The sequence below is a fragment of the Panthera pardus genome, unplaced genomic scaffold (genome assembly GCF_024362965.1).
Source record: "Panthera pardus isolate Hobbes unplaced genomic scaffold, ASM2436296v1 HiC_scaffold_285, whole genome shotgun sequence".
In the NCBI taxonomy this organism is placed as follows: domain Eukaryota; kingdom Metazoa; phylum Chordata; class Mammalia; order Carnivora; family Felidae; genus Panthera; species Panthera pardus.
In genome coordinates, this window is record NW_026526860.1 from 55,749 (window position 1) to 109,191 (window position 53,443).

The 53,443-nt window shown below is 43.4% G+C and overlaps 1 pseudogene and 1 gene segment (V, D, J or C); both read left to right on the top strand.

Moving 5' to 3' along the window:
- The first annotated feature begins 15,659 nt into the window (after positions 1-15,659).
- Positions 15,660-30,878, top strand: LOC128774089 (Ig heavy chain V region XIG14-like). The segment is given in 4 exon segments: positions 15,660-15,769; positions 15,871-16,201; positions 17,661-17,853; positions 30,714-30,878. Coding segments are annotated over 4 exon segments (735 nt in total).
- A 16,193-nt stretch (positions 30,879-47,071) lies between these two features.
- On the top strand, positions 47,072-50,100 carry LOC128774090 (immunoglobulin heavy variable 3-23-like; annotated as a pseudogene).
- Positions 50,101-53,443: the final 3,343 nt, after the last annotated feature.

Here is a 53,443-nt window from a genome sequence, read left to right on the forward strand (position 1 = left end):
TAATGACTCTGAAAGCCACGAAAAGAAATCTGTGGCCGCATCAGGTAGGGGTGAGGGGCTCACAGAGACAAAGGCAGTGAAGTTAGGGGTCCTTGGGAAGCAGTAGCCAGGTTTCCTTAGAAGCTTATGCAACTGCATTTTTGTACCGGTGAGAGGGATGTGAAAAACTGACAAGACACTTTGTGGTGATTTTCGAAGCACTGTGACATAGTCCTCGTTGGCAGTAGCTGTTTGCAACCATGGACATTAAGAAGACAGGAGGGTGTATGGCCCTGACCGGCTGGTGCTTTAGGAGGGTGGGGGAGTCTGCAAGGGCTCTCTGACTCCTTTGGTAATAGAGTGACAAGTCACAGACATACAAAACAAGAGTGCAGCCTTGGGTGAAGGCACAGAATGTAAGTTGGCTTCAAGAACTTGGAGTACTATTGAGCCCAACTTAGTTGCCTTCCCCAAGCATACATGAAAAGAGAACTTGTGAATCAGAGTGCAATGGCATTGACAAGAAAGTTGAGCAGATGTTCATCCCAGGAATGCATCTTCATCACCAGGAATTGAGGCATGAGCGGCAGCCTGGTTAGGGACAAAAGATGGGGGGGGGGTAATAGATGACAAAAGACTTTATGGTTCCTACATTGTACAAATCAGTAGCTTTGATTTCCATCTGAATCAAATTCTGTTCTTTCTTTACTCACAAGATCGGGGTGTTACACGGTGAGGAGGTAAAGCAAGAACATCCTGCGGTAACAGAGTCTATTACAGGGTCAGGTCCTCCCTCTGCTGCAAGACAGGGCATCTGGCTACTGATGGGTGGGGGCAGTTCCTTTCTCAGGCCCCTGAGCACAGGCTCTGCACTGGGGGCAATCCATCCTCTTGTGCATGTGAGGCCCAGACACCAGTGGGCACATCTTTAAGACTCATCCTCTGAGGAGCACTTTGAATGGAGGTGGGTCTCCAATAGGGAAAGGGGGAAGCTTGAGGTGTGGTCTGATGGCAGGGAAATGAGAACACCTTATTGTCCCTCCTGCATTTTGGATATTAACTCCTTTTCAATATTTTTTATTGTAATGTCTACCCTCCCATAGACTGCCTTCTAGCTCTGCAAATATTTGCTTGCCCCTTTTCTGGTATGATGTAGTCCCCCTTGCCTGCTTTGTTCTCTGTGACTTTGCTTTTATATCAAATCAATCATTCTCAAGTGAATGTCATCATGTTTATCTTTCATGTTTTCTTTGAAGGCATTTAGGTTCAAGTGTTCTTCTTAATCCTTCATCCATTTTGAGATTTTTTTGTGTCGACGTATATGTATGAAGCAAGATTATGGCCAAATGTTATTATTTGGCATGTATATATCAATACTATTTTTTAATTCTTACTTTGGTTTTGAGGGAGAGAGACAGATCATGAGTAGGGAGGCACAGAGATAGAGGCAGAAACAGAATCCAGGCCCCGAGCTGTCAGCAGGAGCCTGATGTGAGGCTCGAACCCACAAACCGTGAGATCATGACCTGAGTGGAAGTGGGATGCTTAACTTACGGAGCCACACAGGAGCCCCTAGTCAACTCCATGTTTAGGAGACACTATCCTCCCCCCACTGTGCATTGTTGGAAATCTCGTGGAGGATTTGCTCACTGCATCTGCAAACTTCTACTTCTGGGCTCCGTAATGAGCTCCACTGGCCTAAATGTCTCATTTGATGCCAGCAGCACACTGTTGTGGTTAATGTACCTCTGCAATATCTTTAGAAAGAGAGAAGTGTGATGTCTCCAGGTTCTCTCGACGTCATGATTGTTTTGTTGCTTCCATGTGTTGTGTGCTTTCATATGAATTGTATATTTTTCAGGTTCCTTAAAAAAGTCATTGGCATTTTTACTGACATAACAAGATAAACATAAAAATAACATAAAAATATAAAGCAGACAGAAAATAGAGACTATCACAAATACAGAAAACAAATCAATTACATAAAAATTTGTATTTGGAAAAGTATATAAAATTTGAAACAAATAGGTAGCCTGGGGAAATAGGGAAGACTCAAACAAATGCCATCAGAATTGAAAGAGGAGACATAACTGAACTAAAGACATGAAAAGGATCATTAAAGAAAAACTTAGGTATTTATAGGCCAACAATTAGATCACCAGGAACAAATTACACATTTTATGCCATAATGTAGTCCACCAACACTGTTTCATGGAAAAATACAAAATGAACAAAAGAAAAATTAATAAGATTTCTCTATCTAAAGCCTCGCCCTCCAAGAAATCTGCATAGGAGTCCATGCCTTTATTAAAACTTCTACTAAGTATTTAAAGAGAAATTAATGCCAATATTTCTCAAACTATTACAAACCACTGATAAAAAAACAGCACTCCCAAATGAAATTTGTGAGGACAGCATTGTTTTCACACCAAAACCAAAGAAAGACACCACAAGAAGGGAAACTACAGGTCACTATCTCAAATGAACATACATGCAAAATTCCTTCACAAAAGGTGAGCATACTGAATTCAACAGAACATTGAGAGGATCATACAACATAATCCAGTGGGATTCATCCAGGGATGCAAGGATCCTTCAACATACACAGATGCATAAATGTGATGTCCTCCATTAACAGAGGGAATGAGTGAATCAAAACCATCATTAATTGATTCAAAAAAACATTAGACAAAATTCAACACATGTTCATCATTTAAAAAGAACCCAATTAAAAAGGGACTGAAGGAAATTACCTCCACATGATCATGGCCACTATGAAAAGCCCACACCTGACAGCATATTGAACGGTAAAATGCTGAAGGCTTTCCTGTCAAATCAGGAGCCAGGCAATGATGGTCACCCCTAACATAAGTGTTCCCCATGTAACGTGAAGAATACATATGCCACCTCAAACTATGTCATCTTGTCACACTGCTTATTTGGGTGAAAGTCACTTGAGACAGAGCCCAAGTACACTCAGACTCTCCATCGTCCCTTCACAGCAGGATATAAATCTCCCTCCCGTGTACCAAGAGGGAAGAACCATCGTTAGCACCAGAATAAGGAACACAGGGACAAGAAGGCGATGCAAACAAACCTACTTACTTGGTGACTAACATAATACCCCAAACTTAACTCTTGCCAAATCCAATGTTTTTTTTGTCTGAAAGACACAAGTGCCACCTGCTTTGTCCTTTCTCTGGGTGTCATGTCATTAGGAAGGCCATGCACTTACAAAATGAAATTTATTCTCTCCTGTAGATAGGTCTTATGTCAATTGAATCCTTACACTGGCTAAATCCCAGAAGAAAAGAGGGAAAAGCTTTCTTCTCCTACCACTGGAAGACGTAACCAGAAAAAAATATGGAATAAAAAAAATAAAAGACATTTAAATCAGTAAGGAGGAAGGAAAACTACTTGTTTGCAGGTGACATTGATCTTAAACATAACAAAACCCTAGAGATTCCACAAAAAATATTAGAACCAGTTTTTTTAAATGAGGAAAAGAGCAGGATGCCAAATGAACAAAGAAAATAAATAAAAACAAACCACCTGTGATTCTACACACCAGCATGAAAATACATGCAAAATAAATAACAAAATTATACAAGTGAAAATGGCACAGAATATTTTGGGTTAAACTTCAAAAAGTATGTAAAACACTTGTAGAGTGAAAATGATCTATGTTGATGAAAGACCTGTAAAAATGCACACAGGACTGCAAATACACCTGTACTCACTGAATACAATTATTCAAATTGTCACAGCACCATCTACACAAACTAAACTACAAGTGCGTCCCTAACACTGTTGTTCACTTTTAAAGAATCAAATCTAAGACTGGAGCTTGATATATATGTCAGAGCACATGCAAATGGGGTCCTCTCTGTGCTGATAAAACCAGCCCATCCCAGACTCTGCAGCTGGGAGAGGAGCCCCAGCCCCGGGAGTCCCAGGTGTTCCCATTCTGTGATCAGCACAGAACACACACACCTCACCATGGAGTTTGTGCTGGGCTGGGTGTTCCTGGTTGCCCTTTTAAAAGGTAATTCATTGGGGCGCCTGGGTGGCGCAGTCGGTTAAGCGTCCGACTTCAGCCAGGTCACGATCTCACGGTCTGTGAGTTCGAGCCCCGCGTCGGGCTCTGGGCTGACGGCTCGGAGCCTGGAGCCTGTTTCCGATTCTGTGTCTCCCTCTCTCTCTGTCCCTCCCCCGTTCAAGCTCTGTCTCTCTCTGTCCCAAAAATAAAAAATAAAACGTTGAAGAAATGGTAAAAGATCAAGGAGAGTTTAAAAAAAAATAAAAATAAATAAATAAATAAAAGGTAATTCATGGTAAATGGGAGACACTGAGTCTGTGAGTGGATATGAGTGAGAAACAGTGGATGTGTGACAGTTTCCTGACCAAGATGTCTGGTGTCTGCAGGTGTCCAGTGTGACGTGCAGCTGGTGGAGTCTGGACGAGACCTGGTGCAGCCTGGGGGGTCCCTGAGACTCTCCTGTGTAGCCTCTGGATTCACCTTCAGTAGATATGGAATGAGCTGGGTTTGCCAGGCTCCAGGGAAGGGGTGTAGTGGCTCACATGTATTTATGATGATGGAAGTAGCACGTACTACGCAGACTCGGTAAAGGGCCAACTCCCCATCTCCAGAGACAACTCCAAGAACACGCTCTATCTGCAAATGAACAACCTGCAGGCCAAGGACAAGGTCACATATTACTGTGCAAGACACAGGGTGAGGGGACCTCACTGGGAGCCAAGACACAAACCTCCCTGCAGGAGGCGATCAGCACCACCGGGGGGCGCACACTATGCACAATTCTGCTTTGTGTTGCCAGGAGCAGGTGAAGATGGAGGTTACAGGCAGGTTTCCTCTCAGGGTCTGGGGCTTCCTGTCCACACAGCAGTTTCTCCAGGGAGCCTCTCTGGACACAGGATTCTGTGTTTACCTATTACCTGTGTGAATTAGATCATTGTTTTCCTAGGAAAACTACCCTAACATGCACAAAGACACAGTTGTTTGCATTCCTTACTCCTGTCCCTCAACATGAGTGAATTACAGATTTCCTGAGGCACAACAGCTGCACCTTTACATGAGTCCCAGATGCACTCCCTGTGCAGCCAGGACCACAAGCTCCCACAGCTCCCCATTATCTTCACCCAGCCCTTGTCCCAATCAAACAACGTGACACTTCCTTCATGACACTTTGCTACTCAGGACTTTAAATGAGCTACAGCTTTATTCAATTCCTCTAAACAAGAGATGAATCATCTGCATGTATTAGTCAGGATTCCCTCGAGCAACAGAACCCAAGGCACATTGGTTTCCATGACAAAATATGTGGAGAAGTCCCATGATCTACTGTCACAAGTTGGGGAGCCAGGAATACCAGGGGTATAATTCTCGCCTGATTCTGAACTAGTGTGTAGTCTCAGAACCTGCAGAGCCTATGATGTAACTCTAAGAACAAAGGCAGGAGGAGACCAATTCCAATTATTCCAGTTCAAACAAGCACATGGGAAGTAAAAATGAGGGAAATCTTCCTCCCTCTGCATCGGATTCTACTCAGAACTATGATGGAATGGGTGATGCCCAGGCAGAAAGAAACCATGGATGGAAATGCCAATCTCTTCTGGAAACTCATCACAGACATACACAGAAACAGTCATGAATCTGGACACCCATGACGCAGTGAAGATGACACATAAACGTAATCATGACAAGTCAGCCTGCTGTAAATGTCCAGTTCAAAAACTGAAGATTTTTCTAAATGAAGATTTAGAACTCCATGCCATCACTGGGGTGGACCCTGGTGGGTATAGCAGTGCTCCTGTGGAGAAGGAGCCCCGAGGCCCATAGGGACTGCTGCGGTTTGAGGATCCCCTGGGTCATATCGGGTGAGACAGTTACCTTCTTGGAGTGCATTTGGGAGACAGGGCATTGCCCCTCATGGGGCAGGAGAGCTGACAGGCACCATTGCACTGCCCTGGTCATTAGCATAGGAGCCTCTGCTGAGAGAAGCTAACTGAATGCTGCCTTCTTGTTCTTCCTCACCATTAACTCCAAGCTCCTAGTGTTCATGCAACTGCCCTTCTGGGATAACCAGCTCCAACCACATCACACCAAGACACTGTCCCAGGGGATCAGTGGGGTCCCTGTCGCATTGAGTACATACAATTTGGTGTACTCACACCCAGCTAGAGCTCCTGAGATAAAACAGAAGAGCCCTGAGCTGCCAGGTGTGCCAATGGATTGGACAAAGGCAGGGTGAAGGCCGGGTTCTGAAGGAAGCCTGGGACCCATGAGTCCAGATTGTTCTCTCTATGTGAGGGCTTCCTGAACAGGGGTGGCTGGAAACTCCAACTGCAGGGACTAGAGAAGGAGCTGATGCCAATATTTCCTCCCACCAATTATCATGGACAGAATTCAGTGAGCAGCACAACACCCCCCAGTAGATACTGAGCCACTGACACCAAGACATACCCACCTTTCCTTCCTCAGGTGCTTCCTTACTAGGGAAAGAGTGCCTACAACCCAGACCACCATTGCACCCCTCCCTCCAAAGACCACCATATACCCCCACAGGCCCCAAGTCTACTGACCATATAGTGAGGCATACCTTCACCTGTAGGGGAAATAGGAATTAGCCTCTTTTAATAAGGAGACCAAACTCACCTAGTTAAAACTCACAACACTATGGACAAAGTTGAAAAACTCTCCCCTGGAGGCAAGGAGAACTCTGCAGAGGACTGACCTCAGGGACAGAGCAGCCAATACATGACAGCACAGTGCACACAGCACATGCAAGAAATGCTTCCAGAATGTCAGGTTGTCAACAGTATGTAAACATTTCTCAAAAAAGACACTACTCTAGAAGCAGAAAACATAACAGGATTTTCCTAAAACACTTAAGAAAGCGGAGAGGGGCACCTGGGTGGCTCAGTCGGTTAAGCAGCCGACTTCGGCTCAGGTCATGATCTCGCGGTCCGTGAGTTTGAGCCCCGCGTCGGGCTCTGTGCTAACAGCTCAGAGCCTGGAGCCTGTTTCAGATTCTGTGTTTCCCTCTCTCTGACCCTCCCCCATTCATGCTCTGTCTCTCTCTGTCTCAAAAATAAAAATAAAATGTTAAAAAAAAAAAAGCGGAGACATGGACATACAGAGTGATGGAGGAATTCATGCCAAAAGAAAAAGCCATAAAGGACATTGCCAGGGATATAATTAAAACACATATAAATAATAAGCCTCAAACAGAATTTAATACCTATCATAAGGAAACTGAACTTTTAAAAACTATCATAAGGATACTAGCTATGCTTGAGAAAGCCTAGAAGACATGAGAATACCCTGACTACAGATGGAAAAGACCTAAAACCCAGTCAGGCTGAAATTTTTTAAAATGCTGTAACCGAGACGTGAACCTGATTGGATATAATGAACTCAAGGCAGAAAGAAGCAGATGAATGAGTAAATGACATGGAAGATAAAATTTTGTGAGAAATGAAGCAGGAAAGAAGAGGAAAATTAAAACATTGCATCACATACGTATACTTAGGGAATCAGCAACTCCATAAAGTATAATAAAATTATTTTCAAAGGAGTCCCAGAAGAAGAAGAGAGGGAGAAAAAAGGGGAGAAGTTTTGTCTGAGCGCATTAGAGTGGAAAATTTCCACTAAATGGTGAAGGAAACAGACGTCCACATCTATGAGTCACAGAGAACTCCCATTAAAATTAAAAAAAAAAAAAGCAGGCTGACTCTGAGACATAACATAGTAAAACTCACAAAATACACAGATTAAAAAAACCTATAAACATGAAGACAAAACAGTTTGCTAATGAATACAGGAAGATAAAAGATTATGGCAGAAGTGTCCACAGAAACCTGCAGGAAAGAAGGGAGTGGCATAATATCCTCAAATGTTCAAATGAAAATTAGGCAGTCAATGGGGGAGGAGACAAGATGGCGGAACAACATGGAAGACTTTTGTGTGTCTCGCGTCCATGAAATACAGCCAGACCAACACTAAACCATCCTACACACCTAGAAAACTGATTGAGGATTAACACAACAATCTGCACAACCTGAACCACAGAATTCAACAAGTACGTGGCGTGGAGAGGGGACCTTGGGGAGCACGAAGCTGCAGGAAGGGAGGTGCTTTTGCAGGCGGAGAGAGGACGGAGACTGGGGAGTGGGGGAGAATAAAGGAAAAGCACCCCTCCCCAAAAGCAGCTGGAGAGAACGTGGAAAATTGGAAACAGCCACAGGGACTCAACTAAAAAGGGAGAAAGGAGAAAGGAGAGTATGTAAATTCCACTAAGACTGTAAACAAGGGGAGTGCAAAGGCTGCAACTCCACAGCTCGATACCTGGAGGTGCTCTGGTGGGAAGGGAGAATCCCAGGAACAGAGTGGGGTCCGGGATGTTCTCAGGCCACACCGGGAGAGGCAGTTGCACTGCTGGAAGGACATTTGGAGGAGACTGCCAAAGCCCTCTGGTCCCAGCAGACCCCGGAAAACGGCCACATTCGCTGCTGCTGGAACAAGGTCGTTTAGGGTGAAGCCTGATGCCAGACGTGTGTTGTGATTTTCCATAATCCATGAAACGCTGCTGCTACACTCTCTTGCGAATTTTTTCTGGGGCGGGCTGGCACCTGGCCAAAGTCTCGGGGCACTGACAACAACAGGGTCCAGCAAGCGTTCCTAGGTGCTGCTGATACTCGGCCATTGCTCATTCGGACATTGCTTGGTGAGACCCTCCCACAGAGGGGCAGAACAGGTCAAAGCCGAGGTCCTTTGGACGTAAGGGACCGGGGAAAACAGCCGCGTCTGTGACAAAACTTGGGACAGAGGTGCGGCCTCGGGCCTGGTCACGGAGAGTGAAGGAGCAGGGAGTGGACAAGGGCTGAAGACAGAGGATGGGTGCCCGATTGCTGATCCAGGAGAAGAGACTGGATACCTGAGTGGCGCCATTTTCACTTCTCCCGCGCATGTGCATTCGCACCTACAAGCACCGCAACAATCCACCCCAGGAGCCTAAAAGCGCCATCTAGTGGACAGCAAAGCCATTACACTGAACCCCGCCCAACTGGGCCAACAGGGCTCTTCAGGAATACAAGTCTCACTGCCACTTACTTTATGGACTATAAAGAGCTACATAGACTGACATCTAGGGGATAAGGAAGTAATTTCAGTCCTACTTCAATCTGTTAGCCGATTCATCTAGTCAATTTTTCTTTTTTTTCTTTCTCTCTTTTACGCTTTTCTTTTTCTTGAATGTAGAAACAGAAAAAATTATTTTTATTATCAATTATTATTAAAAATATTTTCTTTAATTTTTATTACTATATTTTTTACATTTCTGAATTTTAGTAAAAGTTCTATTTTACTTCCATCATTTTATTTTACCCTACGTCAGTGTATTCTCGTTTTCAAATTTCCAAACAATTTCCTTTTTATTTTTTCTTTCTTTTTCTTTTTTTCTCTTCTTTGTTTCTGTAGTTTTTCTGGAATGCAAAATGAGAAAAACTTGATTTTACTTTCAATTTCTATTAAAAATATTTTAATTTTTTTACTATATTGATTGCTTTTATATAAATTTTCTCAAATTCTATTTTACTTCCATCATTTTATTTTAGTCTACTATGGTGTATTCACTTTTTGAATTTTCAAATGATTTCCTTTTTTTACTTTTTTTATCTTTTTTCTCTTTTTTGATTCCTCTCTTTTTTCTAGAATACAGAAAAAGAAAATTATCACATTTATTTTTAATTTTTATTAAAAATATTTTTCTTTATTTTTTCTATTATATTCTTTACTTTTCTTTATATTTTTTCAAACTATATTTTACTCCCATCCTCTCATTTCAGTCTACTTCAGTGTATTCATTTTTTCAAATTCTCTAATTATTTCCTTTTTTTTCTCCCCCTCCCATATTTTTCTCTGTCAAACCAATTTCAACACCCAGAACAAAACACACCTAGGATCTAGCATATTCCATTCAATTTGCTTCCGTGTGTTTAATTTTTAATTTTAATATTTTTGTAATTTTATCTTTTTATTTCACTTTTGCGACCTCATTAATTCCTTTTCTCCCTTCAAAATGACAAAACGAAGGAATTCACCCCAAAAGAAAGACCACAAAGAAACGACAGCCAGGGATTTAACCAACACAGATATAAGCAAGATTTCTGAACCAGAATTTAGAATCACAATAATAAGAATACTAGCTGCAGTCAAAAATAGATTAGAATCTCTTTCTGCAGAGATAAAAGAAGTAAAAAATAGCCAGAATGAAATTTAAAATGCTATAACTGAGCTGCAATCACAGATGGATGCAGCGGTAGCACAGATAGATTAGGCAGAACAGAGAATCAGCTTGATAGAGGACAACCTTATAGAGAATAATGAAGCAGAAAAAAAGAGGGAGATTAAGGCAAAAGAGCAAGATTTAAGAATTAGAGAAATCAGTGACTCATTAAAAAGGAACAACATGAGAATCACAGGGGTCCCAGAAGTGGAAGAGAGAAATAGGGGTGAAAGGGTTATGTGAGCAAATCATAGCGGAAATCTTTTCTAACCTGGGCAAAGACACAGACATCAAAATCCAGGAAACACGGAGGACTCCAATTAGATTCCACCAAAACCGACCATCAACAAGGCACATCATAGTCAAATTGACAAAGTACTCAGGCAAGGAGAGAATCATAAAACCAACAGGGAAACAAAGTCCATAACTTACAAGGGAAGACAGATCAGGTTTAGCAGACCTATCCACAGAAACTTGGCAGGCCACAAAGGAGTGGCAGGATGTATTCAGTGTGCTAAATCAGAAAAATATGCAGCCAAGAATTCTGTATCCAGCAAGGATGTCATTCAAAATAGAAGGCACATGAAAAGATTCCGATACAAACAAAAATTAAATGAGTTTGTGACCACTAAACCAGCCCGGCAAGAAATTTTAAGGGAGACTCTCTGAGGGGAGAAAAGATGAAAATATTATCTGTATAAATAAATAAATACCAAAATCAACAAAGATTAGAAAGACCAAAGAACACCACCATAAACTCCAACTCTACAAGCATCATAATAGCAATAAACTCATATCTTTCAGTACTCACTCTAAACGTCAATGGACTCAATGCCCCAATCAAAAGACATAGGGTAACAGAATGGAGAAGAAAACAAGATCCATCTATACGCTTTTTACAAGAGACCCACTTTAGACCTAAAGACGCCTCCAGATTGAAAATAAGGGGATGGAGAACCATCTATCATGCTAATGTTCAACAAAAGAAAGCCGGAGTAGCCATATTGATATCAGACAATCTAGACTTTAAAATAAAGACTGCATCAAGAGATGCAGAATGGCATTACATCATTCATAATCAAAGGGTCTATCCACCAAGAAGACCTAACGATTGTAACCATTTATGCGCCAATTGTGAGAGCACCCAAATATAGAAATCAATTAATCAGAAACATAAAGAAACTCACCTATAAGAATACCATAATAGTAGGAGACTTCAACACCTCACTCACAATAATGAACACATCACCTGATCAAAAAATCAACAAGAAAACAATGGCTTTCAATGACACACTGGACCAGAAGGACTTAACAAATATATTCAGAACATTTCATCCTAAAGCAACAGAATATGCATTCTCTCCAGTGCACATGGAGCTTTCTCCAGAATAGACCATATACTGGGACACAAATCAGCCCTAAGTAAGTACAAAAAGATCGAGATCATACCATGTATATTTTCAGACCACAATGCCATGAACTCAAAATCAACCACAGGAAAAAAATTTGGGAAGGTAACAAATAATTAGAGACTGAAGAACCTACTAAAGAATGAATGGGCTAACCAAGCAGTTAAAGAAGAAATTAAAAAGTATATGGAAGTCAATGAAAATGATAACACCACAATGATAACCTCTAGGATGCAGCAAAGGCGGTCATAAGTGGAAAGTATATAGCAATCCAGGCCTTCCTAAAGAAGGAAGAAAGATCTCAGATACACAACCTAACCTTATGACTAAAGAGCTGGAAAAAAAACAGCAAATAAAACCCAAAACCAGCAGAAGGCAGGAAATAATAAAGATTAGAGCAGAAATTAGTGCTATTGAAACCAAAACACAGTAGAACAGATCAATGAAACTAAAAGCTGGTGCTTTGAAATAATTAACAAAATTGATAAACCACTATTCAGTTTGATCAAAAAGAAAAAGGAAAGGACCCAAATGAATAAAATCAAGAATGACAGAGGAGAGATCACAACCAACACAACAGAAATAAAAACAGTAATAAGAGAAAGTTATGAGCAATTATATGCCAATAAAATGGGCAATCTGGAAGAAATGGACAAATTCCAAGAAACATATACACTACCAAAACTGAAACAGGAAGAAATAGAAAATTTGAACAGACCCCTAACCAGTAAGGAAATCGAATTAGTAATCAAAAATCTGCCAAAAGACAATAGTCCAGGACCAGATGGCTTTCCAGGGGAATTCTACCAAACATTTAAGGAAGAGTTAACACCTATTCTCTTGAAGGTGTTCCAAAAAATAGAAATGGAAGGAAAACTTCCCAGCTCTTTCTATGAAGCCAGCATTACCTTGATTCCAAAAACAGACAGAGACAACACTTAAAAAGACAACTATACACCAATTTCCCTGATGAACATGGATGCAAAAATCCTCAACAAGATATTATCCAACCGGAAACAATAATACATTAAAAAATTATTCACCACGACCAAGTGGGATTTATACCTGAGATGCAGGGCTGGCTCAATATCTGTAAAACAATTAACGTGATTCATAACATTGATAAAAGGACAGGAACCATATGATCCTCTCCATAGATGCAGAGAAAGCATTTGACAAAATACAACATCCTTTCTTGATAAAAACCCTCAAGAAAGTAGGGATAGAAGGACCATACCTCGAGATCATAAAAGCCATCTACGAATGACCCAATGCTAATATCATCCTCAATGGGGAAAAACTAAGAGCTTTCTCCCTAAGGTCAGGAACAAGACAGGGATGTCCACTCTCGCCACTTTTATTCAACATAGTATTGGAAGACATAGCCTCTGCAATCAGAAAACACAAATAAATAAAAGGCATCCAAATCAGCCAGGAGGCGGTCAAACTTTCACTCTTCACAGATGTCATGATACTCTATATGGAAAACCCAAAAGACCCCACCAAAAAACTGCTAGAATTGATTCATGAATTCAGCAAAGTGGCAGGATATACAATCAACACAGAGAAATCGGTTGCATTCCTATACACCAACAATGAAGCAACAGAAAGAGGAATCAAGGAATCTATCCCATTTACAGTAGCACAAAAACCATAAAATACCCAGGAATAAATCTAACCAAAGAGGTGAAAAATCTTTACACTGAAAACTATAGAAAGCTTATAAAAGAAATTGAAGAAGACAAAATATGGAAAAAGATTCCATGCTCCTGAATAGGAAGAACAAATATTGTTAAAATGCCAATACTACCAAAATCAATCTACATATTCAATGCAATCCCGATCAAAGTGACACCAGCATTTTTCACAGAGCTAGAAAAAATAATCCTAAAATTTGTATGGAACAGAAAAGACCCCGAATAGCCAAGGCGATCTTGAAAAACAAAACCAAAGCAGGAGGCATCACAATCCCACACTTCAAGCTGTACTTCAAAGCTGTAATCATCAAGACAGTATGGTAATGGCACAAGAACAGACACTCAGGGGCATCTGAGTGGATCAGTCTGTTACGCATCCGACTTTGACTCAGGTCACGATCTGGCAGTTCGTGAGTTAGAGTCCCACATCAGGCTGTGTGCCGACAGCTCAGAGCCTGAAGCCTGCTTGGAATTCTGTGTCTTCCTCTCTCTCTGACACTCCCCCGCTCATGCTCTGTCTCTGTCTCTGAAAAGTAATAAATAAATGCCAAAAACAATAAAAAAAAACAAGAACAGACACTCAGATCAATGGAACAGAATACGAAATCCAGAAATGGACCCACAAATGTATGGCCAACTAATCTTTCGCAAAGCAGGAAAGACTATCCAATGGAATAAAGACAGTGTCTTCAGCAGGTGGTGCTGGGAAAACTGGACAGCGACAGGCAGAAGAATGAACCAGGACCACTTTCTTACACCATACACAAAAATAAAATTCAAAATGGATGAAAGACCTCAATGTAAGTCAGGAAGCCATCAAAATCCTCGAGCAGAAAGCAGGCAAAAACATCTTTGATCTTGGCCACACCAACTTCCTACTCAACACGTCCCCAGAGGCAAGGGAAACAAAAGCAAAAATGAACTACTGGGACCTCATCAAAATCAAAAGTTCCTGCACAGTGAAAGCAACAATCAGCAAAACTAAAATTCAACTGACAGAATGGGAGAAGATACTTGCAAATGACATCTCAGATAAAGAGTTAGTATCCAAAATCTATAAAGAATTTATCAAACTCAACACCCAAAACACAATCCAGTGAAGAAACGGGAAAAAGACATGAATAGACACTTCTCCAAAGAAGACGTCCAGATGGCCAACCGACACATGAAAAAATGCTCCACATCACTCATCATCATGGAAATGCCAATCAAAACCCTAATGAGATACCACCTGACACCTGTCAGAATGGCTACCTTAACAACTCAGTCAACAACAGACGTTGGCGAGGATGCAGAGAGAGGATCTCTTTTGCATTTTTGGGGGCAATGCAAGTTGGTGCAGCCACTCTGGAAAACTGTATGGAGATTCCTCACAAAACTAAAAATAGAACTCCCCTATGAACCAGCAATTGCACTACTAGGCATTTATCCACGGGACGCAGGTGTTCTGTTTCAAAGGGACACATGCACCCCCATGTTTATAGCAGCACTATCAACAATAGCCAAAGTATGGAAAGAGCCAAATGTCCATCGATGGATGAATGGATAAAGAAGAAGGGGTAAATATATACAGTGGAGTAATACTTGGCAATCAAAAAGCGTGAAATCTTGCCATTTGCAACTATGTGGATGGAACTAGAGGGTATTATGCGAAGTGAAATGAGTCAGTCAGAGAAAGACAAAACTCATATGACTTCACTCATATGAGGACTTTAAGAGACAAAACAGATGAACATAAGGGAAGGGAAACCAAAATAACATGAAAACATGGAGGGGACAGAGCATAAGAGACTCATAAATATGGAGAACAAACAGAGGGCTACTGGAGGCGTTGTGGGAGGGGGGATGGGCTAAACTGGTAAGGGGCACTAAGGAATCTACTCCTGAAATCATTGTTGCACTATATAATAACTAATTTCGATGTTAATTTTTAAAACTAAAAATAAATACTGATAATAAAAAAATTAAAATATTTTAAGAGAAAATATTGCGTGATCATGCTGTTGAGGTAAATGTTTCTTAAAGATTATGCGAAGCCTCCATTAATAAAGGTAAAAATCCAAAACTGAAAAAAAAAAAGAATTCTTCATATTGTCACACCGCCATCCACACAAACTAATGTAGAAGTGCATCCCTAACCCTGTCATTCACTTTTACACAATCAAACCTAAGTCTGGAGCTTGATATATATGTCGGAGGACATGCAAATGGGGCCCTCTCTGTGCTGATAAAACCAACCCAGCCCGACCGTGCAGCTGGGAGACGAGCCCCAGCCCCGGGAGTCCCAGGTGTTCCCATTCTGTGATCAGCACAGAACACACACACCTCACCATGGAGTTTGTGCTGGGCTGGGTGTTCCTGGTTGCTCTTTTAAAAGGTAATTCACGGTGAATGGGAGACACTGAGTATGTGAGTGGACATGACTGAGAAAGAGTGGATGTGTGACAGTTTCCTGACCAAGATGTCTTGTGTCTGCAGGTGTCCAGTGTGACGTGCAGCTGCTGGAGTCTGGGGGAGACCTGGTGAAGCCGGGGGGGTCCCTGAGACTCACCTGTGTGGCCTCTGGATTCACCTTCAGTAGCTATGGAATGCACTGGGTCCGCCAGGCTCCAGGGAAGGGGCTGCAGTGGGTCGCAGGCATTTATAGTGATGGAAGTAGCACAGGCTACGCAGACTCCGTGAAGGGCCGATTCACCATCTCCAGAGACAACGCCAAGAACACGCTGTATCTGCAGATGAACAACCTCAAGACCGACGACACGGCCACATATTACTGTGCGAAAGACACAGTGAGGGGACATCACTGGGAGCCCAGACACAAACCTCCCTGCTGGAAGGGATCAGCACCACCAGGGGGCGCACACTATGCACAATTCTCCTTTGTGTTCCCAGGCGCAGGTGCAGATGGAGGTTACAATCAGGTTTCCTGTCAGGGTCTGGGGCTTCCTCTCCACACAGCAGTTTCCCCAGGGAGCCTCCCTGGTTATATGATTCTGTGTTTACTATTAACTCTCTGAATAAGCAACTGGGTTGTCATAGGGAAACTAGACTAACATGCACAAAGACACAGTTGTTTGCACTTGCTTACTCCGGTCCCTCAACATGAGTGAATTACAGATTTCCTGAGGCACAACAGCTGCACATTTACAGGATTCCCAGATGCGCTCCCTGTGCAGCCAGGACCACAGGATCCCACAGCTCCTCCTTATCCTCACCCAGCCCTTGTCCCAGTCAAACAACGTGACATTTTCTTCATATCCCTTTACTACTCAGGACTTTAAATGAGCTACAGCTTTATTCAATTACTCTAAAGGAGAGACAAACAATCTCCATGTATTAGTTAAGATTCCCCTGAAGAACACAACCCAAAGGTCATTGGTTTCCATAACTAAATATGTTGAGAAGTCCCATGATCTACTGTTACAAGCTGAAGACCCAGGAAAACCAGTGACGTAATTCTTGTCTGATTCTGACTAGTGTCTAGTCTCAGAACGTGGAGAGATGGTGATGTAACTCTCAGAAAAAGGGCCAGAGAAGACCAATATTCCAGTTCAAACAAGCACATGGGAAGTAAAAATGAGGGAATTCATCCTCCATCTGCATCAGATTCTATTCACAAACTTAATGGAATGGGTGGTGCCCAGGCAGAAAGAAACCATGGATGGAAATGCCAATCTCTTCTGGAACACATCACAGACATCCACAGAAACAGTGGTGAATCTGGGCACCCATGACACAGTCAAGATAACCTATAAAGTTAATCATGACAAGTCAACCTCCTGTGAACGTGGAGCTCAAAGACTGAAGATTTAAAAGTCAATCCCATCATTGGGGTGGAGTCTGGTGGGCACAGCAGTGCTCCTGTGGAGGAGGGCAGAGGCCCATAAGGGGAACTGTGGTCTGAGTATTCCCTAGGTCGCATGGGGAGAGAAAATACCCTTCGTGGAGTGCATTTGGGAGACGGGGCATTGCCTCTCATAGGACAGGAGAGCTGACAGGCACCATTAAAGTTCCCTGATCATTAGCAGAGGAGCCTCTTCTGAGAGCAGCTAGCTGGACGCTGTCTTCTGGTTGTTCTTCACCATGCACTCCAAGCCCCTAGTATTGATGCAGCTGCCCATCTGGGGTAAATCAGCTCCAGGCACAGCACATCAAGACCCTCTCCCAGAGGATCAGTGGGGTCCCTGTCATATTGAGTTCACACAATTTGGAGTTTTCAAACCCAGCTAGAGCTCCTGAGATAAAACATAAGAGCCCTGTGCCACCAGATGGGCCAATGGCTTGGACGCAGACAGGGTGAAAGAAATTCTGATGGAAGCCTGTGACCCACAAGTGTTCTCTCTGTGTGAGAGCTTCCTGAACAGGGGAGGCTGGGAACTCCAACTCCAGGGACTAGAGAGGGAGCTGATGCCAATATTTCCTCCCACCAATCAGCATGGACAGATTTCACTCAGCAGCACAGTATCCCCAGTGCAAGCTGAGCCACTAACACCAAGCTCCACCTACTCCAGCCCCCATCAAGTGCTTGCTTACTAGGAAAGAGTGCCTGGCAACCAGACCACCACTGCACCCCTTCCTCCAAAGACCACCGTAAGCCCCCACACGCACCAAGTCAGCTGATCATACAGTGACGCATATCCTCACCTCTAGGGGAGATAGGAATTAGCCTCTTTTAACAAGCAGACCAAACTCACCTAGTTAAAACTCACAACACTGGGCACAAAGTCCAACACTCCCCACTGGAGGCAAGGAGAAAATCTGCAGAGGACTGTCCTGAGGGACAGAGCAGCCAAAACACGACAGCACAGTGCCACGGAACATAAAACAAATGCTTCATGAAGTGTCAGGCCCTGGACAGTATGTGAACACTGCTCAATAAAGATACTACCCTAGAAGCAGAAAAGATAACAGGATTTTCTAAAACATTTAAGAAGGCAGAGACATAGACAACAACATGATGGAGGAACTCATCCTAAAAGAAAAAATGATGAAAGGTCATTGTGAGGGATATAATTAAAACACATAAACTAATGTGCCTCAAACAGAATTTCTGAAAACTCTCATAATGAAACAGGATTTTCAAAAAGTATCATAAGGATACTAGCTGTGCTTGAGGAAAATGTATGAGACATGAAAGATACGCATACTGCAAACAGAAGAGACCTAAAAACTAGTCAGGATGAAATTTTAAATGTTGTAACCGAGATGTGAAACTGATTGGATATAATGACCTCAAGGCTGAAAGAAGCAGATGAATGAGGAAGGGACATAGAAGATAAAAGTATGGGGGAGATGAAGCTGGAAAGATGAGGAAAATTAAAATATTGCATCACAAACATACACTTAGGGAAATCAGCAACTCCATAAACTGTAATAACATTCTTTTGAAAGAGTCCCAAAAGAATAAGAGGGAGAAAAAGGGGATACAATTTAGCTGAGTGAATTATAGTGAAAATTTCCACAAGCTGGGGAAGGAAACAGACATCCACATCTAGGAGGCAAAGAGAACACCCATTAAAATAAAAAATAAAAAAAAAAGGCAGGCCAACACTGAGACATGTCATAGGAAAATGGCAAAATATCCAGATAAAGAAAAACCATAAAAGCATCAACACAAAAGAAGTTGCTAACTAACAAGGGAAGATTAAAAAAAAACTATGGCAGATGTCTCTACAGAAACCTTCATGCAAGTAGGGAGTGGCATCATATCCTCAACATGCGCAATTGAAAATTTTGCAGCTAAGAATACTTTCTCCAGTAAGGCAGTCATTCAGATACAAGGAGTGATAGAATTTCCCAGACAAAAACCAAAGGAGTTCATGGTCTCTAAATCAGCCCTGTGAGAAATTAAAGGGGACCCTTTGAGTGGGAAAGGAAGACTAAAAGTAACAAAGACTAGAAATAAACAGAGAAAATCTCCAGAAACAATGACTTTGGAGGTAACACTATGGCACTAAGTTTATATCTATCAATAATTACTGTGAATGTAAATGGGCAAAATGCTCCAATCAAAAGACATAGGATACCGGAATGGATAAAAACAAATACAAGATCCTTCTATACACTGCACACTATTGACTCATTTTCAACCTAAAACACCTGTAGATTGAAAGTGAGGGGAGGGTAAACAATTTATCATACTAATGGACGTCAAAAGAAAGTTGTAGTACCACACTCATATCACACTACCCAGTTTTCAAACCAAAGTTTGTTACAAGAGATCAGGAAGGCAGTATATCATCATAAAGGGGTCTATCCAACAAGAAGATCTGAAGCTTTAAATATTTATACCCCAAAAATGTAAGCACTGAAATATATAACTCAATTAATAAGAAACATAAAGAAACTCATTGTTAATAGACAATAGTAATAATAGAGATCGTTAACACTCCACTTACAACAATGGAAAGACAATCTAAGCTGAAAATCAATAAGGAAACAATGGCTTTGAAAGACACATGGACTGAATGGACTTAACAGATATATTCACAACATTCCATCCTAAAGCACCAGAATACACATTGTTTTTGAGTGCGCATGGAACATTCTCCAGAACAGATCACATACTACGTCACAAATCAGCCCTCTACAAGTACAAAAAGACTGAGATCATTCCATGCGTATTTTCAAACCACAACACTATGAAACTTGAAGTCGACCACAAGAAAAATTTGAGCAACACTGCCAATACATTAGGTTAAAGAACATTGTAGTAAAAGCGGAATGAGATTTTCAGGAAATTACAGAAGCAATAAAAAAATACATGGAAGCAAATGAAAATGAAAACATGCCAGTTCCAAACCATCTGGATGCAGCAAAGTTGATGGAAGAGTGAAATATATAGCAGTACAGGCCAAACTCAAGAAAGAAGAAAGGTCTCAAACACACAACCACTTTACAACTAAAGGAGCTAGAAAAAGAACAACAAATGAACCCTAAAGCCAGCAGGAACAGGTAAACAAAAAAGATTAGAGCAGAAATAAATGATATAGAAACAAAGAAAAACAGTAGAACAGATGAATGAAACTATAAGTTGGTTTTTGTAAGAATAAATAAAAATGATAAACCCATGGGCAGACTTGGCAAAAACAAAAGAGAAGGGACGAAAGTAAATATAATCAGAATTTGAGAGGAGACATCGCGACTGACACCACAGAAATACAACTATGAGAAAATAGTTTGGAGATTTATATGCCAACAAATTGGGCAATCTGGAAGAAATGGATAAATTCCCAGAATAATGTAAACTACCTAAACTGAAAAAGGAAGAAATAGAAAACGTGAACAGACTGATAATGAGCAAAGAAATTGAATCATTAATCAAAAATCTACTGACACACAAAAATCCAGGGCCAGATAGGTTCACAGGTGAATTCTACCAGATATTTAAGAAGAGTGTAAAATATTCTATTTAAGTAGAATAGAATATTCCTGTCTTCACAAACTGTTCCAAATAATAGAAATGGAAAGAAAACTTCCAAATTCATTCTATAAGATGAGTATGATCACGGTTCCAAACCAGATTAAACCCCACTAAAAATGAGACTTACATGCCACTAGCCCTAATGAGCAAGAATACAACAATTGTCAAGAAGATACTTGCAGGGGCGCCTGGGTGGCTCAGTCGGTTAAGCGTCCAACTTTGGCTCAGGTCGTAATCTTGCGGTCCGTGAGTTCGAGCCCCGTGTCAGGCTCTGTGCTGACAGCTCAGAGCCTGGAGCCTGTTTCAGATTCTGTGTCTCCCTCTCTCTGACCCTCCCCCATTCATGCTCTGTCTCTCTCTGTCTCAAAAATAAATAAACGTTACAAAAAAGAAAGAAAATACTTGCAAATTGAATCCAACAACACATTAAAAGGATCCTTTAACGTGACCAGGTGGGATTTATTCCTTGGCTGTAAGGGTGGTTCAATAGTCACAAATAAATCAATGTAATACATACCATCAATCAGAGAAAGGATACGAATGATATGACCCTCTCAATAGATGCAAAAAAAATTGACATAGTACAGCATCCTTTCTTGATAAAACCCTCAACAAGGGGTAGAGGAAACACACCTCAACATCATAAAGTCCGTACATGAAAACCCCACAGCTAATATCCTCAGTGGGGAAAAAAAACCTTTTCCTCTACTGTCAGGAACACAAGAGGGATGTCCACACCCATCATTCTACTTAATACAGCAGTGGAAGTCTTATTCTCAAAAACAGACAACAAAAAATGAAGGCATACAAGTTGGAAAAGAAGAAGTCAAACATTCCCTCTTCACAGATGACATGACACTCTATATAAAAAACTCAAGACTCCACCAAAATATTGCAAGAACTGATGCACAAATTCAGCAAAGTCACAAGATACAGTATCAACATACTGAAATCGGCTGCATTTCTACACAGCAATAATGAGGAAACAGAAAGAAAAAAAAAACTATCCATCCCGTTTACAATTGCACCAAATATAATAGGATACCTAAAAAGTTAAAATATCCATAATCTGAAGACTCTAAAAACGGTGAAAGAAACTGAGGATGACACAAGGAAGTGGAAACACCTTCAATGTTCATGGATTTAAGGAGCAAGTAGTGTTGAAATGTCTATGCTACACAAAGAAACGGGAGACTTCATGACTATGGATTTCATGCTGTATTACAAGCTGTACTTATCAAGACAGTAAGCTACAAGCACAAAAGAGACACATAGATCAAGAGAACAGAAGAGTAAACCCAGATATGGACTCACAAATGTATGGCCACCTCATCTTGGATGAAGTAGGAAAGACTATGTAATGGGAAAAAAGACAGCCTTGTCAACAGAGGGTGTTGGGAAAACTGGACCAGAACATGCAGAAGAATGAAACTGAACCACTTTCTTACTCCATACACAAAAATAAATCCAAATGGGTGGAAGACCTAAATGTGAGACAGGAGACCATCAAATCCTAGAGGAGAACAGGCAGCAACCTCCTGGACTTGGGACATAGCAACTTCTTACTAGACGTGTCTAGAGAGGCAAGGGAAACAACAGCAAACTTGAACTACTGGGACCTCATCAAAATAAAAACCTTCTGCACAGCTAAAGAAACAATCAACTAATCTAAAAGGCATTCTACAGAAATTAAAAAGGTATTTGCAAACCACATATCTGATAAAGGCTTACTATCCAAAATCTATTGAAAAAACTTCTCAAACTCAACACCCAAAATACAAAGACTCCAGTGGAGAAATGGGCAGAAGACATGAGGAGATACTTTTCCAAACAAAGCATTCCGATGGCTAACCGACACAGACGAACATATGCTCAACATCACTCATCATCAGAGAATTACAAATCAAAACTACAATGAGAGATGACTGCACACCTGTCAGAATGGCTACAATTAACAACTCAGGAAACAACAGATATTGATGAGGATGAGGAGAGAAGGGAACCCATTTACACTCTTGGTGGGAATGCAAAGTGCCCGGACCATTCCAGAAAACAGTTTAAAAACTAAAAATTAAACAACCTTACACTCCAGCAATTGCTCTACTAGGAATTCATCCAAAGCATACAAAACTTCTGATTTGAGGAAGTACATGCACCCCAATGTGTACAGCAGCATTAACTATGACAGCCAAACTGAGGAAAGAGACCAAAAGTCCACCATGTGATTAATCTGCTATATGTATAGAATGGCATATTACTCAGTCATAAAAAAGAATGAAATCTTGCCATTTGCAAAGATGTTGATGCAGCTACAGGGTATCATGCTAAGCAGAGTAAGTCAGTCAAAGATGACAAACACCATATGATTTCCTCCTATGGGGAATTTAGATCTAGGGGAAGGGGAAAAAGAGCAAGAAATCATAAAAAAAAAAAAAAACCTCTAAGGTTAGAGACCAAACTGAGGGTTGCTGGAGGGCACGTGTGTGGTGGATGGGATAATGGGTGTTGGGGATTAAGGAGGCCACGTGTTGTGATGAGTACTGGGTGTTAATGTAAGTGATGAACCAATAAATTCTACTGAAATTAATATTACACAATATGTTAACTAACAAATATTTAAACACAAACTTGAAAAATTTAAAAAGTGGAAAAAAGGAAGGGAGAATTGTTGTCACAAATTGTCATGAACATGGAATCTAAGGTAGTGAGTCTAACGTCTTGCATTTACTCATTATATCCCTAACTGATGGTGGACATAAATTAACATACTCATGAATTTTCACAGCAGTGCCAGGTGGGCTGGAATTCAAACCACAGCTGCCCTTCCCAACTCCCCTGTGCCCACACATCATGGGCAGCTTGTCCAGACACCTGCACAAGAACCCAGGTTGGGCCTCAGCAGGGACCCACATCTGCAGAACTGGAAAGTGTGGACAGTTGACGCTTCCTGAGAAGCTCTGGGGTTCCTTCCCCGACTTGCTTTCTCAGCTCCCTTGTCTTCCTTTCCTGTCTCTTGAAGAGAACCATGTCCCCTGTTAGTGGTTCATGAAAGTGAGGGGCAAGATGCTCTATAAACATTCAATATGACAGGTAACATACAAGGGGACAAAAAAAAAAACCCATATGATGCAGCCTCTCTCGCGGCTCCTATCACCCAATGTGGTAGAGTACAAATAAACCTAAGTATTCATTTGGTCAAAAATTGCACAGCACGTTGGAAAAGTATTAAGAGATGAGAAGCCTGGAAGAATTCCACAAATGCAGATATGAGCTCCCCTTGGAAGGAAGAAGAAAAATTACAGTCCCAAACACGCAAGAGTAAAATAATTTTAGGAAATGATACAAGAGCTTCAATGCATTCTATTCATGAAGTGTCTAAAATTGGCAATGCAAAAAATGGATTTTGAGGGTTTCACATAGAATTGCGAAGGAAAAATTGTGTCAAGAACGCAGTTGTGTGCACAGAGCTCAGCGGCTCCTGAGACATATAGAAAGCCCACCACCTGAAAAGGTATCTATCAAATGGCTCAGGTATGAACAACTCAGACAACAAATCCAGGTGAGAATCCAGCATACGTGGGGCCTCAAACAATGCAGGAAGGATTGACAAACAAACACCAGCTCTGGAAAACCGTTGGCTGTTGCTTATGAAATTATACATGGATGACATAAAAAGGAACCTGGAAATACCACTCCCGAGTATTTGTCCCTGAAGAATGAAATCCCATGCTCAGAAAATAAATGGTGTGTAAATATTTACAGCATCTTTCTTAGTGTTAGGAGCTCAGAATAAGGCAAAAGTCTTTCTAAATATAAAGGAATAAACCAACTACGAAACTTCCATCAATGGGATGCTTTGCCAGAGAACTGTGACACTACTGATGCACACCTGAAATCAGGTGAAACTCAAAGACATGATGTGGAGGGAAGGGCGGTAGTCCCATAATTACAGAGGTGGTGTGACCTGGGACATTCACACAGCCAGACCATGGTGACAGTGGTTTGGTTGGGCATTCCTTATCTCTTTCTTTCCCAAACCACATGATGAGATACTCTGCTTCATTTGACAGCACTCCTATGTTCAACCACCCTCTGATGTATGGAGTCTCCACAGACTGAACCCTACAACCTCGGAATCCTCTGAATGGAGAGTAGTTGAGACCATAGTCTGATATGTGTTCTGACAGGAGCTGTTCCCTCCACTGTCCCTGGCTCTGGCTCTCTCCTGCAGGTGAGGGGGAGTAGGTTAGGAATCCTCCACTGAAACCATCTGTCTCCTGCACCTCACTCTCCCACAACATGAGGCCCAGACCTTCTTCCTCACACTTAGCTGGAAATGAAGTCAGTTCTATAGGAACAGATTTGCTCCTTGGATTAGAGGATTACTCCATCTCCCCCTTACCCTGGGCAATACTCTGGGCAAAGGTCTGCAGCTGCAGGGCGTGTCGGGGACAAACAGGATTCCAAACAGTTTGGAAACTGAGGGCTCTGTTTAGGGGTGGCTGGCAGCTTCACTGCCTTGTGGCTTGCTTGTCCTGGTGGCATGAGACTCCTGCCATACAAGTCAGGTCTGGGGTGATCAGGTTCCCAGCATCCCTAGTGGACTGTGCCCAGGGCAGAGCTTCCTTTCTGGGAGTGGGGCTGCCAACAATGAGTGAGTCGCACATCTCAGTGGCACCTGCTGGGGCTTGGCCTCATCAGCAAACAGCTTAGGGTCACTGACATCCTGTCCCTCTGGGAAAGAGTCCTCTGAACAGGAGCTGGTCACTGGGAACCGTGTGTATTGGCTACAACAGTCTGGAGGGGAGATTGCAGTCAGGCTCAGGGGCACATGCCTATAGTCCCAGTTACTTGCACTGGAGTTTCTTCTTGCTGATCTGGGGTGGGAAAGGAAAAGAACATACCTTAGTTCAAATAGTCTAGGTATTCTTTCTGGTAGTATATTTTCTGCAATAAATGCTTCTTCATGGGCTGTATGCCAACATGGCCATTTGCAGGCACTATAAATACATTATTTGAGTTTTTCTTCAAATTCCAGTTAGTTAACATGCAATGTACTATTACTTTCAGGTGTAAAATATAGTGATTCAACATTGCAATACAGCACCCAGTGTTCGTGATGAGCGCTCCCCTTAATCCCCATCAACTACCTCCCCATCCCTCCACACACCCTCCCCAGGGTAACCATCAGTTTTTCCCCTATAGTTAAGTATCTGTTTCGTGGAGCTTACGTGGTTCCATGGGTTAGGCCCACGACTCTTGATCTGGGCTCTTGTCTTGATCTCATCATTCCTGAGATCCAGCCCCACTTTGGTTTCTGCACTGACAGCACGAAGTTTCCTTGGGATTCTCTTCCCATCTGCCTCTGCCCCACCTCCCATTCTCTCTCTAAATAAATAAGTGAACATTGAAAAAATCGCCTATTTCTTGGTTTCCCTCTTCTCTCTTATTTGTCCCTTGGCCCATTTGTTGTTTCTTAAATTCTACATATGGATGAAATCATGTATTGGCCTTTCTCTGACTTATTTCAGTAAATATAATACTCTCTAGGCCCATCCCTGTCCTTAACAATAGCTAATGTCATTCCTTTTACGGCTGAGAAATATTCCAGTGTGCGTGGACGGGGTTATGTAGATATACCACGTATTCTATACCCATTCATCAATCAATGCATACTTCGGCTGGGTTGTTTCCATAGCTGGGCTGTTTGTGACATAGCTGCTATAAACAGAGAGGTACAATTCCCTTAAATTAGCATTTTTGTATCCTTTGGGTAAATACCTAGTAGTGCATTTGTTCTATCGTAACGTAGTTGTATTTTTAGCTTTCTAAGGAACCTCCATGCTGTTTTCCATAGTGGCTGTGCCAGTGTGCATTCCCACCAGCACCTCCAAAAGGATCCTCTTTCTCTGCATCCTCACCAACACCTGTTGTTTCTTGTGCTGTTGAGTTCAGCCTTTCTGACCAGTGTGAGTTGATATTTCATTGTAGTTTGGATTTATATTTCCCTGATGAGGAGTGATGTTGACCATCTTTTCATGTGTTTAGTGACAATCTGTAGGTCACATTTGGAAAAATGCTTATTCATGTCTTGTGGCCATTTTTTAATAGGATTATTCAGTTCTGGAGTTGAACTTTATACCATATATAGAAACCTTAAACACTCCACCAAAAAAAACCCCGCTAGAACTGGTACAATAAACCTGTAAATTTGTAGCATACAAAATCAACATATAGAAATTTGTTACATTTCTATACACCAATAATGAAGCAGGAGAAAGAGAAATCAAGGAATCAATCCCATTTAAAATTACACCAAAACCATAATATACTAGAAATAAACCTAAGTAAAGAGGTACAAGATCTGTACTCTGAAAAGTCTGGGACATTTATGGCAGAAATTGAAGAAAACACAAAGAAATGGAAAAAATATTCCATGCACATGGATCAAAAGAAAAATCATTGTTAAATGACAATACTATCCAAAGCAATCTAGACATTCAATGCAAATAATTCAATTTCCTGTCAAATAATACCAGCATTTTTCCCAGAGCTAGAACAAATAACTCTAAAATTATCATGGAACCACAAAAGACCCCAAATAACCAAAGATCTTGAAAAAGAAAAAAACCTGGAGGCATCACAATTCTGGATATCAAGCTATATTACAATGCTGTAGTCATCAAGACAGGATGATACTGGCAAAAAATAGACACATACATTGATGGAAAAGATTAGAAAACCCTGAAATGGACACATCACTATATGATCAACTAATCTTTGACAGAGCAGGAAAGACTATCAAATGGAAAAAGTCCCTTCAAAAACTGGTGTTGAGAAAACTGGACAGCATCGTGAACTTGTAAGGAACCTGGACCACTTTCTTACAGTACACACCAAAATAAATACAAATTGAATGAAAGACCTAAATGGGAGACAGGAAACCTTCAAAATCCTAGAGGAGAACACAGGCACCAACCTCTTTGACCTTGGCCAGAACAATTTCTTACTAGACATGTCCCCAGAGGCAAGGGAAACAATAGCAAAAACAAACTATTGGGATCTCATCAAGATAAAAAGCTTCTGCACAGCAAAGAACAAATCAATAAAACTAAAAGGCAACTGACAAAATGGGGGGAGATATTTGTATGACATCTCAGACAATGGGTTAGTATCCAAAATCTATAAAGAACTTACCAAACTCAACACTCAAAAAACAAATAATCCAGTGAAGAAATGGGCAGAAGACATGAATACATATTTTTCCAAAGAAGACATCCAGATGGCAAAAAGACACGAATAAAGATGCTCAACAACACTCTTCATCAGTGAAATATAAAGCAAAACCACAATGAGATACCAACTCACACCTGTCACAATGACTAAAATTAACAAGTCAGAAAACACAAAATGTCAGCAAGGATGCAGAGAAAGCGAAACCCTTTCGCACTGTTGATGGTAATGCAAACTGGCGCAGCCACTCTGGAAAACAGTGTGGAGATTCCTCAAAAAATGAAAAACGGAACTATCCTGTGATCAAGCAATTGCATTTATCCAAGGATACCAAAGGTATCCAAAGGATACCAAAATGCTGATTCGAAAGGGCACGTGCATCCCAATCTTTATGGCAGCCTTATCAACAAAAAACAAATTGTGGAACAGCCCAAATATTCATCAACACATGAATGCATAAAGAAGAGGTGGTAAATATATACAATGCAATATTACTTAGCCATCAAAAAGAATGACATCTTGCCAATTACAATAATGTGGATGGAACTACAGTGTATTATGCTAAGTGGAACAAGTCAGTCAGAAAAAGTCAAATATCCTATGATTTCACACATTAGTGGAATATAAGAAACACAACATACAGAAAGGAAAAATAAAATAAATCAAAACAGAGAGGGAGGAAACCAGAAGACACTCTAAAATACAGAGAACAAACTGAGGGGAAGTGGGGGAGGTGGGCTAAATGGCATGTGGCCATTAAGGAGGGCACTGGGTGAAATGAGAACTGGGTGTTATATGTATGCGATGGTTCTCTACATTCTACCCCTAAAATGAGTACTACGCTGTATGTTAACAGATTGAATTTACATTAATATAATACAAGAAAATTATATAGAGAGAGAGACTACCTCAAAATAGCAAGCTTCTGCACAGTGAAGGAAACAATCAACAAAACAAAAAAGCAACCTAGGGAATGGAAGAAGATATCTGTAAATGACATATTCTCAGGGTTAGTTTCCAAAACGTATAAGTTTTTTTTAATTGTTTTCAAATTATCAGTAGAGTGTGTCCATGCAGTTCAGCACACTGTTGTGTGAGAAGCAAAACTCGTGTCTTCCACTTTTATATTGTGGTAAGATCTCACTGAAAATGAGACCCACACTCTTCACAAAATTTTAACCATACATTACAGTATTGATAATTACAGGGGTAATGATGTGGAGACCCCTTTAAAACTTGTCATCTTGCATAACACAAAATCATAGCCCTTGAGATCTACTCCTCATTGACCCTCCCTGCCAGGCCCTGGCAACTGCCATTCCACTCTCCATTTCATTGTTATCAAAACCTAAATTCAGCTGCCTGTTGCTGGAAAGGTCAATGTTCAAAGTTTTAGTTTGGGTGGCAAAGGAATTTGAGCTATATTCAGAAGGGCAGGCACTGGGGAAAAGGCAAACTCTTGTCCAAACGCCAACTCTGAGGTTTCTCCCTGACCCAGGGCGTTTTAAAGCAGTAGAGGGTACTTAAACAAGCAAGGCAGTGCCATGGTCAATACCATCTTTTGATCATGGGCAGACTCCATGGTGCAAGCTGCCAAAGTAACCTCAACTCCCCTCCATCTCCAGCTGAAGAGAGAACCAAACTACATGGGAGGAGACTGCCAGAGGCCAGGAAAGAACCCCCATAAGGGATTAGAGGAGAAAACCCCTGGGGCTCACACATGGTCAGCAGTACTTGCTGTTCTCCCCAGCTGGCATAAGAAAATACTAAAATACAACCTTGTAGTTCGCAAATCATCACTCAGAATACTGACAAATGTTTTCCTCAGGGAACTCAGAGGAACCTTCAAAGCAAAAACCAAAAGGATCAAATGGCTTGCAAACTAATAGCCAAGGAGAATAAGACACACAAAACTACAAAGCAATTTTTTGCATCACCCATAAAGGTAAAATTGACAATGTTTACCTCCACAACACAAGGAAGCAGAAGCAGTGGTCTCTGTAATGAGGAAAAGTAGTCATCCAAAGAAAGTGACCCAGCAGTACCATAGGACATGGAATTGGTAGAGAAGTTAAGGGTGATATAACTGCATAGCCCATATGCAAGTAGCTGGAGGAAAGATTAAAGGTGTTGACTAAAGCCATGCCTCTGGATCCAAATCCATACCCATGTCCATGTGACCACTCTTGACCATGGACCACCTGCCCCTCCCATATCTACCCCAGCCTAACTGATGTGCAGGGTCACACAATGCCACACCCTGGGACTGTTGCCGAACCCCACAGGGGGCCCCCAGGTGCAGGGTGCTGGCCACCTGGCACAGCCCTCTATTCTGTCTGATGGTCTAGACCTGGCTTTGCTGAGGATCCTCCATTTATCCATTCTCACTGGCAGATGTCTCTGAGCAGGGGCATGAGGCTGGCAGAGGGCCAGGTCACCCTGAGGGCGCCCCTCTTGCTCTTTGCACTCTGGGCAGTGCTGGCTCCTGTGCAGGGTTCTCAAGGGCATCCCTCATGGCACTACGTCTCCTCTGAGGTGGTAATTCCCAAGAAGGAGCCGCACCACAGCAAAGGCATTCAGATGCCTGGCTGTCTGTCCTATAGCCTGCGTTTTGGGGCAAGAGACATGTTATGTACATGCGGCACAAGAAACTCTTTTGGTCCAGACTCTGCTGATGATGACTCAGGATGCTCAGGGAGCCTTGCAGGTGGACTACCCCTTCATGCCTCCAGACTGTTACTACCTCAGCTACCTGGAGGAGATTCCTTTTTCCATGGTCACAAGTGACACAGGCTATGGCAGCCTTGAAGATGTCATGAAGTTGGATTAACTTGCCTATGAAATGAGACCCCTCGGTGATTTCCAATCATTTGAACACTTTGTTTCTCAGATAGTCGCAGACATCTGTGCAATGGGACCTACTTATAACCTGGGATATAAGGAGGACAGGGGACCCCCTGTTCCTCAAGGAAATGCCAGTGCAGCCCCAAGGATCTCTAGTAAGTTCTGTTCATCCCATCACAGAATTTTCAAAGGACTTGCTTTCAGTTTCAAAACAATGTATAGTGTGTTAACCACGTGGAAAAAAAGTGCCCAATTCCTAGTAAGGCTAGTTAGCTTAATTGAGTCAATATTTCATGCTATTGATGTAAGTTATTGGTTTCATGGTCATTTATAGTGAGAGACATCAAGCTCACACAGGCAATTATGTGTTGCATCAGAGCCCCTTTTTTTCCTCTTCAATAGTATGAGTGAAAGTATTTTCGATTTCTTAAAACACATTCACCCTTAATGTGATTTGAGATGGGCCCCATGAGGTTCATGGCAGTCCAGTTGTATATTCTATATGCCATCCACCAATGGCTTATATGCCATCATTCTGGGTTATTTAGGCAGACATTATTTACTCTTTTCTGTCATACCAACGCATCAGATGGCAAGAAATTGTGGCTCGTGCATTGACACTGATGAATGTGCTTGCCAAAAAAGGTCCAGCTGCCTTAGGACCCAACTAACTGGTATAATGGAAGCTTTCAGTAACTGTTCCTTCATTCATATGCAGCACATAATGAATTGTGGAACAGGCAAGTGCATGTTCAACACTGAACTGGTGCATTTAAATAAAAGCCTGACCCACTATCATTATGGAAACTACATAGTGGATCCAGGAAAGCAGTGTGACTGCGGCTCATTCAACCAGTGCTACAGCAATCTAGGCTGTATGCGTGATTGTATCTGAACCCCTGGGGGCAAATGTAATACAGGCAGATGCTATAAAGACTGCACCAACTCCGCTGCTTGGACACCCTGCAGACCAATCGAAAATATATGTGATCTTCCAGAGTTCTGCCATGGGGTGACCTGGCGTACCCTGTGACTTCCATATGCAAGATGGAACCGGGTGCACTGAAGAGGGCTGCTGCTATCATGGAAACTGCACTGACCGCACTATTCACTGCCAAGAAAGCTTTGGCAGAAATTCTGGGAAAGGTGAAGATGTCTGCTATACCATAAATCACAAAGGCAGCCGACATGGACACCGCAGAACACCCCGGGGAAGTCAACGCTGAACCTGTTCCCATACAGGCGTGCCGTGTGGAAGGCTGCAGTGTAGGAATGTCACACATCTCCCTCAGCTGCAAGAACATGTTGGATTCCATCTGTCTGAGATTCAGGGTTCTCATGTTTGGGGCTGGATTCACAGCGTAGCACAGGAACAACCCAGATTCCTCATGTGAGAACTGGTACTTCCTGTGCTTCTGGATAGTTCTGTCGGGATACCTACTGCACTGGCAGTGGGGCTCAGCTGAATTATGACTGTATCCCAGAGAAATGCAGTCACAGAGGGATGTGCAACCATAACAGGAACTGCCACTGCCACACAGGCTGGGATCCTCCATGGTGCACGGACAAGGCACTGGCGGGAGCACAGACTGTGGACCCCTCCAAGAAGAATTCAGCCAGTCAGGCAAAGTCATGAATCCATGGTATATCTCAGAGTGGGTTTTGGTCACATTTACGCCATAATAGCTGCATTCCTCTTTGTTGTTTCTGGAAATGTCAGAACTATAAACACAGAGAAAGTTAAGGAAGAGATTTTTGGAGAAGACAATCCATAATTTAGCCTCCAGACCCCTGAACAACTATACACAATGCATCTGGTGCATCTGTAAAAATACAGTATTGAGGCGGCACAGCTGACATCCACGTTTCCAAGGGTCTGCGGGAGACACAGGGGTCCTCAGGCACATCACAGCTCTGACACCAGGTCTCTCATGGGTCACCGACCAGCACTCTGAAAGAAAACTTGAAAACTGCATGCTTGTGGCTTTTATGTAGTTTTTAGGCCTGTAAGAGCCCAAACTGAGCCTTAGTTTCTTGGAAGAGGACCTGAGTCAGAGCTGTGTCTTGAGCAGAAGTGTCTGGTTCCAGAATTAAGAGAAGTTGACACAAGCTCCTTCATTGGCAACTTCATGAGTTTTCTCCAAAACTACGCTGTTGTGGACTGAAAAGTTTCTCATTCTCCGGTAATCTGTCTTCCCCCAGTCCCATGTGGGCTCAGGATAATGGAGGGCTACCACCCACCCATACTGCCTGTCCACACGGGGGTGTCTGCGGGCTGTGAGGGAAGAGGACTGGCATTAGGTTCCACCTAGCGCAAGCTGTGCCTCTCTGGAGAGCAAATTTCCAAATGTGGGAGACTGAGACCATGAGGCTGAAAGGAGCACTCCATACATCAATCAGCAAGGTAGGCACAAGTGTCTATGGATGACTCTGGCATCCAGAGGGAGACTGGTAAATGTGAATCCCTGCTCTCTTTCTCTTGCCTACTTTTCTGTGAGTTTAACCTTAGATAAGAATCTGCCTAGGCTTCCTACTTTGGTTTTCCAAGCACCTTCTACAATAACACAGAGATGAGCCTGTGAAAGTTAGCGAATTCAGCCCCATCCGCTCCCAAGAAATCCTGTACTTGCGACCCTGTTTTCTATGTCCTGATCATGGCGAATGTGGGATGGAGGCCTGCCCTTCCCTGGGTCCTTGTGCCCTCTTGTTCCGGGCTCTGTAAGTCATAAATCCTGTGCTTCCATTTCCTTTGTTGGGGGTGTACTGAAACCCCACCTTCAGTCACAAGGGGCCCGCACATCTCATGTACCCCAAACGAGAGCTCAGATGCCTAGGGAGCTGCCTGTCACCCACTGTGACTTGCTGTTGCCACTTCCTTCAGCAGGTCACAGTCTACATGTTCTTAATTCAGTCCAGAAGCTGAGGTCCCACAATACATTTATCCCCAAGGATGGGATTGGGAGCCTAGCTGATGCCCCCCCACAATGCCTTAGACCTAAGAATGGCTCACTCATTCCTCACCCTCACGTCTCAGCTGCTGTGGGAAGGAGCTGGTGCTTGCTGGTGGTCTGTAGCTTTGATTTGGGCTTATGCCAGTTGTTGCCAGAAACCCCCACCCTAAATCATCAGTGCCATAAAAGGTCAGACTCCCTGCAGAGACCAACAAGCAGGCACCAATCTGGGGGTACATGGGTGTGTATTTCCTATTCACCTCCAAAGGAGGTGGACACCGAGGACAGTGTTCCTAGATTAGTGTCGAAGAAGAGGCCAGCTGCTTGGTCCACTGTGTTGCGGCCAGCACCGTGGTGTTGTGCTTGATTAGCCAGGCCTAGCTAGTGATGGAGGCAAATCTACAAGGAGCATCATGGCACCCAGGGTGGAGGACTTGGCCATGGCAAGCTCCCCCTAGTGGCTGCAATCCTCGCTGCTGTCGCCAATGGCTCCCCACCTGTCAGGTGTTGAGTGGGACACCTCAGTGTGGGAGGCCACAGAACACGACTCTGGGAAGAAATAACTTCTACCCCAGATTTCCCCTGTCACGATCCACTACACCTACATGTCCAAGGACCAGCGTGAGAGACAGAAATGGTGACAGGCACTATACCATCATGGAAATGCAAGGCTTCCTGGAATCATTTGTCCAAAGGGAGGGAGACAAGGACATTGATTGGCTTTTGTGGGTCTTCGTCATTGGCTCCAAGCTGTTGCTTACAGCACTTGACATGCTGCAGGTGACTGGATTGGTCCAAGACCGCCAAAGTCATCATTCACTGAAAAACTCAAAGTATCCACAGCCTGTTTACAGAGACACCCTAGAGGAGCCTCCAGACTTTTCACTCTATCAAAAGACCATGACAAGCACACCAAGGCACAGGGCAGGAGACACAGGCAAAAAAAAAAAAAGGGGGAAGGCTCTGAGGAAGACACTCCCCAAGCCCCCAGAGCCCACAGAGGTAGGAAGAAAGAAGCTCTGATTCCTGGGACTTGGATTTTTATGGCATGGCAGCACAGGCCCACTGGGAGAGACCCAATCCACCTCTAAGATAGAATGGGGACAATTCAAAGAGTGTGGGGTTTTTGTTTTTGCCTTGTGTCATGTGCCCAGATCCTTGACCATTTCCAACCTGGAGGAGAGGCCCTTGACAACACCATCTAAGGAGCTCTTCACGAAGGACCACTCTGACCTTAAGTCTGTGCCATTACATGCACAGTGGGGGAACAGGACGACATAGGTTCCTGTCCACATGACAAGAACCTGATCTCAGGACCCACTGTGGAGACTTCCGGCGGAGGAGGGCATGCATCCATGCTGATAAGAACCGGTTTCGTCAGGACCCGCTGTGGAGGATTCGGGAGGACCCGGGCCGGCGTCCACACAGACAAGGACCCGGTCTCCTCAGGACCCACTGTAGAGGATTCAGAGGGACGTGGCCCTGTGTCCACACTGACAAGAACTCAGTCTCCACAGGACCCGCTGTGGAGGATTTGGGAAGACGAGGGCCCGCGTCCACACCGACAAGAACCCGGTCTCCTCAGGACCCACTGTAGAGGATTCAGAGGGACGTGGCCCTGCGTCCACACTGACAAGAACGCAGTCTCCACAGGACCCGCTGAGGATTCGGGAAGACGAGGGCCCGCGTCCAAACCGACAAGAACCCGGTCTCCTCAGGTCCCGCTGTGGAGACTTCAGGGAGACGAGGGCCCGTGTCCACACCGACAACAACCCGGTTTCGTCAGGATCCGCTGTGGAGGATTCGGGAGGACCTGGACCGGTGTCCACACAGACAAGAACCCAGTCTCCTCAGGACCCACTGTGGAGGATTCAGGGGGACGTGGCCCTGCGTCCACACTGGGGGACGTGGCCCCGCGTCCACACTGACAAGAACCCGGTCTCCTAGGGCCCACTGTGGAGGATTCAGAGGGACGTGGCCCTGCGTCCACACTGACAAGAACCCGGACTCCTCAGGACCCGCAGTGGAGGATTCAGGGGGACGTGGCCCCGCATCCACACTGACAAGAATCCGGTCTCGTAGGGCCCACTGTGGAGGATTCAGGGGACGTGGCCCCGCGTCCACACTGACAACAACCCGGTCTCCTCAGGACCCACTGTGGAGGATACAGGGGGACGTGGCCCTGCGTCCACACTGGGGGACGTGGCCCCGCGTCCACACTGACAAGAACCCGGTCTCCTAGGGCCCACTGTGGAGGATTCAGGGGGACGTGGCCCCGCGTCCACACTGACAACAACCCGGTCTCCTCAGGACCCACTGTGGAGGATTCAGGGGGACGTGGCCCTGCGTCCACACTGACAACAACCCGGTCTCCTAGGGCCCACTGTGGAGGATTCAGGGGGACGTGGCCCTGCGTCCACACTGACAACAACCCGGTCTCCTAGGGCCCACTGTGGAGGATTCAGGGGGACGTGGCCCCGCGTCCACACTGACAACAACCCGGTCCCCTCAGCTCCCGCCAAGGGAGGAGCAGGCGAGGAGAAAGCCAGGCCCCGGGAAGAGGAGCTTCCGGAACCTGGAGGCTGAGGGGGGCGCTGTTCGCCAGACCCTGGGGGGAAAGGACCCTGCGCGGCTTCGTGCGCGGTGACACTGTGTCCCCCGCGGGGCTTACCTCACCGGCGCCGGGCGGCGGGGCCGCGCGGCCGTGTTCCTGCTCCGCGCCCACTCGGTTCCCGCCGCTGCCTCATGCGGTTCGCGGTCCAGGAGCGGGCTCCCCTGGCGGAGCTCGCACTCCCGCCGCTCTGGCCTCGCGGGTCCCTTCGGCCTCCGCGCGGGGCGGGGTGTCCCTCCCGAGTCTGCGACGGCGCCGTGGGGACTTCTGTGCGACACCCCGGAGCTGCAGATGGCTCCGGGCAGGACAGACGTGCTCACAGGGGCGGTTCCTCCGCGGCCAGGAGCACAGAGCAGCTCTCCGCCCCCGTGCGTCTTCCTGCGTTTCTGTCCCCAGTGCCCTGTCCTGGGACAGCAGGCCTGCCACCTCCTTGCTCAGATTTCCTCTGGGGCACGTCGTTCCTTCCGCCGCGCTTGCAAATGGCACCGTCTCTTCCTTTCTCTTTCCGACGGGTCGTCAGGAGCGTGCAGACGTGCACGTGGTGTGTGTGTGTGCTGCTCTCCTATCCTGCGAGTGTCCTCGTTGCTCCTTCCGTTGCCCTTGGAAATAACCCGCCAGTTATGTTACCAGCCAAAGTGGGTTTCTTCAGGAGTAGCGGAGAATTGCCATCCGGGCCCAGCAAGCTGTGGCAAAACCGCGGCCGAGCGGGGAGCACACGGAGAGGAGCGCTGTTTCGCGGAGAAGAGGAAGTTGGGAGCGTGGTTTTGAAGCGAAGTCCGCAGGAGGAAAGCAGGGCTGCAGGGCGAGCAGGCGCCTCCCGGGCCCAGCTGCAGGCGCGGTGGGTTTCCTGCAGGGGCCGCAGGGCAAGGCTTCCCCTGGTGGGGCCTGAGCCTGGGGCTTCTCTCCGCGGAGGGTTCTAATCTTGGGTCTGTAGCGGTGGGTTGTTCCCCAGCCTGACCCTGGGTGGTGGGCTCCGCCTTCCAGCCTCCCCTCCCCGCCTCCCGAGTCCACTTCCGGGAGATGTCCCTTCATTGGTTTTCGCAGTTCTAACAGCTTCTTAGTGGCGTCTTGCGGACAACCGGAATTCCAAATCCCACTGCTTCCGCTGCACCCAAGACACGTGGCCACCAATAGACCCCTCCCACGTGCCTCTGGCTCACGTGCTGCCTCCTGCAGGGCCCGTGGCCTCTCCGCCTGGGTGAGCTGGGTCTGGGCGTGGGCCTACGTCACAGCGTTTGACCCCTCTCTTGCTTCTATCGTGTGGGGCTGACACTGTTGTTTGGAGGAGCACCTTACTCTGTGATTTCAGACGTGCAGTGCACGTGTCACGGCAGCGCAAATACGCTTTACCTGGACGCTCGTTTCTTTGCCGCGTTTGCCACTTCACATGAGATACTTTGGTGCGTTTTACCCCAAACAGGGACACCCTCCCGAGAAACCACCACAGAACCCCAAATGAGGAAATCCCTGCGTTTCCACATTAGACCCCAGACCACAGGCCCACTTCAAGTGTCCCCACCTGCCCCACTGTGAAATGTCTTTTCCCATTCTGATCTGGCTTCTTTTGGGGAAGTGCTCCTGAGACTTTCCCCTATCTGTGTAACCTGGGGGGATTTAAAGAGCAAGGTGGTTCCTGGGGCTCCTGGGGTCTCAGTCTGCTAAACGCCGAGTTCACATCAGGTCGTGATCTTGAAGTTGATGGGTAGGAGCACCTGCTTCTGGCTGTGTGCTAACAGCTCAGAGCCTACAGATGGCTTGAGATTCTGTGTCTCCCTCTTGCTAACCCCTCCCCCTATCATGACCTGTCTCTGTCTCTCTTTTTCAACAATAAATAATAAATGTTAAAAAAAAAAAAAAAGAGCAAGATGGTTCCTGAGTGGCCTTTTCTGGATGGCTTCTGTCACTGAGGATGTTTTCTGCATTCACCCATGTTGTGACGTGTATCAGTCCTTCCTTTTTAAATTCTGATTGAATGTATGTAACATAACACTTACCACGTAAGTCACTTTAAGCATAAAGTTGTCTGGCATTAACTGCATTCACACTGTTGTACATCCATCTCCAGAACGTTGTCATGTTCCCCTAGGGAAACTCTGTATCTATTAAACCCTAAATCCCAATTCCCCTTTCCCCTCGGCCCCTACAGCCACATTCTACTTGGTGTCTCTGAGTATGACTTTTCTGGACACCTCACTTAAGTGGAACCATAGTGTATTTTCCTTCTGTCACTGGCTCATTTCACTCAGCATAATGACTGCCAAGTTCAGTCGGTGTGCAGGTGTGTGTCAGAACTCTCTTCCTTTTGAAGGCTGAATTATATTCCATTGTGTATATACTACATTTTGTTTATTTACTCACCTGTGAATAGTTACTTGGGTTGCTTCCATCTTTTGGCTGTTGTGAAGAAGCTGCTATGAATACGGGAACATGAATACCTGCTCAAGGCTTTGCTTTAAATTTCCAGATGTAAGTGCAGATGTGGAGTTCTGTGATAGCTTTCTGAGAAACCAGTATTCTCTACAGCCACAACATTTTACTTTATTTCTTTGTATGACAGAATAATATCCCTGTTTAAGGGTCTGCCCCAGGTTGTTTATCCATTCACACACCGATAGGCATTTGCATAGTTTCTACAATGTGGCTATTGTGAACAGTACTGCTATGTATGTGCACATACACTTTGTTTAAACAACTGTTTTCAATTCTTCGAGATATACATCTAGGAGTAGTATTGTTGGGCCATATGGTAATTCTATGTTTTTATCTTTTTTAGGGGGGGGAATTGTCAAACTCTTTTACACATAGTCTCCACCATTTTACATTTCCACAAGCAAGGTTGAAGGGTTCCAATTTCTCAACATCTTTACCAACATTTGTGATTTTATAGTTGTATTGATTAGAGCATTTTTAGTGCGTGTAAAAGGGTATCTCACTGTGGTTCTAATCTCCATTTCCATAAGGACTATTGATGTTTAATATCTTTTCAAGTGGTATTCACCATTTGTATGATTGCACTGGGGAAAGATATATCCAAATCCTTTGTCCATACTAAAAATTGGGTTGTCTTTTTGTTGATGAGTTGTAAAAACTCTTTATACATTCTGCATAACACGCTCTTACCAGACAAATACTGTGCAAATATTGTCTTCCATTACTCTTTGTCTTTTCACTTTGGGGATAGCATCTTCTGGTGTACAAAGGTTTCTAATGTTGAGAAAACTAAATTTATCTACTTTTCTTTCCTTGCTTGTGCTTTGGTGTCATCTCTAACAGCATTGCTAAACCCAATGGTCATGAAGATTTATCTCGATATATTGCTTCCAGAGGTCATAATTTTACATTTAAACTGTTGATCCATTTTGATTTGATGTTTGTATATGGTGTGAGATATGGACGCAATTTCATTCCTCTGCACATGGATAGCCAGCTGTCTAGCACCCTTTATTAAAAAGACCATTTGCTCCCCAATGTCATGTTGTCTGCTCCTGTCAAAATTCAGTTGACCAAAGATGAAGGGGATTATTTCTGGGTTCTCCATTAAATATCACTGACCTGTACGTATCTTTATTTTGTAGTGTTTATTTATTTTTGAGACAGAGAACACGCGAGGCCCAGAGATAAAGGGAGAGATAGGAAACTGATTGGTGTGCAAAGGAAAGGGTTTGGATAGACCTGAGAAGGATACATTTCTTTGACCTGTGGTTACTCGGGTGTCCTGTAACTTGATTATGTTCATCTAAACTCATAGAATCTTATAATAAACATGGTCATTTACCATATTTAACTTACTTCTGTAAATATCTCATTACTTTGATTATTAGATAAAATTTTATAAAATTATTTCTATAAATACTTATGTCTTCACACTCTGTATTGTGTTCCTTCTTAGCTTGGTGGTTGTCTGATGACCATATAGAGTAGATAGATAGGATGGACCAGTTGTGTAGGGGGGACAGATTTAGTTCAGTTCATGAAAGTGACAGTTTCTAAGGCAAGACTGTGGGGTCAAGGGGCTGAGATGGGGTGCAAAATAATAACATCATGGGAATGAACTCAAGGCTATTGTGGAGAGAGTCTGTCATGTTTTACCTATACAGTTCTTTCCTCAATGCGAATTATTATTAGGAGACCTGCCAACCTAACAAACTGTTGTTAAATCCACAGGAAATGAATGGAAGAGTCCAGAAGGAAGCTGGCAGGTGGTGCAGGCAGGGAGGGAGCCTGGTGGGCAGAAGCCTGGTGGTTGAGCAAGGGCCTGGAAGGAGCTGTAAATGTTAACCAGAGGGACGATGGTCCAGATCCAGGACAGAGCTCTTTTCCCTGCACACCCCAGAGCTCAGGACATCCTGGGAAGGGAGACCCTGGGAACAAATGGGAATGGAAGTCAAAGCCCCAGAGGGAAGAGGAATCTACAAGCAGGCATGTGTTACCCCATGTGGAAGCTGTATTCACAAAATATTGATGTCATGATTATTTATTTTGTATATCTAAAGTTGGTGTCAAATATTCTTTTCCGTATGAAATTATGGTCTTTTAAAAAATATTGCCAATAGTGGGTAATTTCATTATAATACATTCATAATGATTTGAATCCTCTATAATGACTTTAATATAACATAAAAGTATTATCTATCATCTATCTACCCTCTATCATCCATCACCTATCCACTTATCATCTATCTACTATCTAGCATTCTGATCTCTATTTGAAGTCTATTCAGCTAACTCAGCATTTATCCTCTTGGCACATGCCTTCAGGACTAGGAACACATTTTCTGCAATTTCTTTAGGCTCCGGATTTTTAGATTCCAATGATGTCCAGGTCAGGCAATCCATTTTCATTAATGTGGTTGTTTTAGTGCCATTAACTTCTTATCTCAGATACTGATGGTCTCTGTCCATATCAGTGAAGAGTCCCCCACTTTTCTGTGACATCTGTGCCTCCTCCCTGAGTTAATAGCCCCTTGTGTTGGATGGGGATTTCTCAGGAGATGGAGACACCAGCCATGCATGGGAATCATATCTGCAGGTGACAGAAAGGTGTCCACGTCTTGGTGTCTGTGCACTTAAAGATGTCGGCACTGCTTCCAAGCTTTGCAGATGACTGAGGAAGCAAACCCCCTCAGCAGAGAACCATCAAGATCAGAAGTCTCCAGATGTGCCCATGCTTTGCAGGTGGTTGTCAGGTGAGGTTAATACATCAGTGTGGAAACTAAAAGAACTATGATCCTGGGAACAAGTGTCCTTTGCTTGTTATATTTACACCAGACTGGACATCAATATAGATTTTTCCTATACAGTTATGTGTGGAATGACTGTTAAAATTGAATGTATTTAAAGACTTGATTTGGAAAGTTTTCTGGAGAAAGTATGGATCCCTTCAAATATCTTTCGGACAGATAGAGTATAGTGAATTGTGATCCACTCATTTGTTCAGTATCTGATCAGGAAGGTGAGGCCATCACTTGACCTGCCTCCAACACAATTCATAGACCAAGTGTTGTCTTGACCGAGGACCAACAAGCCTGCGGATCCACAAAGAGATGCCCACAGGTGGACCTGGAAGGACCAGGGGAGCCTGACTCAATTTTTGTCCACTTATCAGGACATGCTCCCTCCCACACAGGCAAACTTCTCAAGATCTAGAGTAAACTCCAATCTCGGGGAGTGGGAGCCCACACTGCTCTCTCCTCAGACAGTGCTGAAGTCCCTAAGGAAGGCAGAACTGTATTCGAGAAACAGAAGAGACTGTAGGGCCTTCCTTGTGCCTGGTGAGAGGTCCCAAAGGTGAGGGTTTCAGATGTCAGATGTGGGATGATGGGAATGGTTGTGACTGCTGGTGACTGGCCCAGGCTGAGTCTCCTTGTCCCCAGGGGTCCTGTCCCAGGTGCAGCTGCAGGGGTTGTGCCCAACTGGTGAGTGCCTTGCACACTCTGCACCTCACTAGCAGCATCTTGGGGTTCTCGATCTCAACCAGTAATTTCTGGTGGAATTGGATCCACCGACCCCAGCAGAGTGGATGCAGTGGATGGTTCACATATTATCATATATTCTATATCACATACTAGGGTCCAGACCACAAGAGCCACATGTCCAAGAGTTAGGCAGTTTGTTAGGCAAGAGGAAGAGGGATGAAGCAGGTGCTGGCCACCCCCTTGGAGGTTCCCCCAGGATTAACAGCCACACAATCAGAACCCCCTCTAAGGGTGAACAGGACAGGATAGGCCTAGCCACAGAGCTGGCTCAAACACCACAAAGGACTTCTGAGAGCTGAGCATCGGCCCAAAAATTGCGATTTGCCCTGAGGTTACCTAAAAGTCACGAGGGGGCATTCAGGACAACAGGGGTAACTGAGATCTCCTGGGGTGCTCAGGTTACCAGGGGGAGCTGAGGACACCAGGATCGCTCAGTTCTGCATGGAGCACTCAGACCTCCAGGGGGATGCTCAGGTCTCCATAGGGCATTGAGGTCACTAGCTGCCACTCAGTTCACCTGGGGGCACTCAGGTCATCAGGAACACACAGGACACCAGGAGCCACGTAGGGAACCTGGAGGTTCACAGGTCTCCAGGGGGCACCCAAGATCTCAGAATTCATATCCAGAACCAGAGTTACAGGGTCAGGTTTCCTGTGAAGCATCTTTCTCATCAGGCCCTGCAAACTTCAACCTGACCAGCAAACAGTACACACTGTTTCCTAAACCATTTACAAACACAGATGTCTTCTAACATTTAGAGTGAACAGTCATATAGTAGTGCCGACCTTGACAGAGACCAAGCTCGGGGATAAATTAACTCTCATATGATCAGACCTGTGCCTCACAAGTACACGGGCCACCATTTAAAATAGATGTAAGCGATTTTCAAAGAGAGGAGACTGACTCATTCAAGTGATCTAAACTTAATATATTTGAGCAGCTCCTCTCTCCTTTTATTTTCCTTAAGGTTTTCCTTTGATGCCCATGAAGAGAGAGCATGAGTAAAGACTCTTGTATTTGTCGCAACCCCACAGCTTCTTCATCAACTCCACGACTTTCTCTCAAGGATTCTCAGTATATACACGTTCCTGTGAGAGAAAAGAGTAGTTTCTACCCTTCACTCCTTTTGTTCTCCATCCAGTTCAGGAAGCCTGAGACAACCAGTGGGCAGGCACACTGAGTCAAGTCTTACAAAACGGTCAGCCAGGGGTCCATTCTACTGAAGTAGTTAAGGAATCATCCACTGGATCCATCTGTCTCTGCACCTGCCTCTCCACAGAACATGAGGCCCAGACCTTCCTCACACTCAGCTGGACATGAAGTCAACTGTATGGGAGCAGATTAGGAACTCAGTTTAGTGGGTTATTTCGCCACAGTTTTCCATAGTAGCTACACGATGTTGCACTCCCATCAAGTGAATTCTAGGATTGCCTGTTCTCCACATCCTCAACAACACTTGAGATGTTCTCGTTGTGTTTGCCTTATTTTATAATAGCCTTGCTATCAGTTGTAAGGTGATATCTCAGTGGATCGGGGGTGGAATTCTCTGATGATTAGTGATGATGAACAGCAAGTCATATGCTGGATGGACATTTTTTCAACCTTAATAGCAAAATGGATATTTACATGTTTGACCCAAATTTTAATCAGGTGATGCGTTTATTATTATAATTGTGATTTTTGCTATTGATGTTAAGGAGTCCCTCCTGTATTTTCGATATTAACTCCTTTTCAATATTTTTAATGTAATGTCTCCCATTTCATAGACTGCCTTCTCACCCTGCTACTGTTTGATTTGCCCCCTTTCTAGTTTGATGCAGTCCCCCTTGTCTGCCATGGTTCTCTGTGATTTTGCTTTTGTATCAAATAAATCATTGTCAAGAGAATGTCATGATGGTTATCCTGTGTGTTTTCTTCGAAGGCATTTTGGGTCAGCTGTTCTGCTTAACCTTTAATCCATTTTGAGATTTTTTTGTGTTGACGTATATGTATGATGCAAGAGTACGGCCAAATGTCATTATTTTGCACGTGTATATCAACACCATATTTTAATGTTTCTTTTATTTTTGAGGGAGAGAGACAGATCATGATCAGGGGAGGCACAGGGATAGAGGCAGACACAGAATCAGGCTCTGAGCTGTCAGCACAGAGCCTGATGTGGGGCTCAAACCCACAAATCATGACAACAATACGTGACTGGAAGTTGGATGCTTAGCTGACTGAGCCACCCAGGCGCCCCTAGTCAACACCGTGTTTAAGAGACACAATCCTTTCCCCACTGTGCATTGTTGGAAATCTCATGGAGGATTTGCTGACTGCATCTGCACAATTCTACATCTTGGCTCCGTAATGAGCTCCACTGGTCTATATGCCTCATTTCATGCCAGCAGTACACTGTTGGAGCTAATGTATCTCTGCAATATATTTAGAAGGAAGAAGTGTTCTCCTTCTTCCAGGTTCTCTCCTCTTCATGATTTTTTTTTACTTCCATGTGTTTTGTGGTTACATATGAATTAGTATATTTTTCACATTCCTTTAAAAAAAAGGCATTGGTATTTTCATTGCGATAAAAAGATAAATATAAAATTAACATAAAAAGATACAGCAGAGAAAAAAAGACTATCACAAATACAGAAAACAAATCAACTTCATTAAAATTTGAATTTGGAAAGATAAGTGAAATTTAAAAAACATAGGTAGCCTAGGGAAATAGGTAAGATTCAAACAAATGCGATCGGAACTGAAAAAGGAGACATAACTGAACTAAACACATGAAAAGGATCATAAAGGAAAAACTTAGATATTTATAGGTCGATAATTAGATCACCAAGAACAAATTACACATTTTCTAGCATTATATGATCCACCAATACTCTTTCATGCAAAATACAGAGGAACAAAACAAAAATTAGTAAGAAGATATCCTTAATATAAACCTTCACCCTCCAAAAAAAACCAAGGCTTTATTAAAATTCCACCATATTTCAAGAATAATTAATGCCAATACTTCTCAAACTATTACAAATTGCTGATGAAAAAGACCACTCCCAGATGCACTTTATGAGGACACCTTTACGCTCACAACAAAGCCAGAGAAACACACCACAAGAAGGGAAACTACAGGCCAGTGTCTCAGATACACATACATGCAAAATTCCTTGATTAAGTCCGAGCCTACTGAATTCAACAGCACACTGAAAGGATCACACATGATAATCCAGTGTGATGCATCCCTGAGATGCAAGTTTCCTTCAACATACACAAATGCAAAAATGTGATGTCCTCCATTAACAGAGGGAATGATTAAACCAAAGCCATCCTTAATTTATTCATAACATCATTAGAGAAAGTTTTTTCATGAACAAAAAACACATGTTCATCATTTAAAAATAACTCAATTAAAAAGGAGAAGGAAATTACCTCCACATGATCATGGCCACTATGAAAGCCCACACCTGACAGCATATTGAACATAAAATACTAAAACCATTTCTGCCATATCAGGAGCCAGGAAATGATGCTCATCCCCAACATAAGTATTCCACATGATAACGTGAAGAATAACTATGCTGCCTCAAACCATATCATCGTGTCACAGTCCTTATTTGGATGAAAGTCACGGGAGAAACAGCCAGTCCAAGGACTCTCAGACCCTCCTTTGTCCCTTGACAGCAGGATATAAATCTCCCTTGGGAAACTCCCCTTCCCTGTACCAGAAGGGGAGAACCATCCTTAGCACCAGAATAAGGAACTCAGGGACAAGAAAGTTGTGCAAACAAACCTAGTTATTTGTTGACTAATTAAATACCCCAAAACCACACCTTTGCCTTGACTCTTGCCAAATCCAATATTTCGTTGTCTGAAAGTCACAAGTGCCACCTGCTTTGTTCATTGTCTGGGTGTCATATTATTAGCAAGCCCAGGCACTTGCACAATTAAATTTATTCTTCCCTTTAGATCAGTCTTATGTCAATTGAATCCTTACACCAGGTGAAAACCCAGAAGAAAAGAAGGGAAAGGCATTCTTCTCCTACAACTGGAAGAAGTACCCACAAACTTTGGCAATAAGAAGAAATAAAAGACATTTAAATCAGTAAGGAGGAAGGAAAATTATTTGTTTGCAGATGACATGATCTTAAACATAACAAAACCCTAGAGATACCAGAAAAAATATTAGAACCAGTTTTTTAAAATGAGGAAAAGTGCAGGATGCACAATGAGCACAATGAACAAAGAAAATAAATAAAAATAAGCCACCTATGATTCTACACACCAGCATGGAAATATATTGAAAACAAGTAACAAAATTATACAACTGAAAATGGCACAGAATAAAGTACCTGGGATTAAACTTCATAAATTATGTAAAATAATTGTAGAGCGAAAATGACCTTGGTTGATGAAAGACATGTAAAAATGCACGAGTTCCGCAAACATACCTGTGCTCACTGATTAGAATTATTCATATTGTCACAGCACCATCCACACAAACTAATGTAGAAGTGCATCCCTAAACCTGCCATTCACTTTGAAAGAATCAAATCTAAGTCTGCAGTGTGATATATATGTGAGAGGACATGCAAATAGGGCCCTCTCTGTGCTGATAAAACCAGCCCAGCCCGACCGTGCAGCTCGGAGAGGAGCCCCAGCTCCAGGGGTCCCAGGTGTTCCCATTCTGTGATCAGGACAGAACACAGACACCTCACCATGGAGTTTGTGCTGGGCTGGGTTTTCCTTGTTGCTCTTTTAAAAGGTAATTCACGGTGAATGGGAGACACTGAGTATGTGAGTGGACATGACTGAGAAAGAGTGGATGTGTGACAGTTTCCTGACCAACATGTCTTGCGTCTGCAGGTGTCCAGTGTGACGTGCAGCTGGTGGACTCTGGGGGAGACCTGGTGAAGCCTGGGGGGTCCCTGAGACTCACCGTTGTAGCCTCTGGATTCACCTTCAGTAGCAACAGCAAGGACTGAGTCTGCCAGGCTCCAGGGAAGGGGCTGCAGTGGGTCTGACGGATTGATACTGATGGAGGCGGCACGTACTTCGCATATTCCGTGAAGGGCCGATTCACCATCTCCATAGACAAGGCCAAGAACACACTGTATCTGCAGATGAACCTGAGGGCCGAAGACATGGCCACATATTACTGTGCAAGAGACTGGGTGAGGGGACCTCGCTGGGAGCCCACACACAAACCTCCCTGCAGGAGGGGATCAGCACCACCAGGGGGCGCACACTATGCACAATTCTGCGTTGTGTTGCCAGGAGCAGGTGCATTTGGAGGATACAGGCAGGTTTCCTGTCAGGGTCTGGGGTTTCCTCTCAACACAGCAGTTCCTGGACACAGGATTCTGTGCTTACCTATTAACTTTCTGAATTAGCAACTGTGTTGTCATAGGAAAACTGCACTAACATGCACAAAGACACAGTTGTTTGCATTGCTTACTCCTGTCCCTCAACATGAGTGAATTACAGATTTCCTGAGGCACAACAGCTGAACCATTACAGGAGTCCCAAATGCACTCCCTGTGCAGCCAGGACCACAGGATCCCACAGCTCCCCATTAACTTCACCCAGCCCTTGTCCCAATCAAACAACGTGAGACTTCCCTCCTGGCACTTGCTACTCAGGACGTTAAATGAGCTACAGCTTTATTCAATTCCTCTAAACAAGAGATAAATCATCTCCATGTATTAGTCTGGATTCTCCTGAGGAACAGAACCCAAAGCACATTGGTTTCCATGACTAAAGAGGTTCGGAAGTCCCATGATCTACTGTCACAAGCTGGAGACCCAGGAAAACCAGTGGTGTAATAGGTCTGATTCTAAACTAGGGTCTAGCCTCAGAACGTAGGGATCTGATGATATAACACTCATAACAAGGGCCAGAGGGGACCACTGTTCCAGTTCACACAAGCACATCGGAAGTAAAAATGAGGGAATTCTTCCTCCCTCTGCCTCAGATTCTATTCACAACCTTAATGGAATGCGTGATGCCCAGACAGAAACCATGGAAGGAAATGCCAGTCTCTTCTGGAAACACATCACAGACATCCACAGAAACAGTGGTGAATCTGGGCACCCATGACTCAGTCCAGATAACCCATAAAGTTAATCATGACAAGTCAACTTCCTGTAAACGTGGAGCTCAAAGACTGAAGACTTGAATTTAAATTAAAAATAAAACAAGAAAATTAAATACATACATATATGAACTATTGGCACTACCTCAAAATAGCACGCTTCTGCACAGTGAGGGAAAAAATCAACAAAAGTAAAAGGCAAACTATGGAATGGAAGAAGATATTTGTAAATGACATATCCTCAGGGTTAGTATTCAAACTATGTAAATGCTTTTAAATTATTTTCACATTATCAGTAGAGAGTGTGTCCATGCAGTTCAGCATACTGTCATGTGAGAAGTAAAATTCGTGTCTTCCACTTTTGTTTTGTGTTAGGATCTCACTGAACATGAGACCAACACTCTTCACAAAATTTGAACCGTACAGTACAGTACTGTTAATTACAGGGGTAATGTTGTGGAGACCCCTCTAGAACTTAATCATCTTGCATAACAGAAAATCATAGCCCTTGAGATCTACTCCACATTGCCCCATCCTGCCAGCCCCTGACAACTGCCATTCCACTCTCCATTTTATTGTTATCAAATCCCAAATTCAGCTGAGTATTTCTGGAAAGGTCAATGTTCAAAGTTTTAGTTTTGGTGGGGAAAGAAGTTGAGCTTTATTTAGGAGACCAGCCACCCGGAGCTAAGGCAGACTCTTCTCCAAAAGCCAACTCTGAGGGTTTGTGCCCAACCCAGAGGATTTTAAAGGGCTAGACAGTACTTAAACAAGGGAGTTCCATGGTGGATACCATTTTCAATCATGTGCGTCCTCCATAGTGCAAGCTGCCAAGGTAACCTCAACTCCCCTGCATCTATCTCCACCTGAGGAGAGAAACTCACAGGCATGGGAGAGGACTGCCAGAGGCCAGGAAAGAACCACAATAAGGGATTAGAGGGGAAATCCCCTGGGGCTCACACATGTTCAGCAGTACTTTCTGTTCTCACCAGATGGCATAAGAAAATACTAAAATACAACTTTGTACTTCACCAATAATGACACAGAATACTGGGAAATGTTTCCTCAGTCAACACAGAGGAAGCTTCAAACCAAAAACCAAAAGGATCAAATGGCTTGCAAACTAATAGCCAACCAGAATAAGACATGTAACATTACAAAGCGATGTTTTTCAATACGTACAAAGGTAAAATTGACAGTCTACCTCCATATCCCATGGAAGTAGGAAGCATTGGTCTCCATAATGAGGAAAAGCAGTCATCCAGAGAAAGTGACCCAGCAGTACCACAGGACATGGAATTGGTAGGGAAGTTCAGTGTGTTATAATTGCATATCCCGTATCCAAGTAGAAGGAGAAAAGATGGAATGTGTTGAATAGAGCCGTGTTTCTGGGTCCAAGTCCCTACCCATGTCCATGTGAGCACTGTTGACCATGGCCCACCTGACTCTCCCACATCCACCCCAGGTGAACTGATGAGCAGGGTCACCCAATGCCACACCCTGTGACTGTTACCTAACCCCACAGGTGGCCCCGAGGTGTAGGGTGCTGGCCACCTGGTACAGCCCTCTGTTCTGTCTGATGGTCTAGACCTGGTTTTGCTGAGGATCCTCCATTTATCCATTCTCACTGGCAGATGTCCCTGAGCAGGGGCATGAGGCTGGCAGAGGACCAGGTCACCCTGAGGGCACCCCTCTTGCTGTTTGCGCTCTGGGCATTGCTGGCTCCTGTCCAAGGTTCTCAAGGTCGTCCCTCATGGCGCTACATCTCTTCTGAGGTGGTAATTCCCAAGAAGGAGTTGCACCACGGCAAGGGCGTTCAGATGCCTGGCTGGCTGTCCTATAGCCTGCATTTTGGGGGCAAGAGCCATGTTATCCACATGAGGCACAAGAAACTCTTTTGGTCCAGACAGTTGCTGATGATGACTCAGGATGATCAGGGAGCCTTGCAGATGGACTACCCCTTCATCCCTCCAGACTGTTACTACCTCGGCTACCTGGAGGAGATTCCTCTTTCCATGGTCACCATGGACACGTGCTATGGGGGCCTTGAAGGTATCATGAAGTTGGATGACCTTGCCTATGAAATCAGACCCCTCAGCCATTCCCAACGGTTTGAACACGTTGTTTCTCAGATAGTGGCAGACACCAATGCAACGGGACCTACTTATAACCTGGGATATAAGGAGGTTAGGAACCCCCTGTTCTCTCAAGCAAATATCAGTGCAGCCCCCAGGATCTCTAGTAAGTTGTATTCATCCCATCATGGGATTTTGAAAGGACTTGTTCTCGGTTCCAAAACAATGTATAGTGTGTTCAACAACGTGTCAAAATGTGCCCGATTCCTCATAAGGCTTGTTAGTTTGACTGACTCAATGCTTCAAGGGATTGATGTAAGGCACTATATTTGATGTAAGGCCCTCTTGCACTGTTGGTGGGATTGCAAACTGGTGCATCCTTTCTGGAAACTAGTGTGGATGTTCCTAAAAAATTGAAAATAGGTCTACCCTATGACCCAGCAATAGCACTGCTAGGAATTTACCCAAAGGATACAGGAGTGCTGATGCATAGGGGTACTTGTACCCCAATGTTTATAGCACCACTTTGAACAATAGCCAAATTATGGAAAGAGTCTAAATGTCCATCAACTTATGATTGGATAAAGGAATTGTGGTATCTATTCAAAATGGAATACTACCTGACATTGAGAAAGAATGAAATGTGGCCTTTTGTAGCAACATGGATGGATCTGGAGAGTGTTGTGCTGAGTGAAATTAGTCATATGGAGAAAGACAGATACCGTATGTTTTCACTCTTATTTGGATCCTGAGAAACTTGACCCAAGACCATGGGAAGGGGGAAAAAAAAAGTTGTAGGGAGGGAGTCAAACCATAACAGACTCTTAATAACTGAATAAACTGAGGGTTGATGGGGGTGGGAGGGTGGGGAGGGTGGGTGATGGGTATTGAGGAGGGCGCCTGTTGGGATGATCATTGGGTGTTGTATAGAAACCTATTTGACAATAAATTTCATATTTACAAAATAATCATATTTAATTGTCATTAGTATGTTTTTTTAGTTTTATGTACATTTTTTCAAATTCCCTTTTATTTCCATCATTTTACTTTAGTCTACTACAGTATATTCACTTTTTCAAATTATCAAATTATTTCTTTTTTTTCTTTTATCTTTATTGTCTTTTTCATTTCTTTACTTTTTTCTTAAATACACAACAAAAAATTCATAATTTTTATTAAAAATATTTTTATTTAATTTTTTCTACTATATACTTTACTTTTGTCTATATTATTTTCAAATTCTATTTTACTCCCATCTACCCATTTTACTCTACATCAGTGTATTCATTTTTTCAAATTCTCAAGTGATTTACTTTGCCCCCTTTTTTTTCCCTAATCTGTCAAACCACTTTCAACACCGAAACAAAACACACCTAGGATCAAGCATTAACTATTAGATTTGTGTGTGTGTGTGTGTGTGTGTGTGTGTTTAATTTTTAATTTTAATATTTTTGTAATTTTATTTGTTTTATCTCAATATTTCTACTTCATTAATTCCTTTTCTCTCTTCAAAATGACAAAACAAAGGAATTCACCCCAAAAGAAAGACCACGAAGAAACGACAGCCAGGAATTTAACCAACACAGGTACAAGCAAGATGTCTGAACCAGAATTTAGAATCACGATAATAAGAACACTATATGGAGTCAAAAATAGATTAGAATCCCTCCTGAAGAGTTAAGAGAAGTAAGAAAAAAAATAGCCATAATGAAATTAAAAATGCTATACCTGAACTGCAATCACGGATGGATGCAGCTGTGGTAAGGATGGATGAGGCAGAACAGAGAATCAGCGATACAGAGGAGAAACTAATAGGCAATAATGAAGCAGAAAAAAAAAGAGGGAGATTAAGGCAAAAGGGCATGAATTAAGAATTAGAGAAACCAGTGACTCATTAAAAAGGAACATCAGAATCATAGGAGTCCCAGAAGAGGAAGAAAGAGAAATAGGGGTAGAAGCGTTATGTGAGCCAATCATAGCGGAAAACTTTCCTAACCTGGGCAAAGACACAGACATCAAAATCCAGGAAGCACAGAGGACCCCCATTAGATTCAACAAAAACTGGCCAGCAACAAGGCATATCATAGTCAAATGCACAAAATACTCAGGCAAGGAGAGAATCATGAAAGCAGAAAGGAAAAAAAAAGTCCCTAACATACAAGGGAAGACAGATCAGGTTTGCAGCACACCTATCCACAGACTCTCAGCAGGCCGGAAAGGAGTGGTGGAGTCTATTCAGTGTGCTGAATCAGAAAGTATGCAGACAAGAATTCTTTATCCAGGAAGGCTGTCATTCAAAATATAAGGTGAGATAAAAGTTTCCCAGACAAACAAAAATTAAAAGAGTTTTTGACCACTAAACCAGCCCTGCAAAAAATTTTAAGGGGGACTCTCTGAGGGGACAAAAGATGAAAAAAAAAAAAAAAAAAAAAAATATATATATATATATATATATATATATATCAAAAGCAAGAAAGATGAGAAACGACCAGAGCACACCATCAGAAACTCCAGATCTACAAGCATCATCATGGCAATAAACTCACATCTTTCAGTACTCACTCTAAACCTCAGTGGACTCAATGCCCCAATCAAAAGACATAGGGTAACGGAATGGATAAGAAAACAAGATCCATCTATATGCTGTTCACAAGAGACCCACTTTAGACCTGAAGACACCTTCAGATTGAACATAAGGGGATGGAGAACCATCTATCATGCTAATGGTCAACAAAAGAAAGCCCGAGTAGCCATACTTATATCAGACAATCTAGACTTAAAAATACTGTATCAAGAGATGCAGAAGGGCATTATATCATGATCAAGGGGTCTATAGATGAAGAAGACCCAATAGTT